The sequence below is a fragment of the Vulpes vulpes genome, chromosome X (genome assembly GCF_048418805.1).
Source record: "Vulpes vulpes isolate BD-2025 chromosome X, VulVul3, whole genome shotgun sequence".
Taxonomy (NCBI): Eukaryota; Metazoa; Chordata; class Mammalia; order Carnivora; family Canidae; genus Vulpes; species Vulpes vulpes.
In genome coordinates, this window is record NC_132796.1 from 88,312,637 (window position 1) to 88,368,120 (window position 55,484).

Below are 55,484 nucleotides of genomic sequence, written 5' to 3' on the forward strand. Positions count from 1 at the left end.
GACAGCCAAAAATCAAGAGTCAGATGCTCAATAGACTGAGCCACCCTGGCACCTCTGATCCTTACTTCTTTATTACGTGGGTACTAAGAGTTGAGACACCATGCTTTTTGCACTGACACTAGGTCCTCAGATAGGTTCTAGAGATGTACCACTCTAACACTTGGACCATCTCCTAGACTTGTAAAAATACTAGCAGCCAGGAAACTAAAAGTATCATGGGACTACTGAAATTTGGATTACTAAGGCCTGGTAACGGGAGTTAATTATATTCCATTATGTGACAACATAATTCCTGATATAGAGTAAGTACTGGATAAATATTTGTGGAACAAATAAATGAGTGATTGATGGACTGAATAAAAAAAGCTCACATATTTTAATATGAAACCTTCCTGCTTCAAACATCATCGAAACCTTTTTTAAGATTTTATTTATTTATTCATGAGAGACATAGAAATAGGCAGACATAGCAGAGGGAGAATCAGGCTCCCCACAGGGACCACAACACGGGACTTGATCACCCCAGAATCACAACTCGAGGCAAAGGCAGACACTCAACCACTGAGACACCAGGTACCCATCAAAACTTTTGAAGCAGGGGCACTTGAGTGGTTCAGTCCGTTAAGCATCTATCTGCCTTGGGCTCGGTCATGATCCCGAGGTCTTGGGATCAAGTCCCCATGGGGCTCTCTAATTAGCAAGGAGTCTGCGTTTCCCTTTCTGTCTGCTCCTCCCCAACCCCTCCCCCCACCCTGGTCTTGCTCTAATATTTTTTTTAAAAAACTTTTTATTTTTTTAAAGATTTTATTCGTGAGAGACAGAGAGAGAGAATGGCAGAGACACAGGCAGAGGGAGAAGTAGGCTCCATGCAGGGAGCTTGATGTGGGACTCGATCCCGGGATCGAGTATCATGACCTGGGCTGAAGGCAGGTGCCAAACCACTGAGCCACCCAGGGATCCCCTAAAAAAAACTTTTGAAGCAAAATGGAAGGCTATTTGTGCATCACCTAAATACTGTGTGCCAAGGGATAAAAAAAAATGCAAAAGCCATAGAAGCCACATTTTATGGTGTTTATTTTTTTAAGTTTATTCTAAGTAATCTCTACACCCAACATGGGGCTCAAACCCACAACCCTGAGATCAGGAGTCACATGCACTTCCAACTGAGCCAGCCGAGTGTCCCTATGGTGTTTACATTTCATCGCAAAGGCTAGAGATGCTGAAGTCATTGTTGACTTGCCCACACTGCTGCGAAGACATGGTGGAAATGATCACTGGGGATAAAGCAAGTGGCTCTGTCAAATTCCAGTTCATTTTAGAACTCCAGATGTGGCTATACACATAAAATGGCAAATCACCAATTCTGACAAGGCTAAATGTTTATTCACTGCAAATGGAGGAATCCACCGATCTTGTGAATTTAGCTAATCTTCTGCTATTTATCATATATGACATAAAAAACTTCATGAAGACATTGTGTTTTGTTAATCTTTGCTAAATTGTACAACTGACAAAGAGATCCCATTTGTCCCTTCCTTTTTCCCTTCCTGTAACTAACAATTGCAGAGCACTATGTGTCAACCAGCATTCCAGGCACAGGGGAGGAAAGAAAAACAGCAGATGGAGAAAAATGCTATACAGAGAAATGAAATAGAGCAATGTGGCAGAGTGAACGGGAACCTCTGTAGATTGGGTAGAGAAGCCTACACCATGAGAGGAGGTAATATTTCAGCTGATCTCTAAATGTCAAGAAGGAACCAGCTCTGCAAACATCTGGGGAAAGAACTCTCCAAGCAGGGGGAGCAGCTGCTAGAGCAATGGTTCTCAAAAGGAATGGCTCTGCCTTACAGGGGGCCTCTTGAAAGTTGGAGGTGGGGATGTCACAACAATTGGGGTACTCTACTGGCATTTAGTGGGCAAAGGCCAGGGATGCTGCACATCTGCAATGCTCCAGAATGCCCTACATCCCGTATGACTTTCATAGATCCTACCAGACACCGGTGGAGATGGAAATGCTGTTAATAATGATCAGAGCTGAGAACTTAATTCTGCTTAACCCCCAAAGAAAAAGCGTGTTTTGCGCAGTGTTTCTGTACACAGAATTTTCCAAGGAATACAAGTACCATGCAAAAATAAGGTAGGGGGCAGCCAGGGTGGCCCAAAGGTTTAGCACTGCCTTCAGCCCAGGGTGTGATCCTGGAGACCAGGGATCAAGTCCCATGTCAGGCTCCCTGCATCCAGCCTGCTTCTCTCTCTGCCTGTGTGTGTCTGTCTCTCTCTGTCTCTCTCTCTCTCTCTCATGAATAAATAAATAAATAAAATCTTAAAAAAAAAAAAAAACAAAGAGCAGTAGGTCGTATTTAGTTTCATTCAGAACTTCACACCAAGAGCCAAACCCAACCCCTCCCAAGGGCAAGGCAAATGTCAGAGAAAACACTGCGCCAAATGGAAATGCTTCAGGGGGGATCCCTGGGTGGTGCAGTGGTTTAGCGCCTGCCTTTGGCCCAGGGCGTGATCCTGGAGTCCTGGGATCCAGTCCCACGTCAGGCTCCCTGCGTGGAGCCTGCTTCTCCCTCTGCCTCTCTGCCTCTCTCTCTCTGTGTCTCTCTCATGAATAAATAAATAAAATCTTTAAAAAAAAAAAAAAAGGAAATGCTTCAGGGGAAACTGATGGTGGACAAGAGTGTTTTTTAACTAATAAAAAGACTTTTTTTTTTATTGGTATAAAGACAAGAGTGGGGCAGAGCAAACAGTACTGTGGGGGAGGAAAAATGATCTCTGCCCTCCAGGATACTTCTAGCTGGACTAAGAATTGAACTGACAATGAGGCACAGTGACAGGAGATCAAATTTAATTTCATACTCAAAGGGAATCCACACATACATGAGATTCCAAGGACAGTCAGGCAACATGAAGTCATCCTGAACTAAGGAGAAGGGGAAAGGGGTCTGAGACTTCAAAGGGAAGGGAAGAATGAAAAAGAGCAAAGGTTTGGTGCACAAACGTTTACTGGGCCATCTAGAAACAATGGAACACCGGAGAGGACTTTGATCAAACAGGCCTTGCTAAATTCCTCCCTGTCTACCACACCTCGTGCATATTAGCGCATATTAGCTATTAGCGCAAGGTAAGTATATCTGGTGATAGCTCCCTTCCAGGAGCAGACCCCCAGACCAAATTCCTTCAGGCAGTGTTGTGGGGAAAGTGAAAGTTTATTCCTGAATTGGCTGGGCCTTGACTGTTTTCAGCTCAGCAGAATCTGCAATGCCAAAGTGGCACACCTTGGGGGCAGTGGGCCTTGGCCCCTACAACACAAAAGGGCACAGTCAGAAGTCAATCTCCCTGGCACCTCTGTTCCCAAGTCTCCCAGTTTCTTTGCCTACAGATAACCTGATTCACAGCTTTTTGGATCTCTCTCCAGAGGAATTATATCACTTTTGCTTAAAAGGAGGGAAGGAAGGAAAGAAGGAAGGAAGGTAGGAAGGAGGGAAGGAAAGATTCAATAGTAAAAATTCAACTGATGGGATGCCTGGGTGGCTCAGTGGTTGAGCGTCTGCCTTCGACTCAGGGCGTGATCCCGCGGTCCCGGGATCGAGTCCCATATTGGGCTCCCCGCGGGGAGCCTGTTTCTCCCTCTGCCTATGTCTCTGCCTCTCTCTGTGTCTCTCATGAATAAATAAATTAAATAATTTTTAAAAATTCAACTGAATAAATTTATTTTTTAAGATTATATTTATTTATTTGAGAGAGAGAGAGCACACAAGCAGTGGGGAGGGGTAGATGGAGAAGCAGAGTCCTCACCCAGCAGGGAGCCTTATATGGAACTTGATCCCAGGACCTTGAGACCATGACCTGAGCAAAAAGCAGAGGTTTAACCAACTGAGCCACCCAGGCGTCCCCAACTGAGTAAACTTAAAGGCCTAATTGGCTTTATCCAGCGATTTGTGAATTGGGCAGTATCCCATCTAGCAAACAGTAAGGAGCTCCCCTGAGCAACCAAAAAGAAAAGTTTTTTTCAAGGTGGGGGTTGGGAGGGTGGTATTATTAGCAAAGAATGCATTGTTTTAGGCAAGGTGGCCCTACTAAGGGGCATGGAAGGCTCCATCAGCCGATTTTTTTTTAATTAATTTTTATTGGTGTTCAATTTACCAACATACAGAAAAACACCCAGTGCTCATCCCGTCAAGTGTCCACCTCAGTGCCCGTCACCCATTCCCCTCCAACACCCGCCCTCCTCCCCCTCCACCACCCCTAGTTCGTTTCCCCGAGTTAGGAGTCTTTATGTTCTGTCTCCCTTCCTGATATTTCCATCAGCCGATTACCCACTAATGCTGACCAGAAAAATTCCAGGCTGTCTGGTTAAAGATCACATTTCTGGGAGAAGCTGGGAAGCTGCAGTTAGATTAGATACTAAGTTCTGGTGAGGTTTAGCATTAAGTAACTCCATTTTTAACATAAGGAAGGAACAAAGGGAGGGAGGGGAAAAACCCATGTAAACGAATATTTGAGCATTAAAAAAATGCAAGGAAGGATGCACATGTGTGCACCAAGCTCTTACCACTGGTTTCCTCAGAGCATATGCAAGGGGACTTAACTCTCTTTAATACACTTCTGTACTGTGTATGATAGGTATATACTACTTTTGTAATTTGCAAAATTCCATAAGGCCAAAAAATAAAAGATAAATTAAGAGAGTAGGAATCAACCAACATTGGTATGATTATAGCAAGATAAACTATAATCTCAGAAACATCAGCAAGTCAAACTGAGGTAATATAGTGGGGAAAAAAAAAAGAAAAACAAGTGCAAATTGGTGTCACTGGCCCCCCATGACAGCAAGCCAAGATTTAACTACAGTTTCCACCTGTAATTAATAGTCAGTCTGGGTGACTCAGCGGTTTAGCGCAGTGTTCGGTCCAGGGCATGATCCTGGAGACCTGGGATCGAGTCCCACGTTGGGCTCTCTGCATGGAGCCTACTTCTCCCTCTGCCTGTGTCTCTGCCTCTCTCTCTCTGTGTGGGTCTCATGAATAAATAAATAAAATCTTTTAAAAATTAAAAAAAAAAAAAAAGTCAGTCTGAAACGTCCTGATCAGCACTAGTAATCTGCATGATAAACATCCCACCATTCCCTTCCCCTAAAAAAGAAAATGTCTTGGCCTACAATGATCCTTTCTTCTGCTAATAACTTAGCACCTACCACCCTCCTGCCCAGAACAACCTTCTATTTTGTATAGTTCCTCTGGGCATCTCTACTTGCCACAGCGAATGCTGCTCCATTCAAGAATCACTTAAGAAAGCCAAAGCGATCTCCAGGGGCATCTGGGTAGCTCAGTGGGCTAAACATCCAACTCCTGATTTCGGTTCAGGTCATGATCTCAGGGTCTTGAGATCAAGCCCCACATTGGGCATGGAGTGCTTAAGATTCTCTCTCTCTGCTGTTCATACCCTTGTGCACGTTCTCTCTCTCTCAAAAAAAAAGGAATGAAAGAAAGCCAATTAGATTTTCAAAATTATTCGGTTGAATTTTTTTTCACAGTACAACGGAGAAAAGATATCATATAGAAGAGAAAGTGAAAAAAAAAGAAAAAAAAAGAAAAAGAAAAAAATAAAATAAAAAATAAAAAAAGAAGAGAAAGTGAAAAATGACAGTGGTTGAATTTAAAACTCTTAGCATCTCCCAGGGCCTGACCAGGGTGACAGGAGGCTGCCTATTGCCTTTCATCAGCCAGCCACCTTTCTCCTTATGTTAAACGATTGTTTTACTAACTGCCCCCTTTTTAAATGTTATTTTAAAGTAATCTCTACACCCAACATGGGGCTCGAACTTACAACCCCAAGATCAGGAGTCCCATGCTATACCGACTAAGCCTGCCAGGTGCCCCCTGCCTCACTTTTTAAAAGTAATTATACATTTATTCTCACATCAGCTGCCTTTTCCAAAGTTGTGGGTCCTTAACTAGTTGTGTGTCTTCACAGACTTTTCACCAAATGTGCAAAAGCAGCAGTAAGGTTAGCCTGAGTCTACAAGGCACAGTCCAAATACAGGACACAGTCAGGAATTGATTTATGTTTAAGATCAATATACATAATGCTCCCAATGGTTAGTAAATGAATGAGGCTCTGGTTGAGTAAAATATTAACGCACCTCATTCTGTTAGCGTTCTATCACGAAAAGATAGAAGGTGACAAATATACACCTTGCTATTACTCATTTACCATTCAACGCACCTGTAGTGAAAAAAATATGTACATTTTTACCTTCTAGGTTAAAATAAACCATCAGTGGGGCACCTGGGTAGCTCATTTGGTTTAGCGTCCACTTTGGGCTCATGTCATGATCCCAGGGTCCTGGGATCCAGCCCTGTGTTGGGCTCCCAGGTCAGCTGGAAGCCTACTTCTCCCTCTCCCTCTGCCCCTCCCCCTCCACTCAGGCCCTGTCTCTGGCTTTCTCTCACTCAAATAAATAAAATCTTTTTTTTAAATACTTTTTAAAAAAAACAAATAAACCATCAGCTCAGGATTTCTCCTGACCCACAGCTATGAAATAGAAAAGCAGTTTTTCTTGCCTCTGGCTCATCTGAGCATCTCATTCCTGCCAAGGACACAAAAAATGGCAGTGTAAAGAAAAGCATGTCCATCCCCTGTCGCCAGGACGGGTGCAGCTGATACCCTCACACAAGCTGCCTCAAGACAAAACAAAAACCACTGGATTGAGCCAATCTTCATACAATGGAGTTATCGCATCAACTGTGCCATTCTTAGGGCAGAGCACCCTGAAAGAACTTGAGGGACAAAGCGCCACTTGAAAGTTTCCTTACTGTTGCCCCCCCACGTTCGGTTCAATACCTCTCTCTTCAAGTCCTCGGTCATAATCCTCCTTTCTCTGGCCTCCCTCGGCCGTGAGGTTAGCTGATGGCAAGACAGAAGAAGTCACAAAGTAAGAAAAGTGTTCTGGGGCGCCTGAGTGGCTCAATGGTTGAGCATCTGCCTTCAGCTCAGGTCGTGATCCCAGGGTCCTGGGATCCCTGTAGGGAGCCTGCTTCTCCCTCTGCCTATGTCTCTGCCTCTCTCTCTGCGTCTCTCATGAATAAGTAAATAAAATATTTTTTTACAAAAAGCTTATAGAACTATTTGAGTTTTTAAAACTACATACATGTATAAATAAGTTTGATTAAAAGACAAAAAAGATAATCAGAGGCACATTAAAGCCCCTTCTAGAAAAGGCTTCTTGAATACTTTCCTCCATCCTCCCAACTCAGGTTGGGGTCCCTCTTCTGTGCTCCCCACAACATCCTGTGCTCAATTCCATCAGAGCATTTAACATACTATACTAGGGGCACCCCTGGGTGGCTCAGTGGTTGAGTGTCTGCCTTTAGCTCAGGTCGTGATCCCAAGGTCCTGGGATTGAGTCCTGCATTGGGCTCCCCCCAGGGAGCCTGCCTGCTTCTCCCTCTGCTTATGGCTCTACCTCTGTGTGTCTCTCATGAACAAATAAAAAAATCTTTGAAAAAGAGAGAGAGAGAAAGTGTTCTCCAGTCTCTGAGAGCAGAGCAAGACTTTGTGAGCAGAGCAAGCCCTCTCAATCAAGGCCCTATGACGCCTTTTAGAAAAGGCTCCTTTATCGTCCCACCTTTAGTAAATTGTGGGAAATAACTATACAAGTGTGAAAGCAACTCTGTACCTGAGGGTTTTATCCTCACAGATTGCCAACTGACCCTTTCCTCTGCATTGTTATTATCAACGTGGCTTTTCAAAAAGAGACAGGGAGACACTTGGAAGTCTTAACTTAGCATAATTCTTCTAGGATTCTGGCCAAATTCCTTTCAGCCCTTTTGTGCCTCCATTGTCCTCTCAGGCTAACAGAGCCACTGAAGATGTCCCTACTTGAGTTATACTCTGCAGTCACAATGGATGCGTAGTTGTTAGTTGGCACAAAATCGACCTAGATTTGAATCCTGGATGCCCCTAGCAGCTGTGAGCTAGAGTAGGTCAAACTTGCTGTTTTGGTTTCCTCTTCTGCAAAATAGTAGCTAATCATAGCTAACACGTACACGTCATGCTGTAGGCACCAAGGGCAGGCGGTTCCAAGATGGGCCACTTAGGCAATGTGGACTGTATTGAGCTGAGGCAATCACAACCACAGGAGCTCAGGAGAAACTTTTGCCCCTCCCTTAACTATACAAAAGAGTCTAAATTCGGGGTCTTTTCCAGGATAAAGGTTATTACCAGAGATAAATTTTATCTGAGTGACACATCTGTCTGGCAGGGCAAACATCTCATTGCCAAGTATCTGCTCTTCTTTTTAAGATTTTATTCATTAATTTGACAGAGAAAGAGACAGAGGGTGAGGGAGCACATGCAGGGGGAGCAGCAGGCAGAGGGAGAGGGAGAAGCAGGCCCCTGTGGAGCACGGACCCTATGCAGGGTTCCATCCCAGGACCAGGAGAGCATGACCTGAACCAAAGGCAGCCATGCAACCCACTGAGCCACCCAGGCGCCCCCAAAATCTGCTCTACTTATTGTCCTGTGAAGTGCATTTTCCTGTGAAGTCCCAGACCCCTACCGCCTTCTCCTTAGTCCAGGATGACATATATACCTTGTCTTGCCTGACTGTCTTTGGAATTTCCACGCCTGTGATTTTCTCCTATTAATCTGTCTCATGTCAATTTGATTCTTAATCAGTGTAGAAGGACACGGAAGGGAACCGCAAATTCTTGCTGCCCAAGGGTGCTTCCCCGTGTCATTGCTCATTTAATCCCCTGGAGGAAGAAACTATAGATGAGGGACTGAGGCAGAGAGAGAGGTTGGAGTGACCTCCCCAGGGTCACACAGCTGGTGAGCTGCAGAGCCAAGATGCTAAGGCAGGTTCCAGAGTCCAGGCCACACCTCCAGCCTCTCCAAACGAGGGCAGTAAATGAGGACATACCTATTAAGGGCTCCTTGGAGGATTAAATGAGATAATGCACAGGAAGCCCGACGTTTGACAAGTGTGAGAGGGAGCAGGCCCGTATGCCAGCTTTCTCTTCCCCTCTGCACTGCGCAACTGGCACGGCCTCTTCTTGGGGCAGAATCTAAGAGGTCGGAGGGAGGAGGGCCCCGCCCGGCCGGGGGAGGAAGAGGGCGAGGTGGAATGTGGAAAGGGAGAAGGGAGAAGGGGGGTAAACAAGAGCGGGGAGGCGGCGGGGGCTAAAGACTTAGGGAGCCGGCGGGGCCGGAGAGCACGGCGCCCCTGAGCGCAACAGAACCCCGCCGGCTGAGGAGCACTCGCCACCCCCACCCCTACTCCCAGCCCCAGCCCGAGGCCGCGCGGGCTTCCCGTCCGGCCGCGGCCCGCCCCACACCGGGCGGGGCCCCGTCTGCGGCCTCGCCCGGAGCCGGAGTCGGCGGGGAGCTCCCGGGAGCCGCAGCCGCAGCCACGCGGTCCCCCGGGGCCGGGCCGGGCCGGGCGGCCGGGGCGCGATGGCGACGTGGCGGCGGGACGGCCGGCTGACGGGCGGCCAGCGGCTGCTGTGCGCGGGCGCGGCAGGGGCGCTCAGCCTCACGGTCACCGCGCCGCTCGAGCTCGCCACCGTGCTGGCCCAGGTCGGTGGCGCGCGGGGCCCGGCCCGGGGACCGTGGGCCGCGGGGCTCCGGGTGTGGCGCGCCGAGGGGCCCCGCGCCCTGTGGAAGGGGAACGCGGTGGCCTGCCTGCGCCTCTTCCCCTGCAGCGCCGTGCAGCTCGCCGCCTACCGCAAGTAAGAGCCGAGCAGCGGGCCGGGCCGGGCCGGGCGGCCACAGGGGGCTGCCGCGGGGTGGGAGGTGGGGGCCGCTCGAGCTTGGGGCCCCAAGGGGGGCCGCGGCCTCCTTCCGGGTGGCGCGCGCGAGCCCCCTCCGAGCAGTGTGGCCAGGAGGCGGCACCTGCGCAGGCCCCGGGGTGCACTTCGGAGCTCCCCGCCCCGCCCAGTGCGGTCTTGTGGACGCAGCCCCGGCCCAGAGACGCTCACCAGAGTTGCACGGGCGGGCGAGGAGGTAGAATGGCGCAAAAGGAGATTCGGGGGGAAGGAGTGAGAGATGGCTCCTGACCATTCCCACCGTCCACTAACTTGGAAACTTTGCCTTGGCTGACTTAGGAGAGAGAGACCCCTTGGAAGGTCTCTATGTGCGGTTGTACCTTTGTGAGCAAACCCCCAGAAAGTGCTTGGTGGGGGGAGAGGGCCCAACCATTGCCGCAGAAGGCCACAGGTTTCTGCCCAACCACCCCCGCCTCCCACCAATGAAGCTTTGCCTTTAGGGCCCAACTGGAGGCTGCAAACAGGTCCCTCAACTTCCTTAGCCTCACCCTACTCTCCACCCACACTGGCCTCATTCTTCGTGCTTTTTTCACCTTCTCTCAACCCAGCTGCTCCTTTGGAAACTATCTAAATATGCAAATGCCAGCTGAGTCTTCAAAGATTCCTCAGAGATATTTGCATTTTAACTGAAAACAAGCATAAAAGAATGAAACGGTACTGATGGAACTTGAGGAAGAGTGAAGTTTCTGTGCTTGGGGGGAATGGTCCGTGGGCACAGTGCCAACTCTGAAGACTGGCCTTGGCTTTGAATTAGACAGAGTCTAATTCACAGTCTTCACCACCTAATTCAAGCCTTGGAGGTTAACAGTTAGGATTTTCACCTTTGGTGCTGGAAGGTTCCCCCATCTGACAAGCCAGATGGAATCCTCCTCCTCACTGAGCCCTCAAGGCCAGCACAAATTCCCCAGGCTGGGGAGAAGTTCTCTTCTCTTCCCCTGGAGAAGAAAGGTGGTGAGATCCTGGGGCATTTGCCTCAAGGCTCTCTATCCTCCTCAGCCACATCTGGCCTGATGTCTGTAAACAGTTCTCCCCTCTTCCCCCTATTCTTCACAAAGTATTATGAAAATCTTCCTTTGGAATGTATACCAAGTAGGATTAGGAGGCAGAACTTTACTGGCCAGTTTAAGTACACGGCTGTTCTGGTAATCACTGTCTGGGAAGAAGACCTTTTCCTCTGTCCAAGGTTCTTCTAGCCTAAGAATTAAATTGCCATGAGACAGATTAACAGGAGAAAATCAAACAATTTCCTACCCTGTGGGGGATATGCGCACACACACATGCACACGAGATTCCAAAGATGGCAAAATGAGGTCTCTGTGTCATTCTGAATTGAGGAGGAGGAGGTGGGGTCTGGGACTTCAAAGGGAAGGAATGCAACCCACAGTGGGATGAAAAAGAGTCAATGTTTGGTAAACAAGTGTTTGCTGGGCCACTCAAAAACAAGAGGACCTAGAGCAGAATTTTAACAGACTTTGCTAAATCCCTCTCGGTCTACCGGTCTACCACCCCTAGTTCGCGTGTTGTTTATGATCACTCTCTTCCTGGAGCAGATCCTGAATCTAAATGCTTTTTAGGCAATTGATGGGGAGGTCAGAGTTTCTGCCTGAGTCTTGGGTCTTGATTGTTTTCAGCTCAAAATAATCTACATGCCATTGTTGCCTACCTTGGGGAGGCCTGCCTTTGGCCCCAATACCACTTAGTATATGTACATCATTGTATTTTTTTAACAGCCTTATTGAGATATCTTTGACATAGAAAAAGTGTATATATTTAAGGTGTACGACTTGATATTTTGATATACATATTCATGGTGAAATGATCACCACAATCAAGCTAATCAATATAGCCATCACCTTTACATACTTACCCTTGTGTGTGTGTGTGCACGTGCACATGCACAGACACGGGTGTGTACATCATTGGATTTCTACAACTCCTGCCCCGTAAGGTTCATTGGGTGGGAAGTATCATGCCCATTTTACAGATGCACAATTGGGCCCAGACCATCCACACCACTCCTCGGGGATGGGGCTTAAAGCCCCATCACCTGACCTTCTGCCTCCAAATCCATTACTCTACTACATCTTGCTGCCTTTCTCTCACATTCATTTGACATTAACATAGCCAGACTTCATTAAGTACCCCCTGCAGGCATGACACTGGGGAAAATGCCAGGATGGAAGGGGCCTGGTCCTTGTGCCCCAGGGCTTAGAGAGGAATAGAAGACAACAGCATGTGGCCAAAGTGCTACAGAAATTCACACTTCTGAGGCCCCTGGCTGGTTCACTAGGTAGAGCATGTGACTCCATCTTGGACTTGTAGAGCTCACTTAAAAATAGTCTTTAGCTTTCTGTGCCAACAGCACTGTCGCAAACACGGTGAACATTCCTAAAACCCACCGGACTTGCTGCAAGAAGTATGGCAAGCACCGACCCCACAAAGTGACACAATACAAGGCAGAGATTCTCTTTATGTCCAGGGAAAGCAGCATTATGACAGGAAGCAGGGTGGCCATGGTGGGCCGACTAAGCCGATTTTCCGGAAAAAAAAGCTAAAATTACAAAGAAGATTGTGCTGAGGCTTGAATGTGTTGAGCCTAACTGCAGATCTTAAGAGAATGCTATTAAGAGATACAAGCATTTAGAGCTGGGAGGAGATAAGAAGAGAAAGGGCCAAGTGATCCAGTTCTAAGCTTCACATTTTGTTATGAAGACAATAAAACCGTGAGGTTATGTTCACTTCATTTGGTTGCAGTTGGTCTTTTAAGAGGGAAATAAACTAGTGCCATCAATAAAATTCTCCTTGTGGGGCATTTTATACTTGGAAAAAAATAAAATCTTTTTAAAAACAACAAGAAATTCATACTTCTGATGAGGAGGAGGAGAGGTGAGGACTTCACAGAAGAAAAAACCACCTGAGTTTGGTCGGGGAAAAATGAGTAGGAGTTTTCTGGGCACAGATTGTAGGTATTGTCATGAGCCAAGGCACAGAGACGCGAAGGCATGCAGCCTGACCGAAACACGAGGTGTGCCCACAGCAGCAATGGGAAGGTACAGCCAGAAAAGCAGATTGGAATGCGATCTCCGAGGGCCAGGTGAAGGAGTTTGGGCTTGGTTCAGTATGGCCAAGGTTAGCTGTGGGAGATTTTTGAGGAGGTGGTGGGAGTGGGGGGTGATTAAAGCAACTCAATAGGAATTACTCACCTGGTAGTAGGGTGAGGCAACTAGCAGGAGGAAGACTGGGGGGGGCGGGGCAGGGCCAGTTAGGAACCTGTTGTGCTGGTCCATGTGGCAGCTGAGGGCACCTGACAGAAGCTGGTGACTGGGAGAGGAAGAAAGAGTTCCTTGGCCTGAGTTTGCTAATGTTTCCTGCGAGATTATGTTCCTTCCAGAAATGAAAAGGGAGTATATCAATGAATGGCTAGGCACAGAAAGCAGAGTGGTCGATCAATCATGGGGCCATCTTTCCTAGGTAAAGATGATGCCTTTGCTCCATCATCATACTGACTCATCTCTCCTCTTTACTGGCCAGGAGTTTGCAAAAACAGCTGGCTGAGGGTAATGGTATAGCCTGTGGTCAGGATTTTGAACAAAGCATAAACGTCTAGAATATTCAGGAAATAGAGTGATTAATTGACTTGTCCCCACATAGAATGGCAGCACTGGAGCTTGAAACCGGGTCTTCTGGTTTTTTAGTCCAGGGCTCTGCCCAGCATTGTGATACTGACATGTCCTCTCACTTGGATCTATGATCAAAAGTCCACTCAGTAGAGTCTATTAGGAGCTAGACCCTTGCAATAAATAGTATGCAACAGTGGATGGCTTTCAAATACATCAACCAGTAAATCCTCATCCAACTTTACTCCACAACTGCTTGTCTAGCTGTATAACATTGGCTTGGGTCCCTGCGGCTCTGGAATAGCTCATAACCAGCACCACTTTCCTATTATATAACCACTTCATGAGCTTGTGTTTGGCTGCTAAGCTGTGTTAGGCTGAAGTGTTGGCAGTTCTAAGTGCATATACCCAAGGCACGTGTGATACCCTGTGCCTCAAAGGAAGGGGTTACTGCTGTTCATCAGCTTATCCAGTCTCTCTGGGAAAAGTTTCTGTGCAAGTAGGGGAGAGGGTGCTGGGGAGAAGAGCAGAAAGGGGAACACTGCTGCCCCAGCCAGTAAGACAAGAGCTTAAGACATGGGGCCCAGGAGGATGTCACTGATGGCCTATCAGGGTTGCTTGCCTTGACTCTGCAATTCTAAGGGGAAGGGTTGGTAGTCCCTGTCTCTATCAGATAAGAGTCTAGAAGAAAGACCTTTCTCTGGTTCTTTTGAATTTTATATATTTGATAGCAAGACCCTACCTTATATAAGGTTCCTATTCCTAGTCTATCAAGTCGTGCAGTGAACCAGGGGCCTCTGTCCTCTCCCACTGCCCCTCTCCACCACTGCTTTGGCAGGACTGTTGTTGAGCTCTGTTAGGATCTATGCTGAGTGCTAGCACTGTGTCTGGCATATTGTAGATGTTCAATAAATGGGTGATCATTCGTGCCCCAGAAGTGGCCAGGTGGGATAGAGAATAGGGCAAGGCGATGAGAATGAATTGGGTGTTTCTTTTGGCATTTTTAGGTCCCACCATCATCTAGACTGTTCCAGCTTGCTGCAGACCGCCCCTCTGGTCAAGCATGCCCCTGTCTCCCCTGCCCCTCCTCATGTCCCCCTCCAGCTCTACCGGCCAGGGGAGAGAAAAGGGAGGAAGAAGGAAGTGTGCAGGCAGTGAAACAGGCCAGTGGCCCATTGGTGAATGCCTGCTTTAGTTACCTGCATCTTTCAAAGGTAGCTGGTTAACTCATGATTGTTTTGATTTTTTTTTTATGGCTGTTTCAATTAGTGCAGTTAACAGTAGTCAGTGGTAGGTTGACAAAATGAACTTAAGACTTTCCTACAGGGGCAGCCCAGGTGGCTCAGGGGTTTAGCACCGCCTTCGGCCCAGGGCCTGATCCTGGAGACCCAGGATCGAGTACCACATCGGGCTCCCTCCATGGAGCCTGCTTCTCCCTCTGCCTGTGTCTCTGCCTCTCTCTCTGTGTGTGTCTCTCATGAATAAATAAATAAATAAAATCTTAAAAAAAAAAAAAAAAGACTTTCCTACAGCTTGAAGGAGATGCTTTCCTTTAAAAAAATTTTTTTTTTATTTGAGAGAGAGAAAACAAGCAGTGGGGAGGGGCAGAGGGAGAGAGAGAAGCAGACTCCCCACTGAGCAGGGAGCCTGACATGGGGCTCAACCCCAGGACCCCGGGATCTTAACCTGAGCCTAAGGAAGACACTTAACCAACTGAGCCACCCAGGCGCCCAGAGATGCTTTCTTTTTAAAAAAAAAAAAAAAAAAACAAAAACAAGATTTTATTTATTTATTTGAGAGAGAGTAAGCAAGCAAGCACAAGGTGGGTGGGTGGGTGGGGGGGGCGCCCGCAGAGGCAGAGGGAGAAGCAGGCTCCCCGCTGAGCAGGGAGCCTAACACAGGGCTCCATACCAGAACCCTGGGATCAAGACCAGAACCAAAGGCAGACACTTAACCAGCTGAGCCACCCAGGCACCTCTAAGGAGAGGATTTTAGTCAATGAGTATTTACTTGGGAGCAAAGAAACTGTCCTAGGACCCCTTCAATGATTTCACCTGAATACCCACTTATCTTATTTATCACGCAGAGGGTCCTAGCTTCCTGCCCGGCTAAAGGAGGACACACCTCTTCATGGGAGATTTGAAAGCCAAAGAACTGGAGACGGTCTCATTTTTAAAAAGACACAGGACACCTGGGTGCTTTGCCTCTGGTCATGATCCCAAGATCCTGGGATCGAGCCCCACGCCCAACTCCCTGCTCAGCGGGGAGCCTGCTTCTCTTTCTGCCTCTGCCCTTCTACCCCACTTGTGCTTGCTCTCTCTCAAATAAATAAAATCTTGGAAAAAAATAAACAAAAAGATGCTTGTCTTCTAGCCTAGCCCTGATCACTTTCCTTTTATTCACACCCCTTGCTATTCCTCTCCCTCTCTCCTACCCCATTCTCTGGTAGAAAATATTGTTTTTCCTGGTTTCCAAGCCCTTCTTGTTTTTGTCCTCGTAGGCAAGGAGTAAAATTCCTTTGCTTCCTGGGCAGGGAATGTGTACCATGTAAAAGTACCCTTATAACAATTTCTGCCAAGGTAGGTCCTCATGACTGGGGACGCGCTGCTTCCAAAAAAGGGGACTGTAACAGAGTGGCTTTCTGGCTTGCGTTTGGAAAAATCCACACAAAGCCAATTCTGACATTACAAAACTGTAGAAAAATGCAAAGAAGAGTGCTCCTGTACCCACCATCCAGAAGAAACAGCATGGAAGACAGTATAAAAGATACTTCAAGTAGTTTTTTTTAATACAAGAAATAAAAGATTCTGGAGAAAGCTGAGGTCCTTATTCCCAGCCCCTTCCCCGCCCCCTCCACCTTCCTGGAGGTCTATTTTACACTTTTTTAAAAAAATATGTAGCTATAGCTGTCCACAATTAATATAATGTATGCTTTTATGGGTGTGTTTCTTAATTTATATAAATGGTTGTCATACACTATAGGTCACCCTGCAACTTGCTTTTTTCACTTGACTTTATACTTTCATGATTATCCGTATGAATACATAGTCACAAGCTCATTTTAACCGTAGTATCCAGTGTATGACTACTATAGTTTATCCATTCCCCTATGAATGGACTTTTAGACTTTTCACACTAACATGCAATGTTGTATATATCTTCACATGTACGTGTGCAAGGGCTTCTCTAGGATACGCACCTGGAAATGGAATTGCTAGGATGAAAGGAGGCATTCGTTTAGTTGTGCTAGATACTTCAAAGGGGCTGTACCAATTCACATTTCCAGCAGCAGGGGGTGAGCATTCCTGTCTCCACATGTCTTCCCCATCATCTGATATTATCAGATTTTTTTCACCTTTGCCAGTCTGCTGGGTGAGAAATGGTATCTTATTTTTATTTGTCATTTCCCAGACTAGTGGGGTGGCACATCTTCTAACTTTTAAACCAATACATTTTTTAAAGATTTTATGTATTTGAGAGAACACAGGTGCCAGGATGGTGAGGGGAGGAACAGAGGGAGAGGGAGAAGCAGACTCCCTGCTGAGCAGGGAGCCCGACACAGGGCTCAATGGGACCCCGGGATTACCACCTGAGCCAAAGTCAGACATTTAACCAACTGAGCCACCCAGGTGCCCAAACCAGTACATTTTTAAACTTAATTATGGGGGGTAGGGGTGCAGTAGCATTTGGCTGCTGCAGTCAGTAGAGCATGAGACTCTTGATCTCGGAGTTGAGTTCAAGCCCCATGTTGAACTTACTTTGAAAAAAAAAAAAAGCCTCAATTACTGAGGATGCTCAAAGTCATCATCTCAAACGGTTTCATTTAAGTTCAACAGAACCAAAGGAGCACGTTCCAATTCAGTATTTACTAAGTGCTCCTATTCATTTATACCCCACCAGCAAGCCAGGGTTAGCAGTTATACAGATAAAGGGGGAAATGCTTAAAACGAAGCAGGAAGAATTCAGGGTAGCATAAAGAAGAGGGTTGGGCATCTCCTTATAGTTAACAAAATTCTACAAATGTAGAACTGAACGTGCTATTCATTAATCTTGATACATCAATAATTTTCACTTTGTAAACCATTTCCAAATACTGGGAGGCACTGCAATAAGTAGTCATAGGGCACTCTAGCCCAACCCATAGCTGATTCTCTTGGTCTTCCCCCCTCCCTTTTATTTTCTCCCAGGTTTGTCATGCTGTTCACGGATGACCTGGGCCATATTTCCCAGTGGAGCTCCATCATGGCTGGGAGTCTTGCGGGCATGGTGTCTACCATTGTGATGTACCCCACAGACCTCATCAAAACCCGGTTGATTGTGCAGAACCTGCTGGAACCATCTTACAGAGGGATCCTCCATGCTTTTTCTACTGTCTATCAACAGGAAGGGTTCCTAGCCCTTTATCGAGGGGTTTCCCTTACTGTTCTAGGTAAGATGGAACTTTTCACCTAAGGAAATGTTGTGTTGATAAATATGAATACTGTATACCTTGTATACCCATTTAACTGGTTACAAACCAGTTTTTTAAGGTCAAGCTCATATGGATTCAATCCATGTAGAGCCAATTAGCTTCATTTTATTCCAAAGCCATGTACCCCACTCCTGACTTTGGCTCATCACATCCCAGGGAGGGGAGGAGTGGAGAGAGAGTGAAGGTGTCTCCAGCCCAAACTGATGGAAGACAATCCTCCACATCCCATCTGACTGTGGGAAGGAGTCTCAGTGTGCATACATACACGTGTGAGCACAACCAGGGTAGCAACTGTGGCTTCCATAGTCTCTGGAAGCCTTGCCAGGACTACACATGCACAAGTCACCCCAGTCCCTAGTTGCCAAACCCGGCAGACTCTCACCCAATATCTGATCTCTTGTAGCATTTGATGAGACTGACCACCCCTTCTTCTGGAAACTTGGCTTCTAGGACCCCCACCATCTTCTGGATGTGTCTCGCACCTCTCTGGCAGCTGTCTTATCTGGCTCATCTGATGCTGCCAGCCACTCCCTCCACGGGTCACTGTTCCCTCAGGCTCCTTCCTTAGCTTTCTTTTCACCCTCCCTACCCTCCCCAGGTGGCCTCAGCTAAGCTAGTGGCTTAACCAAGCATCAATATACTCAAATGACTCCCAGCCTCAACCCTGTAGCCACGGTGACTAACATTTATTGGCGCTTGCTCTATGCCAGCTACTGTGCTGAGCACCTCGCCTACGGTTTGTCATTTAAGCCTTAGCTTACAGACAAGGAAAGAGCTGCTTAGGAAAACTAAGGGACTTGCCCAAGATCATATAGATAGAAAGTGGAAGAACCTAGCAATGTAACCCAAGAGCCCTCTGACTTAACCACTGACTGCTACCAATTCCCAACGGCAGGATGAGTACCTGCTATTGGACACCTTCATCTGCTGCTCCCTTGGCGCATCCAACTCCTCGAGACTAAACCTGATGTCCTCGTTAGTCTTACACCTGCTCCTCCTGGGTTCCCTAATGAGTGAGACCGCCGGCCCTTCACCCTGTGGCCCAAGCCGGAAGAAACCTAGACCCGCTTCAGCTCCTCTCCTCTCTCCGCTGTGGCTTCAGTCACCAAGTACTGTCAATCTGACCTCTTCATTATCAGTCTGTGGCCCTCCCCCACCCCCAACCCCTCTGCCCTCATCCTTCCCACAGACCTTAGGAGAGCTTCCTACCTGGTCCCAGTCCCAGGTCTCTCCTACCCCAGACCGCCCTGTGCACCGCTGCTGGGGCCTGGAGACCCTTCTAAACCCACGTCAGTCACTTCGCCACCCTCACTCCACTGTCCTCCATTAAAGCCCTGGCCAACTCCCGAGCTACAGGAAAAAGCCCAAATTCCTTATGGCACACCATCAGAGCCTTCAGACCTGGCTCTGGCCAGCCTGTCCCACCTCATCTCCTGCCGCGCCTCCACCTGCACTCATACGCCAGCCAAAACAAAAAAACTTGCAGTTTCCTGGAAAGAACAATCCCTTTGCACCTGCTGTTCTCTCTGCCTGGACAGCCTGTCCACTCTCCTGATATCTGGCAAACTCCTACTCAATCCTCAAAACCCCAATGGGAAAGTTCTCTCTTCTGTGATGTCCTTCCTGACTCCCCTAGGCAAAATTAATCCCCCTGATCCTCGTGTGCCTAAAGCACTTTGTATAGCCACTGCCCACCCCACCCCATTACGGCACATATCATCTGTCTGCCTCCTCCACTAGATGGTGAGCATCTCCAGGAATTAGCCTACTCCTCATTGTATTCCTAGCAACTGGCATAGGGCCCAGCACATCACATAAACTCCACAAATAATTTCTGAATGAAGGTAAATGGGGCGGGGGGGGGGGTACTTCACTTGTAATGTGTTTATTAAATACATATTATGTTTTCCTAAAGACAAGCAACCCCTCTTTTAAATCTCATCTCTCATAAGAGAGAAATTTAGACCCGCTGTAAACTTAAGATAGCTCCCAAAGTTTCTAGAAGTTTCTTGAAAGGGCCACCTACTGCACTGCTGGCTCGCCATCTTTGCCTGGGAAAGTTGAGCATGCCACGCATTGTAGGGTGGCCACCTGGGCCCTGATATGGTCACATCATTCCCAAAAGCAAGGTCAAGTACCCTCCCTCACCAGTACAGTCTCGCTTTCTAGTCCGCACAGAATGCTTCCTTCTCAGCCAGAAACCAGTCCCTCCCAGCATCCAAAATCTGAAAAATACCACTCGCAGACTTTTTCTTTATGGCAGCGATTCTTTTTTCCCCAAAATTTTATTTTTTAGAATTTTTACCACCCAGAAGAAGGACAAGATTCAGAAACACCCACATGCCCACCATCCAGATGCTCCAGTTAACGCCTTGCTTTGTCATGTATGTGTCCATCCCTCTCTGGCCATTCGTCAGTCAGTCCATCATACTGATTTCTGGATAATTTCCATATAATTTGCAAATATCAATGCATTTCACCCCTCAGCCACTCAACATGTGTCTCATTACCTAGAATTCAATATCCGTGGTTCTTTATAACATAAACTTTACACACAGTAAAGCACACAAACTTTTGGTGAACCATTTGATGCATTTTGGCCAATAACACATCCCCTATTAAAACAGAGCACATTATTACCAGCGAAGAAAAGCTGCTTCGGGCTGCTCTGGCCAAAGTGCCTTTAATGAGCCCAGAGCCAGGCGCTTAGGTTCTCAAGCCAGGGGCACCCGAGGTGACAGCAGCCCATTTCTGGAGCCTTCCTCCTTCTTTTTGCAGGTGCTCTCCCCTTCTCCGCTGGCTCCCTTCTAGTTTACATAAACCTGGAGAAACTCTGGAACGGACCCCGAGATCGGTTCTCTCCCCTCCAGAACTTTGCCAATGTCTGCCTGGCTGCTGGCGTAACCCAGACACTCTCCTTTCCTTTCGACACAGTGAAGAGAAAGATGCAGGTGAGGAGTTATCTGGGGGAGCGGGAGGGGCAGAGGGGGAATCAGGTAGGAGGGGTGCCTTGGCGTGTTTGCAGGCCATAGTGATTGCAAAGAACAGTGACCTTGAGTGACGCCAGGTTTCCAGGGAGCTCATAAAGGCTACACAAATATGATGCAAACCCCACCCCCGCACCTCCCAACTCCGGGGCATTTCTGCTGCTAACCTCAGGGCTGCTGGCTCCAGCCCAAGCAGCCTCCCTATTCCCATACCCGGCTTTTTTAGGTATTTGATGAAGCCTCCAGATGAGGCCCACTTTTCTTTCCTCTCTTCCTAAAGTGGTCTCAATGAAAGGGACTGGAAAGAACCAAAGTCAGCCAAGAACTACCGATCATAATTCAGTTGAATCCAATTCTAAGTGATCAGTCCCAGCTGAGTTTGCCTGCAGTCTCTAACTTGTCCCTCTGCTGGCTCAGTTACCCGCCCGCCCCCACCTCCCACCGGCTTCTTCCCCTTGCATCTTTCTTGGTGAGGCTTGGGCCTCACCCTCCTCAGCACTAAAAAGTCTGAAACTACCAATCTCAACCTATAAAGAAAAACTGCCTTCAGAATAATACACATCACAATGACACACCCCACCTCACCTCAGTTCTGTGCCCTAATCCATCAAAGTTCATCTGTCTGGGTTGTATTCTTTTCTTGTCCTTTTCTCTAAACAAATAAATGACGGTCACATACTGTGATTATAATGTAGGTGTAAGTTTAGCACCTGCTTAGTGCCCATCTCTTCACAAAACCTATTATTCCTAATTTTTAAAAAGATTTATTTGAAAAAGAGCATAGGGGTGGGGAAGAAGCAGGTTACCCTCCCCCCACCCCACCACCACTGAGCAGAACCCTGGGATCATGACCTGAGCTGAAGGCAGACCTTTAACTGAATGAGCCACTCATGCACTCCCATTATTCCTAATTTTAAAAGTAATGTACATACCTTTAAAATGATCAATTTTATGTTATGAATGTTTCACCACATTCACTTCTTGGCCTTTTGGCTAAGATCAAGTGTAGTATGAATGTTTTACCACAATAAAAAAGTAAATGCACATAGATTATAGAAAATTTGGGACATACAGAAAAGTATAAAAAAACAATAATTACTTATCAACCTAACACCTATGCACTATGATTAATAGTTTTTCTGCATGTTTGTGTGTGTGTGCATAAATATATATAATACATATATATGGGAGGTTGTTTTTTTATAAAATGTGTTCCCACCATATATAAAAATTAATATCCTTTGTTTTTCATTTATTATATTATTATATAATGGATATTGCCCCAGGCCATCAAATATTGAGAATGCCTTTTTAAATTTTCACATAACATTCCACCGTATGGATGTCCCATAGATTTTTTAAGATTTTATTTATTCATGAGAAAGAGAGAGGAGGGAGGGAGGGAAGCAGAGAGAGAAGCAGGCTCACCAGGACCCCAGGATCATGACCTGAGCCAAAGGCAGACACTTAACGGACTGAGCCACCCAGGTGCTCCAGATAATTTTTTTTTCAAACAATGATTTATTCTTGCAAAGTTCTGCTGACTAGAATTTTAGTATCACGGTGTTGGCAGGGCCATTCCCCATTTGAAGGCTGTAGGGGAGGATTCTTCCTTGTTTCTTCCAGCTTCTAGTTGCCCTAAGCATTCCTTGGTTTGTGGCTGCATAGCTTCAGTCTCCCTTGTGCCATAAATAATAATTTCTCAGTTTTTAAATATTTAGGCTATTTCTCATTCCTCAGTATAACATCGCAGTAAAAACCCTTGTATTTTTTTTTCACATCTGTGATGACACCCTTCAGCTATATTCCTACAAATCGACTAACAGTGCACAAGATAAAAATAATTCTGGGAGGGCAGCCCGGGTGGCTCAGTGGTTTCGTGCCGCCTTCAGCCCAGGGTCTGATCCTGGAGACCAGGGATCGAGTCCCACGTCAGGGGACTGCCTCTCTCTCTCTCTCTCTCATGAATGGATGGATAAAATCTTTTTTTTAAATCTTTAAAAATAATAATAATAATAATTCTGGGGCCTCTAGGTGGCTTAGTTGCTTAAGCATCTGACTCTTGATCTCAGTTCAAGTCTTAATCTCAGGTTTATGAGTTTGTCCAGTGTGGAGCCTACTTAAATTATGAAAAATATAAAAATAATTCTGATGCTCTTAATGAACTTTCCACCCCAGAAAGGTTGTAAGTTTACACTTGTACCAGCTGTGAGTGGTTCATCTCAACAATCAGCAGTGATTACTATAATTCTTTATTATTTTTTTTTTAACCACGATACTCTACTATACACTGGTAAGAGACCCTAGAAGTGGGTGCTTGGGGATAAACTTGATCATCTTTCCCTGGTATGGAAACCTTCTTGATAATAGATACCCAGAGCTTCAACAAGAAGCTTTAAAATAGATGCAAAGTCATGATGTTATTAAAAAAAAGAATCCTAAAGAGGTAATTGCACGGTTTTCATAAAATATGATCAGCATCCAATTATGAATATCATAAATATCATCCAAAGACGAAGGAAGTGAATTCCTAGGGCTGCGGCCACGACGTTGTTTTACAGGCGTTAATAAACATAATAATACCACATCCACCCTACTTTAAAAAAAAAAGTAACTCCCTAGACAGAACCCACAGGTGGCTTTTCCACGAAAACATGCACTGCTTCCTCTGACCATTAGATGTCGCTGCAGTAAACGGAGCGTTTCTGAGCACCCTGAGATTATTAGCCTTGCAGCCAGTGATCTCTGTCAACAACCTCCTAATCCCTGCTTGAAATACACTTTCAGTTTGGAGGACAAGGAGCCCAGAAACAATAGGCTAACCCTAAATTTTGTTGCCGTGGTGTGTTCCTGCAAAGCACACGATCCAGCTTCTCCAAGAGAGAGCTTCAGTAGCAGTCCCGGCCCTCCACCGCGGGAGCCAACAGAATTTATAATGAGAGAACTTTGCAGGGCAGTCAGGCTGCTCTGAACTGAGCACACTTAATGGTAATATTTGCATTCCCCTGGCTTTCCTCCTTGCACGGCCCATCCGGAAGCAAATGGAAGCAAATCAACGTCAGGTGTGTTAGATAACCAGCTGGACGAAGGGTTGTCCCAACTCCCGCACTGACTGGCCACTTTATCTGAATGTCTCGTTCTAATACACTTTTGTCCAAACACACACACACACACACACACACACACACACACACACACACACACTCAATCTGCCCATTTAATGCCGCATCAGGTTGGAACTCTCTTGAGCATTAATGACTATAATCAGAAGTCTTTAACCAGCTGAGCCCTTCCTTTCCATGCTTCCACTCATTTTATTCCTTTCTCTTTTTCTTGCCCTGACCCCTGGCTGACATGCTAGAGAATGGAGAGGTAAATAAATTATGTATGTGCATGTTTTGATGCAGTGGTTTCTGGTAGGAAGGGGGGGTGGGTTAGCCCTGTGCACAGATGTAATGAGGTGCCACACACACACACCCCAAATCTGGTGTGCTTTCACGGACCTCCAGACAGTCCTGCCTGAAATTGCCTTCACCATGATTGAGTGCATTGTGGCCCAAGGTCTTGCAGGTATAGCCTGGTCTTTTCATCTTCATTATCTCCCACACCTGGCCCAGAGCGTGGGCCTGAAATGGCTGGTAGCACTTAGTGTACTGAGAGAACAAGTGAGAAGGTAAAATATTGACGGAGGTTAAGTTGTCTGATTAATCTGTGGGCCCCTAAAAATGACCAGGGAGTCCTGAGCCAAGAGTTCTCTGGATAGCTGCATGTGGAAGAGAGAGGGAGAAAAGCTGCCCTGAAACTCCAGGGAGCAGCTGAGAACGTGGGAGCCTTGGAACCCGGTGGGCCCTTGTAGAGGATCAGATCAGAGACACCAGGCACAAGACACCTGGGACACCCCTCCCCTTCGGCCCATATTAGGTGTCTCCATTTTATCAAATATAAAACCAAGTATCCGCCTGTTGCTCTATACCCCAGGGGGACTTTGACCCCATCAAGGCTCATAAGGCAAGCAGGATTGGGCCAGGTCAGCATTTGAGCTGAAAGTACATAAACTGAAGGACAAAGGTAGAATCCAAGTGGCACAGCTGACCAAGCAGAATACACATGGTCCCCAAGCTAAGAGAGGCCCCAGCCTGTTCAAACAGAGATGCTGGGCCGGCCCAAGATGCTTAACACTATGGGCTGCCTTAGCCAAACTGGGCACACAGGCACTTATCCATCCTCTCCCAGCACAGCCCTCCCTTCATGGTTTCTCATGCTCAGCTCCACAACTTCAGCCCCAAACCACACTTCTAACTGCCTGCTGCACGGCACCATTTTGGCTAGCACCTCTACACCATCCCTTCTAACTTAATATGTATCAAGCTGACTTTTCCTTCCCCCGAAACTTTCTGCCCAGAGTTTCTTATTTCAGTATCATCACCCCCATTACCCAGTCACCCAGGCTGGAAGTCCAGAAGTTGTCTTTGACTCTTTCTCTTGCCCTCCCCCAGGCAACCTTGAGCCCAGTTGATTCTGCGTGCCTACTCCTCCCACAGTGGTCTTTTTGTTGCTGCCCCCACCCAGGCTATGGCAGTAATCCTCTAGTTGGTCTCCAGGATTAATTCTAAAAATGATCCTAATCATGGAGCACTAATGTACTAGACATTGTGCTAACGGCTTTAGGCTCCTTATCTCATTTAATCCGTAAGACAACCTTACAAGGTGGGTACTGGTCATAGCAAGCCCATTTTACAGATGAGAAAACAGAGGCATTGAAAGAGCCTGGAGCCTGCCCCAGTCGACGCACCCTGTAACTGGGCTGAGACTTCAGCCCGGGGAGTGTATCTCCAAGGTCAGTGCTCATCTCAGTCCCTCCAGCCCAGGCCCCTGGCTCCTGCCAGGCTGATTTTTTTTTTTTTAAGATCTGCCCGTGTTCCATCCTTCTTTATTGCCCCGAGAGAATAAAGGCTGAAGCTCAGCCCCTTGGCCTGGCGTGCCGCCCTTACCCACTGTGCCACCCTCATTGCACAGAGGTCCTATATTAGGAGTTGCCAAATCAAATGCAGGCAGGAACTTAGCAGTAACAGGAAGAAAATGCCGGGAAACCCAAATAACGTGCACTCACCCACTGAAGACAGCTTTCAAAGGCGTTCTGAGCCTTCACGGGCTTTTGGCTTGCAAAGCATTCTGGGGAGCTAACTTGCTCTGTGCTCTCACACAATGTGATTAGCATCTAAATACCTCCAGCAGGAAGGAATAAAGCAGGCCGGTGGAGGCCAAGGCAGGCCCCTCTTCTGCAAGGGTTGGATGCCATTTTGAAATGTGGGCCCAGTTTTTCAAGGGAGACGAAAATCCAGATTTGTGTGTAAAATCTCCCAATGTTTCAATGTTGGTGAGTACAAACTGTCGAATCTTGCGTGGGCCAACTAAAACATACCTTTTCATAAACTCTGCTCTTTTCAAGCCTCCAATCCCATCACAATGACCTTGGCCCCCTCCCCCGCCAGCGCTCTAAAGAATCAATGAGTGTTTTTTTTTTTTTTCCACATTCCTGTCACCTCTGCCTGGAGCATCTGTCTTCCTCTTAAAGGCTCCACTGAGATTTGCCTCCATGGTGGGCTGGCTCTTCTGACCCACTGTAGCATGTCTCTGTTGGTTTTATTTGATAAATGAGTTGGCTTTTCCCACCCCCAAACAACTATCCTATCCTGACAGATAAAGGCAGGTGTTTGGCCCTTTACAGAACCACAATGGGGGTGTTGCAGACCCCGGAGGAGGAGAAAGAGGACTGTTGGGCAGGAGAAGCCCAGTTAACTCACAATGAGCTCTATCGATAATTGCAGATACTCTGTTTTCACTTTCACCCCCACCTCCATCCCCAAGGGCATAGTTATTTTGTTCCAAGAGCTTTGTGGGTGAGTAATCCCTTTTAAATGATGCCCTTAGTCTATAAGTGCTCTCAGAGCAAGCCAGTTTAATTTCCTCCACTTTTCTCTCCGGGCCCACCTTCTCCCGTGTCCACTCCATTGCATCCGCCCTACCAGCGCCATCCCCTTCTGAATGCCCACGGCTCACTCTGGCTCTTTCCAGGCTCGTGTCCCCCGCTTCCCGGTGTTATAACCTTCCATGCCCTGATTCCCTGGAGCCTGTAAGCTCTTTGCCTTTGGGAAGTATGACTTACCCATTTGTATGTCCCCCACAGCACGCAGCCTCCTGTAGCAAGCACCTGATACTTGTTTAAAAATGAATGAAGTTCAGGGCCGGTTTAGGAGATCTGTCTGTGGGCGCAGAATTGAACCTTAGCTGCCATGGGGTGAGCTCCAAGTCATGTGCTTGTCCCTAGCCATGCCGAGGGTAAGGACAGCCTGCCCCTTCCCCGGCCTGCTGGTAGGCACACCTTCACGAGTCCCGTCTCAAAGCGCCTCTTGTCCTCGCACTGATAACTCAGTCTTCTGCTGCCCTTCCATAGCAGTCAGGTTCTGTGTCTCACAGCCCAACCAGCTGTGCACATTTCAACATAGGTAAATAAGCTCAAAGGACAAAGTAAAACCATTTTGACACCATTTTGATGGACAGGCCCTCTTCACGGCAACCCCCTACTGCTCTGTATGGTGCCCGAAAGGGCTTGACACGTCATGGCATCATAGAACTTATATGTGTTAGTTTGCTGATTTCCGTAAACAACCCGAGGTAAATGAATGGGGTCTAAACTAGTGCTCTCTTGTGATGGGGAGGCTTTCATCAGGGGACAAAATATGTCAGGAGGAGGGAATGAAAAAGCTTCCCCTGGGATTAAGAAATTATAACCTGATAATAACTACCACTTATTGGTCATTTAATATGGACAGTTTATTATCCCATTTCATCCTCTTTATCAACCCTATAGAATAAGTGCCATTATTATTCCTATTTTCTAGATGAGGAAATGAGGCACAGAGAGTGTTGAGTTACTTGCCCAATAGCCACACAGCCAGTAAGTGGTGGAGCTGGGATTGAACAGTGGTCTCTCCTTCCTGTGGCCCATCCTTTATCCTCCCGGAAGAAGTACAGGGGCTTGTTCCTAGATGCTAGGTAATCTAATTTCTTTCCATTCCCTTGCCCTGGGTGCAGGAGTAGAGGATGAGAGAGGAGACCTGACCTTGGCAATTGGGAGCTCACAAGTCTCAGTGCAAGAGCAGTTGGAAAAAAATAACAACAACAATGTGCAAGCTCCAAGAAATGGACAGGCAAGAGCCTGGCTTCGGTCAGGAAATGGTTAACTCAAGTTAAAAGGGGATTGGGGGGGAAGTCTTCAGAAAATCAGGCTACCCAAGGGCCAGCTCAGTTTTAGTCCCTGGCAGCCTGACAATGGAAGGCTTGCAGCCAGCAGACTCTAGGACCATAGATCATTCAGCAGCCATGGGCTTCTAGCTGGCCACAAACTGACCATGGCTGTTCGGAGGCAGTGGGAAGAAAGCCCCAGTGGCTCTCTGAGTCCCTGGGGGAGCAGGCACAAGGTCCCGGGGCAGGAGGTAAACTATCATCACGCCTCTTAGGAAGTGCCAGCAGGTTCAGGTTTTCTGCCTAGCTCAACATTTCTTGGTTGACACAGAACATATTCCCAGTAGGGACAGAGCCCTATTTTCCCAGCAGAGCCACTTCACCTGTTTGGAAGTACAAACACTGCTGAGTTCTGCTCTCCCCAGTAGCGGAAGAGGATGGGAACATTGCCTTTACTTTGTCACATTTTCACCTCCTTGCCCTCTGCCACTTTACTTTGGAGTCCAGCCCCTCTGGGGACTAACCTCTGCCTAAATCAGCAGCATTGTCTTGGCAGTCTGCAATAATAGGACATTTGTCGGATCCAGGGAGATGTGTGGACATCCCTTAGGCCGGGTGGCTTTGTGTGAGCATCATTGTTTGGGTGTTTGGGGGTAGGGAAAGGAGAACTCTCCCCCCTCATTTTCCCAAAAGGTGGAGAGTGCCCTGAATACTTGAGGGATGGCAGTCGTTGATCCTGGAAACAAGACTGTCCCTTGAGGGAAGGCGAGCAGGCAGTAGGGAGGAGCCTGCCTAATTCCACTCTTGGTAGAATCGCTCTGCCCTTCCCTCCCAACCCAAGCTGGCTTACTCCTTCCAGATCAAGTCTGGGAAGCAAAATGGCCACCCCAGGCTAAGCAGGCTTCTCTGAGCTCCAGGTAGACAGTAACAGAGCCCAGACAGAAGCTGACCACCTTGCCCACCCTCCCCCCTGCACAATGGGGGTGAAGAACGAGGTAGGGAAAGGGAATTAGGTCCCAGGAAAGGCCTGCTGTCAGCCAGGAGAGACCCGAAGCTCCTGCTGTCAGGACCACCCTCCCACCTCAGCCCCCCACTGGCCTCAAGCCAGCTCAGAAACGCACACTGCCCCAGTTGTCCCCTCCTTTCCCCCACAGAGCTATTGCTTGTTTGGCTTTGACAGCTGTGCTTATCTGAAAGCTCCAGTGGGCATGCTAGCTCAGCAGTCAAGAGCGTGGGCTTTGGATGCCAGCCCTCCCCATTACCCCTGCGTGAACCGGGGCGGGCCATGTGGCCTCTAGGAGCCTCCTCTTCATCTGAAAAACATGGGGGTGAGCGTCGTGCCTGACTCACACACAGGAGAGGGAGTGCTCGAATTGTGTTCATGCAGATAGGGAGCTGGGCACATGACAACTCAATAAGGCCGAGGTGCTATTTTTATTGTTCCTGAAGCATCTCTTCAGAATCCATGCGTGGCATGGGAGGCCTGATTAGATCATAAAAGCCAGCCCAGGTGTGTTTCTGTGTTTCCCATGATTGCTGGAAACACACAAAGGAGCTAGCTAGCATCACAAAACCTCAAAGGACCCTTGATCTCTGGAGACAATGGTGAGCACGGATGGTAGGAGAGTTCATTATTCATCTGTTCGGTTAGCTTACCAGGCATTTACCTGGAGGCCCCCATGTGCAAGCACTGCACAAATCGGTATATTCCCAGCCTTCCGAAAATGGCCTTACAGTCTTCTCCCTCAGCCCCATCAGGGTGACACTACAAGTTGGCTCTTTGGGGCCACTGCTGCTCTGCATACTGCTCCCAGAGCCTTACCCTGGGCGGCTCCACTGGCATCTCAATGGCTTCCTCTAGTCTGGCCTGGCTGCGATTCTGGCTTCCTCACCGCCGACCCCCCCAACTGGCACACACGCCAACTGGCTGTTTCTCTTCTCTCTCCCGAAGCACAATACTAACTGGCTGGCCCTCTGCTGGCTTCCCCGCCATCATGGCTACCACTGCGGGCTTTCTGGCCAGTGAGTTGGTCCCCCGAGGGTCTGCTGAGAGGTGTGGTGTGGACAGCCACGGGGCGGAAGGTAGCTTGTAGGTGGCACACCCACTTGTGCAGACGTCCACACTGCAGAGCTGGGGCACTTCCCAGCTGTGTAAGGATAACTCCTGGAGGGCTGTCTCTGCCAAAAGAAACTTGGGCCATGTGCTTCACAGGACAGAAAGGTCCTTTTACTCCAATACGATTGGCCTCTTGTTGGTGTTTGATTATTGGGGATGGGCTAAAAGACAAAAGCTTCCCTACCACAATTGCCTTCCGCATGTATATGTCCTTAGATGGTTTGGCAATTGGACAGCTTGGTCTTCAGGTTGTGTCTCAAACGTCTCTGGAAGATATAAGTTGTCTCCAGTAATAAACAAAAGGTTCTGAGCTCCTGTTTGCTCCAGCTACAAGACTCCTTTTTTTCCCCCTTTCCTTTCTTTGGTCTCTCCTTTTAAATACTCTTTTTAAAATTAAGACTTGACTTTTTTAAAAAGCATAAAGCTGCTAGGTTCAGAGCAAAATTGAGAGAAAGGTACAGAGATTTCCCATACCTCCTCTGGCCCCACAGATGCACAGGCTCCCCCATTATCGACATCCCCCACCAAAGTGGTACCTTTGTCACGACTTAGGAGTCTACACTGATACCTGATCAGCACCTAAAGTCCATAGTTTACCTGAAGGTTCACTCTTGGTGTTGGACATTCTATGAGTTTGAATAAATGTGTAATGATGTATATCCATCATTATAGTGTAATCCTCTGTGCTCTGCCTACTACTCATCGTCCCCCCAAACCCCTACAACCACTGATCTTTTTACTGTTTCCATAGTTTTGCATTCTCCCGAGTGTCACATAGTTGGAATTATAAAGTATATAGACTTTTTTTAAGTAAACTCTACCCTGCAACGTAGGGCTCAAACTCACAATCCTGAGATTGAGTCAAACGCGCTACCAAGTGAGCCAGCCAGGTACCCCTCAGTATATAGACTTTTCAGGCGTGCTTCTTTCACATAGTAAGATGCATTTAAGGTTCCTCCATGTCTTTTCATGGCTTGATGCCTCATTTCTTTTTCATGCTAAATAATATTTCATTGTCTGGATATACCAGACAATAGTTTATTTCTCCATTCCCATACTGAAGGAGGACATCTTGTTGCTTTCAAGCTTTAGCAACTGTAAGAAAGTTGCTTTAAACATCCATGTGCAGGCTCTTGTATGGACATAAGCTTTCAACTCCTTTAGGTAAATCCCAAGATCTAATCTAATCAGTGCAATTGCTAGACCATGTGGAAAGAGTATGTTTAGTTTTATAAGAAACCACCGAACTCTTTTCTGAAGTGGCAGTACCATTTTGCATTCCCACCAGCAGTGAATGAAAAGTTCCTGTCACTCCACATCTTCAGAGGCATTTGGTGGTGTCAACGTTCTAGATTTAGGACATTCTAGTAGGTGTGTAGTGGTATCTCAGTGTTGCTTTAATTTGCATTTCCCTAATGACATGTGCTAAGGAGCATCTTTTCAGATGCTTATTTGCCACCTGTATATCTTCTTTGGTGAGGTGTCTGTTAAGGCCTTTGGCCCATTTTTTAATTGGGTTGTTTAATTTCTTTTTGTTGAGTTTTCAGAGTTCTTTGAATATTTTGGATAATGGTCCTTTCTCAGATGTGTCTTTTGCAGATATTTTCTCCTAGTCTGTGGCTTGTCTTCTCATTTTCCTGATGAATGTTCTTTTAAAATTTAGTTATTCTACCTTCTGCATAGGTAACATGCGTTTGGTAGAAAACCCATAAGGTGCAAAGAGTATACATTGAAAAGCAAGTCTTCCCGACCTTTGCCCCTTGGCCTCTCAGCTCTCTGCAGACAACCCGGTTTCCAGTATCTCCTCCGAATCTCTGCAAAGATGGCCTATGCAAAGATATGCATAAACATGCGCATTTATGTTCTTTTTGCTTTTAGATCAGCAGCAGCATATACTCTTCTGCACCATTTTTTTCTCTCCTAAAAAATGTGTCTCAGAGATGGTGCTGTATCAGTGAGATGGAGCTGCCATATCTTTGTAAATGGGGACATAGTATTCCATAGTACAATGATTTCTTTAACTAGCCCCCTATTGGCAGACATTCAGATTATTTCCAATTTTCTACTGCTACTAACGATGCCGTGACAAAAATCTTTGTAACACAAAACATCGTTTCCCACACGGACAAATATATCTGTAGAATAAATTCCTAGAAATAGGGTTGCTTTGGTCAAAGGATGTATGATTTTTACATCTTTAGAAATCCCATTTACTGATTTCAGTCCTCATGGAAAGGATGAACAACCCAACCTGTTACCTCTTTTGGAAGGCCTCTGTGGACTTTATCACAGAAATGATCAAATGCTTCACTTTGAAATATGTTTTTTATTTTCATTTACTGCAGGTCTGTTCCTTCTTTCCTTCAATATGCATTAAGCACAAACTGTGTTAAGCACAGACATGTATTAAGCATGTTTGTTGGTTGGCTTTGGGGATAAAACCACAAACACGACAGACATGATCACTGCCCTTGTGGTGTCTCCAGCCCTGGGGGTGGGGGTGAGGGGAAAAGATATGGGTGAGATAATTATACACTAAATCATGACAAACTGTGTCACAGGCCCTGAGGGGGAAACACAGGGCATCAGAAATGTTTCCTAGGCTTCTGATTTAGGCCAGGGGGTAGGGGGTCTGAGAAGATGGCCCTGAAGAAGCAATGTGTATTCTGATCAGTAAGAGAGGTAAGGGCTAGGTAGAGTAAAGGGCAGGTTCGAAGTCCTAGAGGCGGGAAGGAGTGTGGAGCAGGCCAGCAGCAGGGATCGGAGGAGCAAGAGAGGCTCTCAGGGCCAATCTTCTTACTTGACATGTGAGGACACCAAGGTTCAAAGAACTTCGGGAGCTGAGCAAGATCATCCAGATATGGGCAGAGCCAGACTGAAGGGCCAGGTCTTCTGTGGTTTTCCAAATGGTGCTCCAGCACATTCTGCAGCACGCCTGTCCTGGGATAGTTGTACACGACAGTTACTCGGGTCTGTGTGGCAGGAAGATGCAAGTTCAGGCCCTCGTGAATAGCAGCCTGACAGGTTTCATTTCTCTTTCCTAGTAAGCTACAGCTAAGGCAAACGGTAGTCTTGAGCTTCAGTCTGGTGGGTTGCCCTGGTCTTCAGTATACTTGTCTCTTCTCCAAGTTCAGATAATAAATAATAATGGCATTCATCACGATGGTTACTTGCGTAGCACTTGCTACACGTCGAATGCTGGCCTCAGGGCTTTATGTGGATTTCATTTAATCTTGACAACAATCCTACAGGGTAGATATTATGATTATCCCCATTTTACAGATGAGGGGATTGAGGCCCAGAAGGGTCACAGCATTAGCTCCAGGTCACAGATGGTGAGTGGCCCATGTGCTGTCAGTGTCAGCAGCAGGCAGGTGGTCTCAGGTCTGCACCCCAAGCTGCCCTGTGCTGGGGAGGGCCTACGGTGCTGACCCTCGGCCCTGTATGACATCTGAAATAAACTGCCCATGTCTAGCCCTCACCCTAGGTCAGCTAAATCACAATCTCTGGGGGTGGATCCCGATCACTGATGATTTTGAAAAGCCTCCCTGGTTAGTCTCATATGCAGCAATGGGTTGAGAAGCACCCATACATGTCATTACCATTCCTTCTTCCTCCAAGGGTATCTTAGTCGGGCCACAATAACAGAATACCGTAGACCCAGTGGCTGGGACAACAAAAGCTTACTTCTCACAGTTCTGGTGGTGGCACATTGGTTGTCTGGTGAGAACCCACTTCCTGGTTTGCAGACAGCTACCTGCTCGCTGTGTCTTCACAGAGTGGAGTGAGGGAGATCTCTGGTGTCTTTCTTTGTAAGGGCCCCAATCCTATTCATGAAGGCTCCACACTCAGGACTCGATCACCTCCCAAAGGCCCCACCACCACATACCATCACATGGGGACTTCAACATAATGAATGTTGGGGCACACAAATATTGTCCATAGGAAGGGACAGCCAGAAATCTGTGCTTGCCTTTATAGTTCTTTAGTCTGAGACTGGGAAAGGCATTTATTCAAAAATACTATGAGTGGGACATCTGGGTGGCACACTTGGTTAAGTGCCCAACTCTTGGTTTCAGCTCAGGTTGTGATCTTAGTGTCATGAGATTGAGTCCTGTGTTGGGCTCCATACTTGGCATGGAGTCTGCTTGAGATTCTCTCTCCCTCTGCCCCTCCTGCCCATTCTCTCTCTCTCTCTCTCTCTCTCTCTCTCTCTCTCTCTCTCTCTCAAATAAATCAATCTTTAAAAATCATACCATGAGTTCCGGAGTACCTGGCTGGCTCAGTCAGGGTCATGGGTCAAGCCCCATGTTGGCTATAGAAGCTACTTAAAAAAAATTTTTTTTAAAAACCTTTAAAAGGGACACCTGGGTGGCTCAGTCAGTGAAGCACTGCCTTTGGCTCAGGTCATGATCCCAGGATCCTGGGACTGAGCCCCACATCGGGCTCCCTGCTTAGTGGGGAGCCTGCTTCTCCCTCTTCCTCTGCCTGCTGCTCACACTGCTTGTGCACTCACACTGTGTCGAATAAATAAATAACATCTTTTAATAATAAAAATAAATAAAAACCTTTTTAAAAAATAACCATGAGTTCCAGTCTAAGCCTAGAGAATTCATTCAGGGTACACACGGTGGTCGTCACATTCAGTGATGACGTATGGGAAGTCTGTCAAGGACTAAGAGCATTCTCAGTCCTGGGCATCAGAAGACAGCATAGCTTAGTGGGATAGAGTTTGATTCTGAGTCAAACAGACCCAGATTCAAGTTGATGCTTTGTCTCATATTTTGTGATTTTGGAGATTCATCCTTTCAGAAACTCTATTTTGTCATCTCTAAAATGGGGCCAATAAAATAATACTACCTATTTCACAAGGCTTTTGTGAGGATTAAATAAGATCGTAGGTGTCATGTGCTCAGTGTAATGCCTGACCCCACACACTTGGGAAACAGTAGTCATTTTTTTCCCAGAGATTTCATTTATTTGAGAGAAAGAGCACAAGCAGGGGAGAGGCAGAAGGAGAAGGAGAAGCAGGCTTCCCACTGAGCAGGGAGCCCTACATGGGGTTTGATCCCAGGACCGCTGAGATCACGACCCAAGCCAAAGGCAGATGCTCAACCAACTGAGCCACCCAGGCACCCACATTAGTCTTTTTTTTTTTTTTTTTTTGGCTTCATAACCATCCATGTGGTTTATCTGAGCCTGGTCATAAAGTAAACAGTTGTATTTGGGAAAAGCTACTGGTGACACTGATATTGAGGGGAATTTGATTTGACATTTAATGAGTGCCTGATGTGTAAAATGAAGGGCATTAGACCCTGAAGAGCTAGGACAGAAGGAAGGCCTAGTGCCCGATTCCACAGGCCTGCTGGCTGCCAGCCCAGATTTGCACCCAGATAACACATACTGGTAGATTTTACCAAAGCAGAGAACCAAACAAATAGCTAGAGAGCACAAGAGAGGGAAAGAACTTCAACTCAAAGAAGCTATAAAATAATTATAAGACAATTAAGGAAATGTGAATAGTGATTGAATACATGATATTAAGGCATCATGATTTTTTTAGGTGTGATAATGGTATTATTCTGTATATTTTAGAGAAGAAGCCATTATATTTTAGAGAAACAAATATTTACAGTGAATTAAAATGATGTATTATGGGGTACAGATGAAAAAAAGATTGGCCATGTGTTGGTAATTATTGAAGCTTGGTATGGAACTTTGTATTCTTTTTTGCTATCTTCTCCCCTTTTGTATATGTTTGAAATTTTCTCCAATAAAAAGTTAGGTTTTTAATTTTTTTTTAAGATTTTATTTATTCATGAGAAACAGAGAGAGGGAGAGAGAGAGGTAGAGACACAGGCAGAGGGAGAAGCAGGCTCCATGCAGGGAGCCTGACGTGGGACTCGATCCCCGGTCTCCAGGATCACGCCCTGGACTGAAGGGTCGCTAAACCGCTGAGCCACCCGGGCTGCCCAAGGTTTTGTTTTGTTTTGTTTGTTTTTTGTTTTTGTTTTTTTGTAAACTCTGGGCCAAACGTGGGGCTTAAACTCTCATCCCTGAAATCAAGAGTCACATGTTCCATCAACTGAACTAGCCAGGCACCCCTACAATAAAGTTTTTTTTTAAATAAGAGATAGGAGGGGTGCCTGGGTGGCTCAGTCAGTTGAGCATCGGACTCTTGATTTCAGTTCAGGTCATGATCTTGGGATTGTGGGTGGGATCGAGCCTCACGTCTGGCTCCATGCTGGGCATGGAGCCTGCTTGGGCTTCTCTCTCTACCTCTCTCTCTGCCCCCAAAGAAGAAGAAAAGAAGAAGGAGAAGGAGAAGAAGAAGGGAGAAGAAGGAGGAGGTGGAGGAGGAGGAAGAAGAAGATGAAGGAGGAGGAGGAAACTTCATTAAAATTTTTTAAATTTTTAAAAATGATCTTTTTCTCCTACCTCTGTTCCCCCCTCCACCACTCCAAAAAAAAAAAAAAATGAGAGGTGGGGCTCCTGGCTGGTTCAGTCAGTGGGCATGCAACTCTTGATCTCAGGGTTGTGAGTTCGAGTCCCATGTTGGGTGTAGAGTTTATGGAAGTGTTGAATCTCTATACTGTGCACCTGAAACTAATATAAACACTATATCTTAACTGGAATTAAAATTAAAACTTCAAGTAAAGAAATACATAAATAAATGTTAATCTCATCTTAAAAATACCTTTATGGCAACATCTGGACTGGTGCTTGACCAAGTATCTGGATACCATGATCTAGCCAACTTGACACACGAAATTAACCATCACAGACTGGTAGTGGAAAATAAAACTGGGAAGACAGGTGGCCACCAAATTGTAGAGGGTTTTGAATTCTGTTAATTTTCTCTTTAGAAGACTTTTCTTAGAAAATTGGGAGTTGGTGAGGGGTTTCGCAGCAAAGCAATGAAACCATCTGGTGAGTTTGGAATAATACCTGGCTGCAGTGTGGAGGATGGGCTGGAGAGGGCAGAGACTGGAGTGTAGGGATAGGTAAGGAAATTGTGTCAATCACTTGCTCACATTGAAGAAGTATGCAGGAGCTGATCCTGTAGGGCTTACAACTTTCTGTAGTGTGCTAGAGCCAGCTCCTATTGGCTCAGGAGAGCTGATTATTGAATTGCAGGAAATCCAGGATCTGGTGGACCTCACAGATGGTAGCTTGAAATCGGCCATGTGGGAGTATTTACACCATTGAAACTGGCAAATGCTACAGCTCAGGGCTTTTTTTTTTCTCCCCAGAGAATCAGTTGTTAAATATTTACCATTACATTACCACCACAGCTTGTAGGTAACAGTAAGAAATGTAGACTTTATTCCAAGTGTTCTATAAAGCCATTAAAATATTTTCAGCAGATGAATAAAAGATCTGATTTTTTTTAACCTCTCCAGTGACTCTAAAGAGAATGGACTATAGGGGGCCAGGCAAGTACTCTCAAAACCCTCTGTCCCAAGGAGACCAAAAGGGAGCTGCATAATGGTCCATGTCAGCAATGATGGTGGCTTGGCAGCAAAGGTGGAGTGAAGTAAAGGCATGTGGAAGATGGTTAAGCTCCTAAGATTAAATACAGGTGGCCCTTGATTCATCAACTTGTGATAATTGCCCTGTTCTGTAACTCATATAGCTTGCTTAGTGTCTTTTTGTTTTAGTTGGGGAGGGGCACCAGATTACATAATGATTGCCTTGACTCATGACTCAGGGCTTTTTTTTGTAGTTTTACTGGAAACCAGCAGAAGATAAATCAATCATATGATTTCATAACAGAATAAGAAGGTTAATTTCTTACATGAACATAATCTCTTTTCAATATGTCAGTCTCACAGTAGCAGAAGGAACTTCAAGTCTTTGGCAGATTCTAAAGGGAAAGGAAGCTTGTGATATCTATTTGGCAATGGTTCTTTATTGGTGGGGTGAGAAGTAAAGGAGGCCAGGTTACAACAATGTCCAAGTAAACACTTTAAAGTAAAACATTCACCAAAGACCCCTGACCATTTGGGCTCCTAAAACTCCAGGCTGGGAGACTCAGCTTGTCCATTTCACGTTTTGTTTCTCATACTCTGATCTGTACTTGACTGTTACTGTACCCCAAAGGGAAGGGCTAACCCAGAGGTTCACCCTTCATCTTGATACAGGACTTTATATGGTTAAAGCAAAGAACATCAATCCCTTTAGGGGCACCTAGCTGGCTCAGTTGGAAGAGCATGCGACTCTTGATCTCAGGGTTGTGAGTTCAAGCCCCACATTGGGCGTAGAGATTACTTTAAAATGAAATCTTTATGGGCACCTGGGTGGCTCAGTTGGTTAAACGTCTGCCCTCAGGTCATGATCTCAGGATCCTGGAATTGAGTCCTGAATCAGGCTCCCTGCTCAGCAGGGAATCTGCTTCTCCCTCTGTCCCTCCCCACTCATACATAAGTATGCTCTGTCTTCCTCTCTCTCTCTCCGAAATAAATAAAATCTTTAAAAAATAAAAATGAAAGTAAAAATAAAATCTTTTAAAAAAAAAAAGATGTTGATCCTAAAAAAAGAAAAAAAAAGATGTTGATCCTTCGAGCTGGATTAATGAAGAAAGATACAACAATCTTTCATATAAAATGAAGAACCATGGAACCTAGTTAATTTGCATGGCACTAAAATTATAATAACAACCCAGGGTTTGGTAAGGAAATTAATAATATAAACAGCATGAGGTATTATTCCCCCCATTTTTGAAATGAGGAAATTGAAGTTTAGAGACATTAAGGAACTTGCTTACGATCACAGAGCTGGTGAGGGGAAGAGACAGGGTTCCAATCCAGATCTGTGTGATGGTAAAACCCATGCCTGTGACCTCGTGCTCCAGGTAGGCTTCCACAAACTGCTCAGCTCCATGTGAACATAGGGGCCCAGAAAGTTTCAACACTCTGCTGCCCTCTGTCAATCTAGTTTCAGTCATATATAATCAAATGGAATATCCTTCTGAAATTTCCTATTTAGGCTTCACTAATTTAAACTACCCACCCCCCCACACACACACACACACATGCACATTGGAATTAGTGACATTTTCTGTATTGTTGACTGAATGTCCTTATGGTGGGGGTTCATGAGAGAGGCTGAAGTCTGTTGAGAAAGAGGATGACTGTCCTTGCCAGGACCAAGCAACAGCAAGTGGCAGGGTGGGGTGTCCTGCAAGGGCACAAGCTAGGTAGGTGTCAGGTGCAGCACACGTTGTCATTTTATGTCTTGGAACCTAGAGACCAAGATCAGGGCATCAGTGAAAGGCAGGGTCCCAGAGGGCAGATTGCAATGGCCCAGGGGCTCGAGTCTCAGCTTTTGTCACTCTCGGTCACTCTTCCTCCCAAGATCTTGGGTTTTCATCTATAAATGAAGTCCTTGGATCTTTTTTTAAAGATTTTATCTTCAAGTAATCTCTATACCCAATGTAGGACTCGAACTCACGACCAAGAGATCGAGCGTCGCAGGCTCCTCTGAGCCAGCCGGGTTTCCCCATTGGACTGGAATATCTTAAGGTCCCTTTTTTATCTGAGTCTGTGGTTTGGGGGTTCAGGGTTATTGGGGCCTGGAGTAATGAGATCTAGGAACCAAAATGAGAGCAAGGAAGGGCCAGGCTTCATGGTCAGAAACAAAAATCTACAGTTCATAAGGCCTGAACTTCCGGGTAGTTTGTTTCAGTGATTAAAATTGAGTTTTAGCACTACTTCCCTGGTTGTAATTTGTTCATACAGACTACAGAGTTTTATGGAGGATGGAGAAAAGAGAAGCTCAGTAAGACATAGTCCCAGCCATCAGGGATCACAGTCTCCTAGGGGAAAGAACATGAACTAGAATAAAATGTGTAACTTATTAGCCATATGACCTTGATCAAATCACTTAGCCCAGGGCAGCCCAGGTGGCTCAGCGGTTTAGCACCTGCCTTCAGCCCAGGGTGTGATCCTGGAGACCCCGGATGGAGTCCCGCATCAGGCTTCCTGCATGGAGCCTGCTTCTCCCTCTGCCTGTGTCTCTGCCTCTCTCTCTGTGTGTGTCTCTCATGAATAAATAAATAAAATCTTTTAAAAAATCACTGAGCCTGTCCCCACACCTCAGTTTCTCCACCTGGTACAGGCACATAAGCAGTCAAGAAACATCTATATATTAGTAGCAGCGATGGTAACATTATTACAGACTACACGCGTGATATTTTGTCTTGGACGCTATCATTTCTTAGCAAAAGAGAACTACACACTGTTGTTGCGACGAGAGAAGAAATAATGTGAAATTTGATCCTCGTTTTCTTTTTTTAAAGATTTTATTTATTCATGAGAGACACAGAAAGAGACAGAGAGGCAGAGACACAGGCAGAGGGAGAAGCAGACTCTACGCAGGGAGCCTGACGTGGGACTTGATCCCGGGTCTCCAGGATCAGGCCCTGGGCTGAAGGCAGGTGCCAAACCGCTGAGCCACCCGGGCTGACCTGATCCTTGTTTTCTAAAAGGATTCTCTATCGTATAGGTTTTGACCCACCATTTTTATAGTTTGTGCGGAACATTATGTCAAAATGCTTTTAAAATTCCAGACCACTCCTGTACTGAGCATTTCAGGCATTTATTCAGCAAACCGTTCGCTGAGCACCGGCCATGTGCCAGCTGCTAGGGAAGGCACCAGAAATACAGAAATGAATAAGACCCAGTCCTTATGAGTGTGCAGCCCCCTGGGAAAAACAGGCATGTGGATCAGATATGGTTACAGTATGAAAGGGACCGCCTGGAAAGAGCTGTCCATGTTCGCCATCTCCAGCCATTCTCTTGTGATCTCTCTTGAATCATTCCAATCAGACTTTTGCCCTCACTACTCAATAGAAACTTCTCTTCTTAAGGTAAAAATGGTGACCTCCATTGTCATTAAATCCAATGGTCAGACTCAGTCGTCATCTTCTGTGGCCATCGAGGGCTCACCACTCCCTGTGATACACTCAGTGCCTGTATTGGCTTCCGAGATATCACCTTGCCTAGTTTCCCTTCTAAAAGCTGACTGCTCCTTCTCAGTCTTCTTTGCCAGTCTTCCTCTTTTCTTTGGCTTCTGAATGTCAGGGTATCCCCAAGTTTGAGCCCTGAGTGATATCATCTAGTCTCCTGGATTTCAATACCATCTAGTTCTGACCCTCTCTTCTGAGCTGCACACTTGTGTAACCAACTCCCTATCTCCATTTAGATGTCAGAGGTATCACACAATTGAGCTCCTGATGTCTCCACACACCCTCCCAAGAAAACCCTGCTTCTCCCAGTTTTTCCCATCTTGGTTAATGGTGGTGCTTCCATCTACCAGTTGCTCAGGAGTCATCAACCCCCACTGACTCCAGAAACTTTGAAGTCATCTACCCCTGCTTATAATCTCCTAACCAGTCTCCCTCAATCTTTCTACCCTTTACCCAACACAGCAGCCAAAGTGATCCTATTAAAATATTAACTAGGCTATGTCACTCTTCTATTGAGAACCCAGCAGCATCTCCCATTCTCACTCATTAAATCGAAATACTTACAATGGCCTACCAACCTTATGGGATCCAGTCATGATGCAATCGTAATCCGGTCATGATCTAGTCGCCAGTTACTTTTCTGATGCCATGTCTGATTACTCTCTCTTTTGTTCCTTCCATTCCCACCACATTGGCCTCCTTTTTGTCTAACACCCCAGGCATGTTCCTGCCCCAGGACCCTTGCAGATAACTATACAATTCTCTTCCTTCGGCTCTTTACTCAAATGTCATCTTCTTGCTGAGTATTCCCTGACCACCCTAATAAAGACTTCAACACTCTCAAGGCACTCCCTGTATGTTTTCCCTGCCTTTATTTTCTTCAGAGCATTCACTGCCTTTTAATATTTGGTATCATTATTTATTTTGTCTGTCCCCCCCAAAAAACTAGAATTTCAGCTCTGTGGGGAACAGGAACTTTTGCCTGTTTGGTTCACTGCTCTATCCTCAGTGCCTGGCACATAGTAGGTGCTCAATAAACATTTGAATAAATGAAAAGTCTTCATAGGGGATAATGGGAGCTAATAGAAGTACAGAAATATTACAAAGGAGTGCAGGGGGTGAACAATGCTTTTAATGCTAGGAAAAGTCATTTAAGGGCTTTGTATGTCATTCTAAGGAACTTGGATTTTATCCTATAGGTGGTAGAGAAGTCAGTGAAGGAGTCAGTGGTCCCTACTGAAATGTTAGAAATGCATTCTGAATGCACTGGAAAGGTCAGGAGTGGGTCCAGGAGGCCAGGAAGAGACTGCTGCAGTGATCCATGCATGAGATGCATGAGATAGTGGTAGCCTGAACTAAGAGAGTGGCAGCTGAGAATGTAGAAAAAGGAATGGATCTGAGAAGTACTGTATTTAGAAGATGAAATTTATTTTTAAGATTTTATTTATTTATTTGAGAGGGAGAGAGAGAGAAGGAGCCAGAGCACATGAGCAGGGAGAGGGAGAAGCAGACTCCCTGCTGAGCAGGGAGCCTGATGTGGGGCCTGGGGATCCCAGGACGCTGGGATCACCACCTGAGCCAAAGGCAGATGCTCAACTGACTGAACTACCCAGGAACCCCTAAAAGATAACATTGATTGTACTTGATGATTGATTGGCTAGGGCAGTGAAAGTGAGCAAATCCCAAGTCCCTGGCCTGGGGTAGCAGGTTGAACAGTGGTGCCATTTACTGAGATAAATACAGAAGAGGGGTGCCTGGGTGGCTCAGTCAGTTAAGTGTCTGATTCTTGACCTTGGCTCTGGGCTTAATCTCATGGTCATGAGTTTGAGCCCCACACTGGGCTCCATGCTGGGCATGGAGCTAGCTAGCTAGCTGGATAGAAATACAGAAGAAAGCATAAATTTGATGTGGCCAAGGTGAAAGGCAACAATGAGTTCTAGGTGTGTCAAGTGTTGAGAACCTGTGTGCTATCCAGGTGGAGATGTCCAGTAGGCAACTGGATGCTTGATTATGGAGCTCAGGGTGGGAGGTCAGGGCTAAAGAGAAAGACCTGGAAGTCATCTAACTGTAGATGGTATCTAAAGCCATGGCTATGGTAGCATTTCCTACAGAAGTTGTATAAATTGAGGAGGACAAAAAGTCACTGGTTATTCGTGCCAAACACTGCCCCAAAAATCGAATACGAAAATATCCGCAAAAAAACACCTACTGAATTTGGCAGGTAAGAGGCCCTAAGTGAATATATTTCATTTATTCAAATATTCCTTGAACATTTGCTATGTGTCAAGGAGACTGAAATACATGTAGTGAACCAAACACTCAATCATCCCCTCTCCCAGAGAGCTAAAATTCTAGTTGGGAGGAGCAGACAAATAAGAAAATAAATGAGTAAATAATAACAAATCTTACAAGGCAGTGAGTGCTCTGGAAAAAAAGAAAGTCAGGGAAATAATGCAGGCCTGGCTGGAAACAGCAAGCAGAGTAATGGGCACAGATGCCAGACTGTAGTGAGTAGAGCAGTGAGTGGGGAGGGCGGAAGTGGAGTCAGCCAGAGTCTACTGTTGTTTCAAGAAGAAGTGCAAACAATAAGGGGAATGGATGTCCATTACCAGATGAGTGGCCAAACACACGGTGCTACAGCCACACAACAGAATACTACTCGGCAATAAAAAGGAAGAAACTATTGATGACCACAACATGGATGAATCTCAGAAACGTGCCGAGTGAAGGTAGCCAGTCTCAAGGGGGGCCTGGCTGGCTCAGTCAGAAAAGCGTGTGACTCTTGATCTCAGGATTGTGAGTTCAAGCCGCACATGGGGTGTAAAGATCAATTAAATAAATAAGACTTTCAAAAAAACCACTTGAAGAAGCCAGTCTCAAAAGGTCACATGCTATATGCTTCCATTTAGATGATAGTCTCAAAAGGCAAAATGATAGGGACAGAGAAGAGACCAGTGGCTTCCCAGGGCTGGGGATGGGGGAGGCCTTGACAGCAAAGGGGCAGTTCATGAGAACTGTGGGGGCAGAAGGAGCAATTCTGTGTCCTGATTGTGATGGTGGTCACACAACTATATGTGTGTTAAAACTCCTAGAACTCTACCCTGCAAGAAGATAATTTTACTATATATTAATGTGGGAATGAGAGGTTGGACTGTATCTAAAGGACAAAGATTGGAGGCAGGAGTTGTTTGTAAATGAGAGGGACTTGTGTTTATGCATTTGCTAAGGAGAAAAGTCAGGTCTCTAGGGAAGAATGCCCAAGAGGAGTTCAAAGGTATGAGATCAGGCACCTGGGTGGCTCAGTCGATTAGGCAGACGTCTACCTTCAGTTCAGGTCATCACCTCGGGGTTCTGGGATCAAGTCCCAGGTCATGCTTCCTTTGCAGTGGAGAGTCTACTTCCCCCTCTCTCTCTGCCTCCTCCTCCTGCTCATGCTCTGTGTCTGTCTGTCTGCCTGCCTGTCTCTCAAATAAATAAAATCTAAAAAACAAAACAAAACAAAAAGACAAAGGTATGAAGTCCAGGGCACAGGTGAGAAGAAAAGATATTTATGCAAAGAAGCAAAAGTTGCGTCCCTGTACAATCTGTTTTCTCTATGAACCAGGAGACCAGGTCACCTACCTAGAGCAGAGGAACGGGTGCGGGGTGCTGGGCATCAAGGGGTGTGGGAAGGTTTGGAGGAGCCACCCTGAGGAACAGGCAAGGAAGCTTTGAAGGTTTCGTTCACAGTATGAAGACCCAGCATAGGTTGGCAACTTTGAAACTTTAGTGGTGCCCATCTGCCCTGTTGTGGATTTGTCTTCAGTGGCTTGGGGCAGAGAAGGCATGTGTGGGTGAGAGCAACTGAAGGACCAGGGGAAAGGATTTGGAGGGTAGGAGCACAAAAAACAGCTAGGATTGGAAAAGGAAGCCACTGAAGCCAGCAGGGAACTGGTGCCCTGGGGGATACGTGAGGAGGCAAGTGCCTGGGGGCTTAAGGATCTAACCTTAATGAAAAACAGGAACTAGCAAGGGAGGGGGCCGGTGGATGAGAACGCTGTGGTCCCAGAGGTTCTGAATTGCAAGATTTCAGAGGTGGGTGTGGAGGACTAGTCCTTTAGGTAAGGTATTGTGTTGCTGTTTATCATACTGAATTTTTTAAGATTTGATTTTATTTATTTGTGAGAGAGAGAGAGAAAGAGAGAGCACAGAAGCAGGGGGAGCGGCAAAGGGAGAGGGAGAAGCGGATATCTCACTCAGCAGGGAGCCAGACATGAGGGCTCAATCCCAGGACCCTGAGATCATGACCTGAGCCGAAGGCAGACGCTTCACCAAGTGAGCCACCCAGGCACCCCAATTTGCCATACTATCTACGTAATAGTAATAGCAATGCTAGCTCATACTTACTGATCCCTACCATGTGCCTGACACTGCTGATCGCTTTACATGCATATCTCATTGAATTCTCACAACAGCCCCATGAAGCAGGTTGAAGGAAACTGAGGATCTGGAGGGTTAGGTATGTGCCCAGAGTCACATGGCAGCAACAAGGAGTGTGGCTGAGGGCCATGAGCCACAGCAGAGAATTCTGGCATGAGCGTGAAGGAGTCAGGAGTCAGGGGACAGCAAGAGGAAGCTAGAAGAATGCTGCTGTCACTCTGCTCTTCACCATGGGACATCCTGTGGTGTGGGGAAATGAGCAGCCCACTCTTGAGAGCTTCGCAGAGGAGGCATCAGTTAAGAAAAGGAGACCTGGGGCGAGGGCCCTTTAAAAAGGTTAAGGGCGTAGGAGAATGTTTATCACGTCCAGGGTGGCATAGTTTGGGAACCAACTTTAAGTATGAAGCTTAGTCTGTCCTGAATGATTGCTTCCTTCCAAGCAAAATAGGCCACAAATATGTGAACGGAGTGTCGTGACTTCACTGTGTGGTAATATTCATTCTGAGCCCATTAAGCAAGCGCCCTGTGGCAGCCATTCTTGGCCAGCATCTGGGCCAGGTACACAGCAAGCAGATCCCAGACTCGAGTCCCTGGCTTCTTGGACTAGAACATTTATTTCCTGGTGACAAAATCACTATGTCCCATCTTCTATGTTTCCTGCCAGGCTCAGAGCCCACACCTTCCCCACCACGGAGGAGTGGATGTCCATTTCTCAGGAGCAGTGGACTGCTTCCGGCAGATAGTCAAAGCCCAAGGAGTCCTGGCCCTCTGGAATGGACTGACAGCCAACTTGCTGAAGGTGAGAAGGGTGGTCAGTCTCTTGCTTCCAATGCTAGCCTGTTCCCTTGCCACTCCCCTACAGGTGGCCTGGAGACACCCCATCTAGCACTGATGGAGGCACAAGGCCCATGAGTGCAGCCTGGGGGTCAGCCCTGAGACAGGGGGACCCTGTGCAGTGGTGGGGCATTTGACACCCCATCCCAGAGGAACTGAGCACTTAGTGTAGAGGTTCCTGACATGGGGGCTCATGGACTCCTAAGGGGAACCTAATCCCCTAGCCCAACATTGTATGCAGAAACGTGTAGTTATGTGCCTATGTGCATCTCTCTGGGGAGAGGATCCATAGCTTTCATCACATTCCCAAAGAATTTCATGACCCACCCTCCCTCCCCACAAAAGAAAAAAAAAGGTTAAGAACTTTGGACTAACCTTACACAAGTATCAGATTGTCTATAGGCATATTCATCCCGGCCATGCATGCCCTTTAACCTCTGCCCTTCCTCTCCCCTCACCCACACTGTGCCAGCTTTCATTCTGCCATCTTCCCTGATGCCAAAAAGAATTGTCCACAGCCTTTGCCTTCGTTTACCATGGTCCAGATTGACTGCAGATACACTGACAGTTATCTTTTTAAGATTTCAACATGAGGGATCCCTGGGTGGCGCAGCGGTTTGGCGCCTGCCTTTGGCCCAGGGCGCGATCCTGGAGACCCTGGATCGAATCCCACGTCGGGCTCCCGGTGCATGGAGCCTGCTTCTCCCTCTGCCTGTGTCTCTGCCTCTCTCTCTCTCTCTGTGACTATCACAAATAAATAAAAATTAAAAAAAAAAAACAAAAAAAAAGATTTCAACATGATTTTCATTTCTTTTTAAACAGATAGTTCCATATTTTGGAGTTATGTTTGGCACCTTTGAGTTCTGCAAGAGAATCTGTCTTTACCAAAATGGTTACATTGTGTCTCCTCTGAGCTATAAATTGACCCCAGGGGTGGATCAGAGTTTGAAGCCCCAGGAATTACGGGAATTTAAAAAGTTCTTCAAAACTGGACAGCTAAAGTCTAAAAAACCAACCCTTTAAAACTGAATGGAACAAGAAGCACAGTTAGGGCATGTTACAATCATACAAAAATGTAGCCTCATAATCCTGTGTGCATGGAGTGACAAGAGGATATACCCATCTGCTGCTCTTGGAAATGAGAAGATTCAGCCACATACCAGCTCCAAGCTCCAAGCTGATGACCTGGTACACACCTGTGCCACGGGGAAGCTTCCCAACAGGACTGTTTCGTGGTGGCATTCCACCAGATTTTATAATAAAATCTAGCCTTCATTCACGAAATGTGCAATTTACACTCTGTAAATGTGCGACTCACAGGACGCCAAAGAAAGGGCATCGCCATGACCTCAAAGTGACATGCAGTTGAAGTGGCTGAGCAGGGATCCCTGAGTGGCTCAGTGGTTTAGCGCCTGCCTTTGGCCCAGGGCATGATCCTGTAGTCCTGGGATCAAGTCCCACATCAGGCTCCCTGCATGGAGCCTGCTTCTCCCTCTGTCTATGTCTCTGCCTCTCTCTCTGTGTCTCTCATGAATAAATAAATAAAATCTTTAAAAAAAAAAAAAAAAGAAATGGCTGAGCAAATACCACATCATGAGCTCAGCCACATGGTCACAGCTCGCACTAACCCACACTGGCCTAGTTTTGCTCCATTTGACCCAAGTCCTCCTAACACAGTTGTTCTGAAAGTCCTAATCTTTGAGGAGTTCTGAGTGCATACACTATAGTGCAAATTATACCTTATCGGAAACTGAATTAAAGCATTTAACATTTAAAAGTCATCACTGTCATCGTAGAACCACCCTTCTGTATTTAAATTTGAAGCATCTCAATCTTTTTTCAGGAAGGCAGTTTTTACCCTGACCACTTAATTAATGCCCCCAAAGACCTTCTTCCAATTGAAGTCATGTACAGTTGAAGTGGCCCGAATTCTCTGCCTTTTTTAACGTACTTTGCAAGCCTACACTGAAAATAAATTATTTAGTCAAGTTATTCTCACAAGATGTCCCAATTGCCTAGAAAGGATCAAATAGAACATTTGACACACATATCAAAAAGAGAAATGGAACTGAACAGAAATACTTCAGGCTAATCATCTCTACTCGATGCTTTAAAAATCAAATTTTGAATTGTTCCACCTTGAGAACTCCATGTCAAGTTTATATAACCATACTTTCAAATACTTACCTATGCATTAAAAAACAATAATATTAAATTTTTAATTTACACACACACACACACACACACACACACACGGGCTTTCAGTATGTTGAAAGTATTTTTCCATGTTAAATTTATTTTCCAAAGAAAAATGTTGTTTGGTCATTTGTTACCTAAGGTAAGTGATAGCAGAGGAATAGCAGTTAATACACACAGGAAGATCTCATCTGTAGCCCAATCTGTTACAGTTGGGAGGTGGCACATTCTTTACCCACAGCGGATAGCCATATTTATTAACTCTTCATTTTCCTTTCAGTGAACAGGTTTTTTAAAGTTCTGAAATCTGCAGGAAAAAAAATACGTTTTTATACTAGATCTAAAATCCTAACTCAGGTTACTTACATCACATTAATATCTTCTGTGTATTCTTCAACCCATATAGGAGAGGGACAGCCACGCTCCAGCTACTATCACACACAGGAATGTTTTCTGAGCTGTAGTTTTGGCTTTTTCAATAAAGTTAAGTGGGAAAAAGGAATGCCTCGTTTTTTCTAATTTCAGGACAACTCTTAAAACTCTAGTTTTGGGGGCACCTGGCTGGCTCAGTTGGAATACCATGCAACTCTTGATCTCGGAGTCATGAGTTCAAGCCCCACGGTGGGTATAGAGATTACTAAAAAAAAAATAATAATAATTAATTAACTTAAAACAAAACTCTAGTTTTGTTCCTGAAATAAACTTCCAGCTTATTTTCATTTTCTCAGGGGTATGAAAGGAGTGTTCTGCTTTTCTGCTTTATGACTGGCAGAGTACACTAAACTGGACTAAGTACTTTAGGAGGATTAGAAAGACATGTGATACAATATTAACCCAGGAGAAGCACAGTCTTAAGGACAAAACAACCCTACATACAGGAAAGGACTCTGATTACAAAGCAAATATAAGCGAAGACATGATAATGTGGTAACAACTGTCTGTCTAATAAGACCACCATATATTATACCTACTGAATCAAGGATTAAAGGGATCATCATAGGGGCACCTGGGTGGCTCAGCTCACTGAGTGTCTGTCTTATTCTTGATCTCAGCTCAGGTCTTGATCTCAGGGTCATGAATTCAACCCCTATGTTGGGCTCCATACCAGGTGTGAAGCCTACTTGAAAAAAAAAAAAAGAAAGGGGTCATCATAGGTGAGAGAAGCTAGTAATGAGTCTTGAGTTAAGTTTTGAAGAAGGGGAGAAGATATTAGTTGGTCAAGAATAGGTTGGAGGTAGAATAGGTCACAGAGAGATTGCAGGTTGAAGGTAGGACCTAGGTGGTGTCACACACATGGAAGCAAGCAAAAAGTGGAATACAGTAAGAAGACTGGGTTTCGCGCATCGATTCAACAACTGTTAGGCCCTCTGGACACAGTGGTACATGAAGCAGACAAGGTCCTTGCCCTCATGGAGGTTATGATCTAGGAGGGTGACAGTCAATAAAAAAGTATCTCTGGGGCACCTGGGTGGCTCAGTGCTTGTGTGTCTGCCTTTGGCTCAGGTTGTGATCCCGGGGTCCTGGGATCGAGTTCTGCATCGTGCTCCCCACAGGGAGCCTGCTTCTCCTTCTGCCTATGTCTCTGCCTCTCTCTGTGTGTCTTTCATGAATAAATAAATCTTTTTTTTTTTTAAAGTAATCTGCAAGTCAGGTAATTATAGATTGTAATGTTGTGAGGGGAATAAACAGGATGTTTTAACAGAATTCTGCAGGGGTTAGGGAAATATTTTAAGTCAGGGAGTCAGGAAAGGCTGCTCTGAGAGGTGACATTTGAGATTATATGTGGCCTTGGCACCATGATAGAAAGTCAGATTTTAGGGCACCTGGGTAGCTCAGTTGGTTAAGCATCTGCCTCTGGCTCAGGTCTTAATCCCGGGGTACTGGGATTGAGCCACACATCAGGCTCCCTGCTCAGTGAGGAGCCTGCTTCTCCCTCTCCCGGCTGCTCATGAGCTCTCTGTCCAATAAATAAATAAAATCTCTCAGAAAAAGAAGTTAGATTTTATTCTAAATGCAGTCAGGAGGGACAGCCCGGGTGGCTAAGCGGTTTAGTGCTGCCTTTGGCCCAGGGCGTGATCCTGGAAACCCAGGGTTGAGTCCCACATCAGGCTCCCTGCACGGAGCCTGCTTCTCCCTCTGCCTGTGTCTCTGTCTCTGTCTCTCTCTCTCTCTCTCTCTCTCTCATGAATAAATAAATAAAATATTTTAAAAAACTAATGCAGTCAGGAGTCATTGAAGGGTTTATGTACAGAAGCAATATAATCTGATTTTCATTTTAAAAATATCCCTCTGGGTACTGTGTGGATAATAGATTAGAGAGAAGAAAGACTGAGTGGAAAGACCAGGTAAGACGAGACTTACAAAGTCCAAATAAGAAATGATGCTTAGGGGCACTTGGGTGGCTCAGTTGGTTGGGTATCTGCCTTTGGCTCAGGTCGTGATCCCAGGGTCCTGAGATAGAGCCCCGCATTGGGCTTCCTGCTCAGTGGGGAGCCTGCTTCTCCCCCTGTCTGCCCCTTCCACCCTTGCTTGTTCTCTCTCTCAAATAAATTAATTTAATTTATTTTTTAAAAGAATTTATTTATTTATTCATGAGAGACACACACAGAGAGAGAGAGAGAGAGAGAGGCAGAGACACAGGCAGAGGGAGAAGCAGGCTCCATGCAGGGAGCCTGATGTGGGACTCGATCCCAGGACTCCAGGATCATGCCCTGGGCCGAAGGCAGGCGCTAAACCGCTGAGCCACCTGGGCTGCCCTAATTTAATTTAATTTAATTTAATTTAATTTAATTTAATTTAATTTAATTTAAAAAAGAAATGATGCCTTATATTTGAATGGTAGCACTAAAAATGGAGAGGAGAGTGGGTTCAAGACATATTTTTGAGTTGAACTCAGCAGGATTTGAGGAGCAAGTGAATGTAGGGAATAAAAAGAAGCAATCAAAGATGGCACTTAGGTTTTTGGGTTTTGATTTGATTAACAAGGTAGACAATGTTGCCATTTGATAATGTAGGGTAGACTTTTGGTGGGGGAAGGAATTAAACATTCTCTTTGGGACATGTTAAATTCGAAATGCCCATGAAATATCCAAATAGAGAAGTCAAGCAGACAGCTGGCTAGAGCATAGGCTAGCCATGTAACTGTCCGACCAGTTGTGAAGAATAATGATTCCCCACTCAAGGGTATCCACATCCTTATCCCTAAAGCCTGTGACCATTTATCTCACATGGCGAGAGGGACTTTGCAGATGTGATTAAGGTTAAGGACATTGAGATGGAGAGATTATCATGGTTTATCTAGGTGGGCCCAATCTAATCATGCGAGCCCTTAACCATGGAAGATGGAGGTGGTGAAGAGAGGTCAGAGAGATGAAAAGGGGGCAGAAGGAATGGGGCATGAGGAGGACTCGACTCATTGCTGCTGACTTTGAAGACAAAGGTGCCCATGAGCCAGGGCATAGATAGGGTGGCCTCTAGAAGCTGAGAATAACCCTTAGCTGACTACAAGCAAGGAAAGAGGATTCTAGTCTTACAACCACAGGGAGTTGTATTCAGCCACAACCTGAATGAGCCAGGAAACAGGCACTCCTGCAGGGCCTCCAGAAAGGGCCACTATCCTGCTAGAACCCCTTGATTTTAGCCCAGTAAGTACCATGTCAGACTTCTGACCTACACAACTGTAAGATAATCATTGTGTTGCTTAAGCCACTGAGTTTGTGGTAATTTGTTACAGCTGCAATAGGAAAGTAATACATCATAACAGTATTAATAATTATGTCAGAATAATAACACATAAACCAGGACTGTCCTGGGCAAATCTGGACAAGTCTGGGTGTAGTGCTGGGAGACTCGTGGCTGGAGAGAGAAATCTGGGTGTTATCAACATATAGATGGCTTTTAAAACCAAGAGAAAAAAAAAAAACCAAGAGATAAGATACCACCAAAGGAGTGGATGGAAAGAAACTCCTGGTGGAGGGGGAGGCAACAAGAAATGACACTGAAGAGGTGGTGGCTAAGACCTCACACTGGGAAGGAACTGGAATTCTTGTACTCTGCTGTTGGAGATGTGAAATGGTACAATCATTCCCACTTTTTTTGTTTTCCTGGAGCAAGTACCCAATTTTATTTTTACCTTCACCCCAGAATATCAGAGGCACTGGGCCCCATAGGGCAAGGGCACAAGCTCCTACTTCCCTCCTACTCCAAGTGGGGCTCCCAGCAGGCCACAAGAATACTCTCTCCCCAGAGACTTTCTTCACTCCTGGGATAGCCTTCTCCCAGGAAGCCAGGAAGCCAGGAGCTAAGGGTAGGGCTTTGCTAAAGGAAGAACAGCAGGTTGACCCCCCCATCCCCCAACCCCCCGCCTACTCCTCCCCAGCCCCTTCCCACCTTCCAGGGCCTCCTCTGGCCAAGTCCCTGGCTGGTATGGGGGAAGGCTCCCAGGAACAGGAGAGCAAGGTAGAGAGGAACTTTGAGTCCTGTGTCCAGGAGCCTCACATTCTGGCTGAGTTCCCCATTGTGCAGGGCTGGAGGGCTTCCACCCCTTCCTTACCAGCCCATAGGGTGGCATCCCTGCAGCGCAAACAGACAGTCTGACAATTCCACTTCTAGGTATGTACCCCAGAGAAATGAAAAGAGGGCCACACAAAAACCTGTACAGGAATGTTTATAGCAGCATCATTCATAACAGGCAAAAGGTGGAAATGACCCAAATGTCTATCCACTGATGAATAGATAACAAAATGTGGCATATCCATTCAGTCAAATACTACTTTGTGATGAAAAGGAACTGGCTACTGAATCACAAAAAAGCACAGATGAATCCAGAAAATATATATACATAGATATTGATATATTGATTTCAAGTGAGAGAGGCAGAGCCCCCCCAAAAAAGGGTACATACTGTATTGTTCCATTTATGTATTTGTTTATTTATTTATTTAGAGAGAGTGTGTGCATGAGGAGCAGAGTAAGGGGGCAGAGGGAGAGAAAGAGAATCTTATGCAGGCTCCACACCCAGCACAGAGCCGGACACTGAGCTCGATCTCACAACCCCGGGATCATGACCTGAGCTGAAATCGAGTCGAACACTTAATCGACTGAGCCCCCCAGGTGCCCCAACCATTGATTTTTTTAAGTTTATTTTGTTTAGTAATCTCTAGTAATGTGGGGGCTCGAACCCATGACCCTGAGATCAAGAGTCACATGCTCTTCCCATTGAACCAACCAGGCTGCCCCATTATGATTCTGTTTTATATGAAATTCTAGGAAAATGCAAACTATAGTGATAGAAAGCAGATCAGTGCTTGTTTGGGTGAAAGAGGGAGAACTTTCAGTGTGGTGGTGGAAACATTCACTATCTTAATTGTGATGATTTCATAGATGTACACATGTGTAAAAAACATATCAAACTGTATGCTTTAAATAAGTACAGTTTTGGGGATGCCTGGGTGGCTCAGTGATTGAGCTTCTGCCTTTGGCCTAGAGTGTGATCCCAGAGTCCTGGGATCGAGTCCCACATCTGGCTCCCTGCAGGGAGCCTGCTTCTCCCTCTGCCTATGTCTCTGCTTCTCTCTCTCTCTGTCTCTCATGAATAAATTAAAATCTTGGGATGCCTGGGTGGCTCAGTGGTTAAAGTGTCTGCCTTTGGCTCATGTGGTGATCCTAGAGACCCAGGATCGAGTCCCAAATTGGGCTCCCTGCGTGGAACCTGCTTCTCCCTCTGCCTGTGTCTCTGCCTCTCTCTGTGTCTCTCATGAATAAATAAATAAAATCTTTAAAATAAAAATAAATAAATAAAATCTTTAAAAATAAATAAATAAGTACAGTTTATGTATGTATGACAATTATACCTCAATAAGATTGTTTTGCTTTTTGTCTTAAGCAGCTACCCCAGGGTTAGAATCCATCAAATGCTTTCTAAGCCTGTCCAGGGGAGCTAGAAATAAAATCCTTGGTGGGCATAGGAATGAAAAAGGCTTCAAACACTAAGTGGAAGAGTTTAGGTTTGACCCACGAAGCAAGGAGGGAGGAGTCACTTACTTCTTCAACAACACAAGAGATGTGATAGAAATTGGATTTTGTGGTGTCTGCAGGGCTCAGTTGGTAAAGTGTCTGTCTTCACCTCAGGTCATGATCCTGCAGTCCTGGGATCAAGCCCTGAGTTGGGATCCCTGCTCAGCGGGGAGCCTGCTTTTCCCTCTCCCTCTGCGGCTCTCCCCAACTTGTCTGCTCACTCTGTTCTGCTGTCTTTTTCTCTCTCTCTGAAAGAAAGAAAGAAAGAAAGAAAGAAAGAAAGCAAGCTGGAATGTGAGCAAGACTGTTCCCGAAGCTGAAGTAGTAATGAGAGACTAGAGACAAGAAGAGTGGCCGACAGTGAGCATTGTTTTCTCCTAACTGCATGGCAAACACCAGTGTGATCGATATTACAGTCTTCCATAGCACAAATGCAAGCCAGGTGGCAAAACTGAGAGTGCTTCTTCTGGGTACCTCTTAGGCACTCAAATGCTGCTTAAATGGTCTCTGATATGGTTACCAGATTATAGGTAGGGTCCTTATCTGGGACTAAGAACTGGCCTACTGCCCTACTTAAGCAAGGTTGGAGTGATTTGTCCATTAAAACTCAGAGTTACTCAACCTAAGTTAGTATTTTTCTTAGTATTTTTTTAACCTTCTATTTTTTATAAGTGAACTGTATGCCCAATGTGGGGCTTGAACTCCCAAACCGGAGATCAAGAATCACACACTCTACCAACTGAGCCAGTCAGGTGCCCAGTGTTTTTTTAGTATTAACAAAA

At 46.0% G+C, this 55,484-nt stretch overlaps 1 protein-coding gene across 2 annotated transcripts; it reads left to right on the top strand.

Annotated features, from left to right (window-relative positions):
* Nucleotides 1-9,218: 9,218 nt before the first annotated feature.
* Nucleotides 9,219-47,775, top strand: SLC25A43 (solute carrier family 25 member 43). Of its 2 annotated transcripts, none has more exons than XM_072744898.1 (5): nucleotides 9,219-9,737; nucleotides 17,638-17,879; nucleotides 20,700-20,872; nucleotides 46,322-46,456; nucleotides 46,964-47,228. In XM_072744898.1, the coding sequence occupies exons 1-5, from the start codon at nucleotides 9,463-9,465 to the stop codon at nucleotides 46,985-46,987; spliced, it is 849 nt and encodes a 282-aa protein (XP_072600999.1). In that variant the 5' UTR covers nucleotides 9,219-9,462; the 3' UTR covers nucleotides 46,988-47,228. The 2 variants fall into 2 exon arrangements, with proteins under 2 accessions (XP_072600999.1, XP_025842561.2); XM_025986776.2 differs by lacking the exon at nucleotides 46,964-47,228 and adding an exon at nucleotides 47,314-47,775 and having other exon boundaries at nucleotides 9,224-9,737.
* Nucleotides 47,776-55,484: the final 7,709 nt, after the last annotated feature.

Excerpts from the sequence above, each read along its gene's own strand:
- SLC25A43 (XM_025986776.2), top strand. The coding sequence starts at position 9,463 with ATGGCGACGTGGCGGCGGGACGGCCGGCTGACGGGCGGCCAGCGGCTG. Across the intron at positions 17,880-20,699 it reads GGTTTCCCTTACTGTTCTAG|GTGCTCTCCCCTTCTCCGCT; the intron begins GTAAGATGGAAC and ends TTCTTTTTGCAG. Across the intron at positions 20,873-46,321 it reads CAGTGAAGAGAAAGATGCAG|GCTCAGAGCCCACACCTTCC; the intron begins GTGAGGAGTTAT and ends GTTTCCTGCCAG.